The sequence below is a fragment of the Capra hircus genome, chromosome 3 (genome assembly GCF_001704415.2).
Source record: "Capra hircus breed San Clemente chromosome 3, ASM170441v1, whole genome shotgun sequence".
NCBI classification, from domain to species: domain Eukaryota; kingdom Metazoa; phylum Chordata; class Mammalia; order Artiodactyla; family Bovidae; genus Capra; species Capra hircus.
Window position 1 is genome coordinate 70884726 of NC_030810.1, and position 52503 is coordinate 70937228.

Here is a 52503-nt window from a genome sequence, read left to right on the forward strand (position 1 = left end):
ACAAACACCACTCCCGACTCCTGGGCTCCAGCCCAAGTGTGGGTGACAATCCTGAGGGAAGGAGGATGGGTCATACTGGGCAGATACAGGGCCTGGGCCAGCGTAAACCCTAGGCGAGGAGGGGCGGCAAATGCTGCAGGGTGGGAAACCGGAGGAGGGGAGGGAGGGGAGAAGCTCTGGCGCGTGTTGAATGCTTCTGGGCCGTGCGTTCTGCTGGCGACTTGGTCAATACCTCATTTTAAAGACAAGGGACTGAGGCTTGGTACAGTTAAGCACAGACAGTAGCGGAGCTGAGTAGCAGACTCGAAAGTGGCTCTCCTTCCTCTTAGTATAAGACTCTTTCCTTGACACTTCTGTATCATGTGAAATGATCCTCTTGGCATTGGGGGCCCTGGAACAAGCCCCAGCTCTCCACGTACCACTCTGAAAAGTGTTACATGCTAGCTACTCAAAGCCATCAGCACCCTGGGCTGCTTGCTGGGAACTTGGGCCAGTGCTGAGGGGTGGCTCCATCCATTTCCTGGCACCAGGCCTCCATTCAGGAGTGTGCTGGAACAAGCTCACACCGCCTCCCAGGGTCAATTGTATTTTTTTGGAATTGTTCAAGCTGGTTGACATCATACTGGTATCTTGAAATCAGTCGTTGTGGGAGGATTTTAAAGCCTGGAAATGGACAAATGCCACCAATCAGGGCTCTCTTCCACTCCCAGCTTGTTGTTAAATATTTACCAGCACATCACTGTCTCCATCTGCCCACTTCCTGCCCGGAAGACTCTTGAAGATGTTCACATGGAAGCTAACACTTGACTTTTAATTCTCTATGTCTTCAAATATATTTAGTAGATTGATTTAAGAACAAAAAAAAAACCTTTGTAATCTTGAATGCTTCAAATCCATTTCACTGGTAACTCTAGGCCAAAAGCCTAAGAGAACAAACAGATTCTTTGTGTAACTCAACACTCCAACTCAGCCGTAATGTTTAAACCTCCTTGCTTTCCACACTCGCTGCTGTGCCCTTGCCTCAGGCCGTTATCTCTCATGGAGCCCATAGCTGGACCTCCTATCTGGTTTCCCTGCCTCTAGCCTCCCCGCTATCCACCCTCCATATCTCTGCCCAGTCAATCTTTTGGAATCCCTGCCTCCCATCAGAGGCTCTGCACTGGCTCCACACAGTTCGATTTCCTGGCCCTGCCTCTTGGCCTCCTCGCCTCCCACTGCCTTCAGGCCTCTATTCCCCAGGGAACCCCAGTGATAAACTGGACAGGACTGGACTTTGCTCCTCTGCGGTTCTTTCTCCCTACAAGGCCCTCCTCCACCCCATCTCCCGTGAAGCCCAGTTTCTGCGGCATTTCATCCACGACATCATCTGTCCCTAGTCCCTACTGCCTGGACAGAGGTGACCCAGGCGCTTTGGACCTCTTAGAACTTTGCTTGAGGCTCTCCAGTGTCCCTCACGGCTGTGACTCTTCTAACGGGGGCAGGCCACAATCACCTGCTGCAGCACTGCCACTCAAAAGGTAATCCTGGCAGCACTTGGCTGGTCTGTTAGCAAAGTGAATTCTCAGTGCCCATTCCAGGCCTAAGTGAATCAGAATTCTGGGCTGGGTTGGGGAGGGAGCCCTCCAGGTGATTCTGAGGGACCTGGTCTACTCTCCCTCATTCCCATGGGCCCTTTCTACACGATGCCCTTTATCCGGCTGCCCCTCATGGTATCTTTTTATTATCAATATTTCCCCTGCTCATTCAGATTCTAGCAGTCTTACCCACTAGAAGGATCCTCTCAGCAAGGCTCTAGGTGACAGTTGCATCCACCCCATATTACACTCCTTTTCTGTATTTCACAGGCTCTGAATGTTCCCTGTGTCCCCAGCCTCTACTGAGATGTGGGGCCTGCAAGCTCCATTCCTCACTCAGCTGGGTCCACTGTTCTTCCCCCCTGCATAGGTGTGAATTACAGCCTGTCTTCTCAAAACATGGGCTGCAAAGGCCATCTTCCAGGGCAGGCAATGCTATTATCAGGTAAGCTTTGTGTGCAGCTACTCTGGCCAGCCAAAGGCAGTCAGGGCTTCACAGCTAAAGCCACTTTCGCTGAGAAAAGGCCTCACTGTGGGATAATGAGCTCCCTAACCCCAACGAGGGAGCTCTCTCCCTGCCCAGAATCAGGTGTGGCTACCACAAGCCCCAGACCTTGGAGAACTAGGAGCCTTTTTTGTGGTTTTTATGTGGATACAATTTCAAAGTTTAGTGCAAAGTACCGTGGTGGTCCAGTGGTTAAGAATCTCCTGCTGATGCAGGGGACATGGGCTCGATCCTTAGTCTAGGAGGATCCCACATGCTGAGGGGCAATTAAACCCCGGCGCCACAACTACTGAAGCACTAGCGCCCTAGAACCTGTGCCCCGAAACAAGAGAAGCCAGTGCAGTGAGAAGCCCGAGCACCTCAATGAAGAGTGGCTCCTGCTCTCCAAGACGAGAAGCCCATGCAGCAACAAAGACCCAGCACAGCCAAAAAAAAAAAAAAAATTCCATATACCTTTTACCACATGCACTTCACATTTGCTCATTTTGTTTATTGTGTTACTGTTTTTTCTTAACTATTTAAAAGCAAGTTCAAAACATTGTTTTCACCCCTAAATATTTCTAAGTAAAAGGATATTCAATGTCAAATGACCTTGACAGTTTTCAAGGTCACTGGCTAGTTATCTGGGGCTTCCCAGGTGACTCAGTGGTAAGAATCCATCTGCCAATGCCGGAGATACAGGAGAAGTGTGTTCCATCCCTAGGTCAGGAAGATTCCCCTGGAGGAGGAAATGGCAACCTACTCCAGTATTCTTGTCTGGAAAATTCCATAGACAGAGGAGCCTGGAGGGCTGCACTCCATGGGGTCGCAAAGAGTTGATATATGAGCACCAATTACTCTGTAGTCTGTCCCTGAATTTAAGTACCTGGTGTTTCATGCTTACATTTAGATAAACTTCGAGGGAAGGAAAATCACAGGACATGACGTTGTATCGTTCTCAGTGTATCTTCCGGGATCCATGATGGGGGTCTGTCCCAATAGCAATGGTAGCTTTGAGCTCCAAAGAGGCGTAGACAGCCGTGTGAAGGCTGCCCTCTGCTGGTCATTTGCACCATTGCCTCTGCCTGCTTCGGCGGATATAATTGACAAGGGACCATGATGGACAGGGAGGCCTGGCATGCTGCAATTCATGGGGTCGCAAAGAGTCGGACACGACTGAGCGACTGAATTGAACTGAACTGAACTGAAGAAACCTTGAAGCGCAGACCTTGACCCCTGTCCGTTCCCTTATTGGTTGTGAGACCTTGGGAAAGGTATTCAGCTTTATTGAACCTCGATTTTCACATCTATAAAAAGGTGACAGTTTCTGCCCTGCTTCTCTTACAGGATGGTTGAATGTGAAAGGGTCCTACAAATGTGGTCATGCGGTGTTTTAAACTGTCTACGACTTCTGCACAAACCCATCCTGGAGGTCCCTGAGTGCCAAAGCTACCTGCACTCACGTCCGCTACCTGCAAAGCCCCTAGTGGATCCTTCCTCTGCGGCTGCTGCGACAGAGATGCTGCCTTACCTGGGGCTTCCACCAACAACAGGTGTCCATGAGTCGTGCTGTGAAGGAACACAGGGAGGTCTGGCCCTCTGTGTTTCTGCCCTGGAGGTCCATCTGGGGTCCCCACTGGCCCATGCACCAGCTGTTACCCCTACACCCGCTGGGGTTGCTGCCTTACCGCTGCTCCCAGGCTGGTGGGACTGAGCCCTCCCCTTCAGCTGGCGTCCTCCCAACCCCACCAAACCAGGAACACCTGTGTCTTCAGCACATTTAGGTGTAGGGGTTTCACCTGCAGTAATGCCAGAATTGTGCAAACTCTGTTCTTAGCCAGACCTTAACTCCCCACATTTTCTTTGCATCCTTCCGAGACGTTTCGGTGCCCCCACACACATTTCTTCCTACCTACCTGCCTTCTTTCCTCCTTTCAGTTGAGTATTTATTGGGCCTAACTATACGCCAGGCTCTGCCTTGGTTCTACATGGAGAGAAGGATGCATGCTTGCCTCACGGAGCTTATAGTTTTTTGAGTGATGGAAACAAGCAGAGCAGCAATTGCATCCTAAATGAGATTCCTGTGCCTTCCCAGGCAGGCTTTTCCCATCCCACGTGACTCATCCACTCTTAGTGCCCCTCACATGGCCTAGAGCCTCCTCTTTATGGCTTTATAGTTTTGAGTGCTTTCCCAGAACACCAGGGAGATTCATTTTGTAGGCCCAAAGGAGAAGCTCAGAGCAGAAGAATCATGAGAAATAAATAGATCAAGGAGAGGAGAGAAATATCTCTCAGCATGAAATTAACTAGCTGCTTCTTTTCTTACTGCGATTTACTCTTGGAGCAGAGGCATCTGTAAGTAGTGAACTGAAGCCATTCTCTGGAGCATCCGTGGGGTCCTCCTGTTTGGGGAAGCTTGGGATTCATGAGAATTGATGACTCAGCAAATGGAGTTCTGCGCCGGCTCAGAGAAAAGAGCATCACACAGATAGGGGCTCAGTATATAGTGATGTACAAGTGCACTTGACTTTGTAAAGCCCAGATTAGTTTGTGAGGTTGGTCCAGAAGGCACTGGGGAGGTGGGCAGCCCTGGCCTGGAGTGACCAACAAGCCTGCCCAGCTTCTCTTCATCTACAAGACTGGAGAAGTCATTCCTCACCACGTGAAAGACATCATTGCCTGACTCATCTGCCTCACAGGCTTCTTTTGAATGGAAAATGAAATAAAACATGGGAAGGGCCATACACCATTTGTGCAGAGATGCCCTGTGCACCAACAGATATATAGGAAACATGTTTGGCCAGAAACATGAATAAGGAATCACTTCAGAATGTAATTTTACAGTGGTTTATTAGGGAGCTTGTCTCCAGCTGGTTAGGCTTCCCAGGGGGATCAGTGGTCCAAAAAATATATATATATATATATATTCTGCCTGCCAATGCAGAAGATGCAGGTTCAACCCCTGGGTCTGGAATATCCCCTGGAGTAGGAAATAGCAACCCACTCCAGCATTCTTGCCTGGAAAAATGCATGGACAAAGGAGGCTGGCAGGCTACAGTCCATGGGGTCGCAAGTAGTCAGACATGACTGAACATGCATGTACACACTCCACCTGGTTAGCAGCGGGTTAGAACAGAGTGCAGATTAAGCCGCAAGATCAGGGTCTGAGCTGGGTTTACAATGGTCTGATTCACACCTGCCTTGCTTCCTCATTTATGTGTGCATTCCAGCCACAAAGGATGCTGGGGAAGAATGTGAATGGAACATTCACAAATTCATCACAACTTCTCAAAGAACAAGTGGGTGAAAAATTAGGTCAGCCTGCTCTGCAAAGGGCTGAATGTGCTTTGGAAAAGTTTACTAGAAAATTCCATGAGGGTGAAGACTATGAGGTCTTGTTCACCACTTTACACACAAAACCTAGTGCCATACCTGGCACTGAGTAGGCACATTAAAACATTAGCAGCAGTGGAGGCTCACCATGACCTAGTTTATTGCTGTGGCATAATTGACAGAAGGGTAGTTGATGTTTTCTCGTGATCTTATCCCCCAAGCAATACTTTTGAAATGAAGCTGCAATTTCTAGCTTTGCTTTAATTGGTGAATAATTAATAAAATACTTTAGAAATTAAAACTCTATTTAAAAATCAAGCAATTGATGGTAATATTGAAGGCATTTAAGCTGTTGCCCACTGAGTTCTTGATTGACAACGTCAAAGCAATCATTGTAGCTAAGGCTGAAGTATTAAGGAATGCAACTCCAAAAATGAAGACAGAACAAAACAAAACCCTTAAACTATCTTAGCTATCATGATTAAAACAGGTACTAACTTGTATTTTGCTGAAGTCCTGAAACTGCCTTCAGGGGCAGGCAAGCAAACACTATATAAAGGAAAAAGAAAAAAGCAGCAGCAGCAGCACAGAAGCAGCAGCTATAATAATAGAACTAGTTTGTCTGTCCTGAGCCTAGGAAGGCACTACCTTCCTGTATTGTTCCATAACATTCACTTCCCAGCCATCTGTTTCCCTGGTCCCTCTACATCCTGTTAAACCAACACTATCCTGGGAACAGGAATTCCTGTTACATAAAGAGACTTTATGATATCTCTCCAGCTTCCTGTCCTGTTTCTGCAGGAGTTTTATTTAGCCTTATATACAAGTATGTACTTGCATATGTGATGGAAGGAATGAGGGCCAGGGCATCAAAGCAGGGGTCAAAAGGGGTCAGTCACACGAGGGAAGGCCAGGATGGAACATGGTCTGGCCTTGCTTTCTGGTTCTTGGGGCTGAGAACCAAGCCTTCTTAGTGGATCTAGTCCATAGCTTGTGAAAGTCACCACTTACTGAGCACAGTGCTCGGTGCGTTGCGTACGTTGTTTCTCATTAGATTAACTTCGCAGCACCTAATGAGATGGTTTTGCTGTTGTCATTGCTTTTTTATTAGAGCGCAGGAAACAAGCCTCAAGAAATGTTGCATGGCTTGGTCTTTCACGTGACTCAGAAGAAGCAAAAGTGAAATCTGAACTCACGCTGAGTCTAAGGCCTGTGCCCGCAGCCGCAGGTGTTTTAGCCTTTCCGCTCCTTCTGTTTTGCTTCCCTGCCTCTGGGCTCCTTCCTAGTTCAAGATGGACAGACATCCAGAAGCTCCATGTCACATCTGCATCCTGCCTTCAAAGCCCTCCGCAGCCTGGCTCTATCCTCCCCTTACTACTCCCGTGTTGAGGCTCCCTTGTGCAGCTGACCAGGTCTGTTTACCTCGCAAGTCCCACCCAGCGCCTCCGCGGCGCCGCGCCTCCGCAGCGCTCCACATCACAGCACTTTCTGCTCAAGGAGTTCTCCTCGTCCCAGCCTCCTCCTGCTTCCTCACCCGCCTTACTCACATCCCCAGCCCTCTCGCTCTGCCAGGGCCCGTGAAGACTTATTCCCTCCATGAAGCTTCTCCATCCACCCAGGCCTCAGAGACGCCCACTTCCTTTAGGGTGAAGAACTTGCTCTTTGGGCTGCTGATCTGTCTGTTAACCACATGCTACTTTACCATACTCTTGATATTACCGACTTCACTATCAACTTTTCGTGTGCTACTGCTTTGTCTCCGCGATTAAGATTATAAGCTCCTTGAGTGCCAAGTGTCTCCTTTAAACTTTGTGATATTTCTCTTAACCCCTCGTGTGGCACTTTGCACACTAAAGGGGTTCGGCAGATATCTGTTGGTTTCTATATGATTATATTCATACCTGGTTAATACCAGCACTCTTAGCACAAATGTCAAAGAGCTAAGCTAATCTTCAGTGCTTACCACCTCCCACTCAGGGCTTTCTTCTTCCTACCTACGAGCTGAATACTTTGGTCCACCCTTTCCACACAATATCCCCAACTCAGGCCTAGTCACGCTATACTCGGGCTAGTAGTCTGTTGTTGTAGTTATGTGTCTCCAGAGCCAAGTTTCCTGGATTTATATCCATTTCTGCTACTTTCTAGCTGTAATCTGAGCAAGCTACTTAACCACTTGGGGCCCCAGTTTCCTCATCTATAAAATGGGGATAATAGTACTGTCATTCATCAACTATTTATTGAGGGCCTACTGTATGCTAAGCATTGTTCTAGGTGCTGAGCATGAAACAAATTCTAACCATCAGGAAGCTAACATTCTAGTGAAGAGACACAGACAAGTAATCGAAATAAACATAGTGTGTCAGAAAGTGATATGGGCTGTGGAAGGGAGTAAAATGGCATGGTGACACTGGAAAACAGACCCGCAGGACACTGTAATGATGAAATGAACAGATGAATGGAAAGACTTAGCATGTGGTGCACAGTAAGCACTGAACAATTGTTGTTGTTCAGCTGCTAAGTCTTGTCTGACTCCTTGTGACCCCATGAAATGCAGCACACCAGGCTTCCTTGTTCTTTACTATCTCCCAGAGTTTTGCTCAGACTCATGTCCAGTGAGTTGACTCTTAGCATCAGGTGGCCAAAGTATCGGAGCTTCAGCTTCAGCATCAGTCCTTCCAATGAATATTCAGGGTTGATTTCCTTTAGGATGGACTGGTTGGATCTCCTTATTGTCCAAGGGACTCTCAAGAGTCTCCTCCAGCACCACAGTTCAAGAGCATCCATTCTTCACTGCCCGGACTTCTTTAAGGTCCAACTCTCACATCTGTACATGACTACTGGAAAAACCATAGCTTTCAGCTGCAATGTAAAGTAGACTTCAAGAGGCAGAGATTCTGGCTTGTTTGCTGTTTTTAGTAGATGGTGAACATGTGTTTGTTGAATGAACAAATGAACCCTGGGCCTCACCCCAGGCATCTCCCAGGCAGCCTGGCCAACTCTGCCCCTTCCCTCCTTCCTACAGACACCTGGCCTGCACTCCTGTTTCCCGCCCTGCTGGATGTTTAGGACATCCAAAGAACAAAACAGTAGGGACAGAAACAACTTCCTTCCACCTTTGCCCTCAGAACTAGTGCTGCTCCGTAAAGTGACATGTGGCAGCTGTGCTCGAAGGTTGGGGTCAGCAGCAGGGCTCTCCATGGCTGGCTGCAGGCAGGGCCTGACTGCCTCAACAAAGGGGCCCATCCTTTCCTCTGATCCATCAGATCCATCCCAGAGGGCTGGGCTGGGCTGGCTTCTCAGATGATGACTCTGGGTGTACAGACACACTGACCTTGCAGCTTCCCCTCCCGTCGGGCTCCCTCGCTCTGGCCCAGGCACTTAGAGGCACCATGCCCCTCCTCTTTGTGTTCCTGCATCAGCCTGGCGGGCTCCTCCTCCTTTCTTTGTGGCCCTCTCCCCCTCTGGCTCCCTTTGCTGGCTTTATTCCTCCCAGGCTTCCTGTCACACTAAGCTCTTTGTCCTCTCTCCCCATTCCTCAGATGACATTCTTTCGTGCCCTCTGTAAGTCCAGAGCTGCCTGGCAGGGCCTCTCCTCCTCCTCATTCCTTCTGTCTCATCAAAAAAGGCACTTAATCTGATTGAAAGTTTCCTTCTGGGCACTGGGTTCTGCCTGCCCCGGTGGCCTGAGGGGCAGCCTTCTCCCCAGGAGGGCTCTGCTGTCCTGAGGAAGGGTCTATGAGAGAGAGCTTTGTCAGGCTTGGCTGCGAGTGGCATGCCTGGCTTTTGTTCCAGGCCATCCCCTTCCTCAGCTCTCAGGCCATCCATCAAAGCTCAGAAGCACAGACCGAGAATCCTCAGCAGGTCAGTCAGCTCTGGGGTGAATTCCCTGGGTGACATTAAGTGGACGACATTCTCTCAACACCCAGGGTCAAGTTAGGGAGCCAGTACACAGGAAACCCCACTCAGTAACACCAGAGAAAATCACTGAGTGCCACACCTATGTCCCCAAGTCAACCTCAGAGCCAGTCTCATTTCAGGGCTGTAGCTGGTGGCTGCCCTGGGCATACATCAACTTGCAGAGCACCCGCCCTGCGCAGCCCAGCCTTCAGAACTCAGCCTGCCCCACCCTGCTTTGCTCTAAGGAGCTAAGCAGCAGCCTTCATTGGCAGGTTTAAGCTCCCCCTTGGTAGAGAAAAGCAACCAAGGCATTTAAAAGTTAAGTTCTCTTCAGGGAGAGAACCAGAGGTCACGCTGGTAGGAGACAGCAAGGAAAGGAAACAAGGGCATATCCCCTGCCCTTCTCCATGCTCTGCCTGTTTCTTCCAGCAGGGATTCAAGCTGCCCCTTCTCTCTCTCTCCTGAGCTCAGCTTCCCTCCATGTCCAGGGCCAGTGCTTTGGAGCTCATCCTGCTGACTCTTTGCCCCATTTCTGCACTGGCAGCTCCGCTCACCTGACCCCTAAATCTGTGCCTGCTTGGGGACCCGGCCGAGATGCTGTTCCTGCTCTTGTCTGCCTGCCTGCCAGCTCCCCTCTGCTTCCCCTACCACGGCTCCAGCCCAGTGGAACTCTGTCTGGTTTCTGGCTGGATTCATTTTTCAAAGGTTTCAGAGAGAATGAGAGGAACATTCTCTCTCCAACTTTTAACACATAGAAGGAGCTTGGTAAATATGAGTTGAAGTTGGTAAAGAATGGAAGGATGGAAGGGAGGGAGAGAGGGATGGAGGAAGAGGAGAAAGGAGACAATGGAGAATCCTGCGCACTGGACCACTCTACCTTCTTAAGGACTCCAGATCCAGAGCTTCTGAAAGCTCTTAAACAAAGTATCAGGGTAGGCGGAGGGCAGGAGGGGAGAGGCAGAGCGGAAGGGAGGCACTGGCCTGTGCTCCTGGGAGAACACAGACCCAGGGCTGGGGGCCCATAGCTTCCCCATGTCTGCGGCCCTGATCACTGGCCGAGTGTCTCCCCAGGCCCAGGGAATGTCAGAGCCCCGCCCCACGTCTTCACCCCTGCAGTTTCTCCTACCTGGGCTGCTCTTTCCTTTCCTCTTCACCTTTCTCATTCCTCTTCCTTCCTGTGAAGACTTCCCACCCATCCCTCCCCCATGCCCGCAGCCAGGGACTCTTTCCACTCTGCCAGCCTTCCTGGAGCAGTGCCTGATGGAGGGTGTTTGTCTGTATCTCTCTCCCTTTCATGGTTTCCTTCATGCAGTATTCATTCAAGTGAAATTTATGTTTTTTTACTTAGTAAAAAAAATGTATTTATTTGGATACGCTGGGTCTTAATTGCGGCACATGGGATCTTTAGTTGTGGCCTGCAGGAGCCAGTTCCCTGACCAGGGATCAAGCCCCAGCCCCCCTGCATGAGAAGCGTGGTGTCCCAGCCACTGGACCACAAGAGAAGGCCCCGTGTGTCATTTACGGAGGGCCTACTGTCTGCCAGCAGTGATTGAGAGAGACCCGGCTCCTCAGTGCCACCAGGGAGGTCGCAGGGCAGCGAGGGAGAAGACTTCAGGAATACAAGATGGTGAATGCTTTGGAAAGGAAAGTCAGGGTGCTCTAAGTGAATATGAGAGAGGGTGTACTTTAGCCTGGGGTTAGGAGCAGCACAGTCAGGGAAGGTCTCCCAAAAGATGGAACATTTAAACTGAGAAACCTGAATAATGAGGAAGGAAGGCATGGCCAGGGAGAGAGGTGTGTGTGTGTATAGTAGGGGCAGTGTCCTATTTCAGGCTGAGCTTGCGCAAATGCAAAATCTGCACAGGGAAAGAGACAGTGATTCCGGCGAGAGGATCCCAAGCACAGCTTGTAGCTGGTGGAGGGAGACAGGCTGCACGGTCGGGTGGGACGAGACGCTGGGGCACCAGCAAGGCCAGGTTCAGTGCCATTCCAGAAAGGGGGGCCTGTGACTTATTTGTTTTTGTATTTCTGGGGCCCCTGGGAATCACAGGTGCTCAAGAAGTGTTTATTGAACAAATAAAGACTGAAAACACTTTAACTAGAGAAACAGAATTTACCAGGACATGGGGATCTGACCAACGAAACAAAACCACCCCAGAGGCCACCACTAGGGCCATTTCAACCTTCAGCTGGCAGCCGGGAAGCGCTGCAGCCATCCGCCTGGCACAAGGACAGGTTTGTAGTAAGCACATTTGGCCTGATTTGAGCTGGTGAAACTTAGCAAAACAAGAGTGCCGTTCATCCAAAGCAGGTCTATCCGGAGCCCGTGGGAGGGACCGGTGACATCTTCCAGGCTGGGACTTCACACGGTGGGGGAGCCTGGCAGACACAGACCCTGCCAGGGGCTGAGGATAGCCTTTCAGGGACAGGCACTCTCCGCTTCTCCCCACAGTTCTGGAGGGACACAGGACTCTGGAGAGCCTGCACATTCAGAGGGAGGGGGACTTCAGTGATCATCTGGTCAGTTCCTAGTTTTATAGACACTGACACCAGACAAATTGGGTGTCTCACCCTAAGTCAGTGGCAGGAGGAAGCTAGATCTCAGGGCTCCTGATTCTACTTCCAATCCTCTTGTAAGAACACCTAAGGGAAGAAAGGAGGACGAGAGAGAAAGAAAGTAGAAGAGGAGTGGGGAGGAAACTCGATTAGTGCTGTCTCATGGGAACTGAAGCAAAAAATGGATCTCCACAGTGAAGGGCAACTCAAAGTTCTGTGCCTTGTAACATACTCATAAACCTGAGTTCAGGTGCCACGCTGAAAGGCAGAGTGAGAACCCAGTGTTTGCCTTTCTCAGCTGAAGGCTCAGCCTTTGGGAGGAAAGTTCCTACCCTAGCGATCTAAGATGCTACTGGGACCACAAAGCCTTCTCCTTGCAGCTAACCAGTAGCTGGGAGCTGGGATTTGGAATGAAGCAGCCCAAAGTCTGGCTGAGCCCTTGTGCTTTCATAATCTCCCCATACCTTTTCTCGTTTCCTTTCTCGCAATAAAACTCCTGGGTTTTAGCTGGCACGTGGTTGGCTGGAAGAAAGATAACATTCCCCAGCTCCTGGTGGCTAAGAGTTGCCTCTGTGACTAGGTTCTGATCAGTGGCAGAGAGATCAGGTGCAGCCTCAAGAAGTCAATTACAAGCAGTGGTTCTCTAGCTGAATAGATTTTGCTTCCCCGGGGACACTGAGCAATGTCAGGGGACATTTTTTCTGTCACTCTTGGGAAGAAGGAAGTGACACTGGCATCTGGTGGTAGATGCCAGGGATGCTGCTAAACAGGAGAGGCCCTGTGACAATGTGACCCCAAACGCCAATAGCACCAAGACTGGGAAACCCTGCCTTAAGGGAGACAGTGAGCTCATTTTGCTTCTCTCTCCAAACTACTGACTGGAGTGTGGATGTAAAGGCTGGAATCTAAGCTGCCATCTTTGTCCATGAGGTGGAAGCTACATGTTGAGGATGGTGAAGTAACAAGACTGAAGAAATCTGGATCCTTGATCACCCCGAAATTGCTGTACCAGCTAAGGATGCCTCACTTCCACACTTTGTTACTTAATACAGAATGAAGTTTTAACTCCGTTGTTTTAGGCGTTCCATGACTTTCAGCTGAACTTCGCTGATAAACATTCCTTCCCCCTGCTCCGTCTCCCCTCAGCTTCAGTGCCCCTCTGCACACTCAACCCTCGCCCCTGGTCTCCTCCTGCCTCGTCCTCCTTCGTTGCGCCCAGCTTTCACCTCCAGATTGACTCCAGAGCTATATTCACCCATCCTCTACCTCGCTCTACTTTGACTTCGGATCCTGGCTCTAAGATCTATCTTTTTGCAGCTCGGAGTCGATCAAGTCCTGCTCCTTGCAGATTCCCAGTCAATCCAGCCAGTGCTATGAGCAAGCGCATATCATTTGGGTTCTAGACATTCCTCTGTAACCTAGTTTGCAACACGGTACCACGTTCTTCCAGACTGGGTGCTGTCTCTAATGGCCAGTACAGTGTGGGTGCTGTCAGCAGAGCGGAGGCCTGGCCAATGGGAATGGTCCCCTCCCGCGAGGCACTACCCTTTGGTATAGTGGTCATATACCCATAGTCATATTACACCTGAAGAATTCATCCATCTATTCATCTATCCATCCATACATCAGTTCATTCGACAGTTGCGTGAGTTGTGTTTAAGGCTGTAGCACAGAATCTGCTATGATGATACCCTGGAGAGCTTTCTATGTATCATTATTGTTTACCACAGGCTGGAAAATGCCAACTCACCGGCCACCAAGGAGGGTCAGCCAGAGAAGCAGACGGAAAGGACTGGCCCCTCTCTATTTCTTGATGCTTCCCCATTGCTAGTGTTGAAGAACTTGGTATTAACTAGCCCTTTCCTTTCAAATGGGAATTTGTTTGTATAATGGTGGGGTCACATTTATACAACCATATTGTCAGTGATCCAAAAGTTAACCCTTTGTATTCAAGGGCAGATATTCTGGGACAAGGAGGGAAATTTCAGCCAGTGCATTTGATAGTGCTTGAGTCTGACATCTTGCAGATATAGCAAAAAGCATAGAGTGGATTCGTTCAAGGGGAAAGTGGACAAGGACCAGAGAATAGTCAAACAAGGAGCATCTCAGTCAATCTCCGTGTTCGTCAGGTGAACTGGGATAAATTCTGAGTCTGGTACCAAATTTCTGAGTCATAACTGTCTGGATCCTTGATCAGATGTGAGGCCTGATGTCAGGAGAGAAGCTTCCGACTTAGTCAGAGTAATTTGGAGTAAGAACATAACTGAATCACCTCAAGAATCTTCCTTCTTGGAATATTTGGTGATTGAAATGGAGGAGGGAAATTGGCTGCCATATTAAGAGCAGGAAGCAACTAATATTAGAGATGGGGTGTGGGGCTTCCCTGGCGGCTCACACTGTACTGGAGTTGATCCATGTGGCCCAGAGAATGCAGAAGTGACGACGTGGGACTTCTGTGGATAGGTCATAAAGGCATGCGGCGTCCACCTCTCTCTTAGATCATTCAGTCTGGGGGAGGCAGCCCTGTTGAGAGGGCTGAGGCGAGGAACTAAGCGCTCCTGCCAACAGGCCTGTGAGTGAGTGGAGTCATCTTGGGAGCAGACCCTCCCGCCCCAGTCAAACATTCAGGTACTCACAGCCCCAAACTACCTCGAGAGAAACCCTCAGTGTAAACCACTCAGCTAAGTGGCTCCCTGACCCACAGAAACTGAGATAATTTTATTGTTTTGAGTTGCTAAGGTCTGAGATAAGTGGTTAATGCAGCCCTAGGTAACTGCCAAGCTTCCCTGGTGGCTCAGGGGTAAAGAATTTGCCTGCCAATGCAGGAGACTTGGGTTCAATCCCTGAGTCACAAAGATGCCCCTAGAGGAGGAAATGGCAGGCCACTTCATTATTCCTGCCTGGGGAATCCCATGAGGATTGAGGAGCCTGGAGGGCTAAAGTCCATGCGGTTGCAACACAATTTAGCAACTAAAGGCAACAGAGGTAACTATTATGTCAGCAGCTCAGTTAATCTGCACGGCAATCCTGTGAAATAGAAATAACTTTCTTACAAAAAAAAGAAATAACTTTCTCCACTCAGAGGTGTGAAAATGGGTTCAGAGAGTCTAAGTAACTTCTCAAGGTCATACATCTGCCCTCAAATCCTTCTAAACCATGCTGCCCCACACAGCCATGCCTCTCTGAGACTTTCTCCTCCTCCTCTGACTGACTTACAGAGATGAGCCTAGTTGTTCTGACAGTGGTCTCAGGTTTAAGGCTGAAATTATATGATTGTTATGTATGACTGGTTTCAAACGACCACTGCCTGCAAAAATCGTATTCTTACAGACCGTGTGAAGCAGATTCAAGGACTTGGCAGAGATGAGGTGAAGCAAACAGCATTCTAAAGTAATGGCAAAGAAACAACTAAAAAAATGGACAGCGTCTCTAGTTGAAATCAGAAAGCTGATGACAAATAAGAGCTCTGCTGGGACAAAGGATTGTTGGTATCATTTGTTGAGCTATGACACATATACACCACGGGAAAATAGCTGAAGCCATCAACACGTGGACACCGCCGGCTGGAGATTTTATCAGTCACCTTGGCAGCCCAGGTGTGGTCATCACTACCTGTGTCCTGAGTCTATCTCAGAAGGAGGAAGACAGCCAGGAGTAATTCTTCTGCCAGTTCTGGAATGGACTTGACCTAAGTTCTGTTAGACATAACTAGGAATTGAACTTTTCTTCCCCAGTTCTTCACACAGTGGGAAGTAAAAGGGCATAGTTTTCTCAGAGGTCATTTTTTGAGTCAATAAATCAGATTGATTCAGAGCTTTTCTATGGAATTTTGAGATCTGCTTATTAAGGACTTAATGCTGATAACAGAAGCCAGGTGGATTAATAAGACTTTGCTACCAAAGCCCTAAACCAGTGCTTCTCAAACTTTAATGCAAATGAATCACCTGGGACATCTATTGAAATACAGATTTGGCTTCAGCAGGGCTGGGTAGGGCTCCCAGGTGAAGCTGATACTCCTGGGCCATAGTCAGTATTTTAGCAGGAAGCAATCATTCTCAAACTTGGCTGCTTATGAGAATCACCTGGGAAGTTTAAAAAGCTATAGATGCCAGGGTCCTACGCCCAGAAAGTCTGCCTTAATTAGCCTCATGTGCATCCTGGGCATTAGGATTCTAGTGTGTGGCAGAATTTGATGACTGGTCTAACAAGCCCATTTCCAGCTGTTTGCTGGCTCCCTCCTGATCCTTTTCCTGGGAGAATCAGCTACAGTTCAGGGTAATCGGTAGCTGGGGGCAGGTGCCTGACCCATCCTGCTGCTCTCTCTGTGGCTCCCCTTCTCATCTGGGGACAGGGGCAATGACTGAGTCAAAAGGAGGATGGAGCACATTCACGTATTCACAGAGAACTCAGTGTAGTGCCCGGCACAAGGCATTAGGACTTCATGACTACTCTCCATTGCTTAAGACTTAAGATTAGTTAAGTTTTAACAGATGGTTATCCTTTGTGGGCCAGGAGTGGAGAAATGCCTTTGTCTAATAACTTGGAAGAAAGACAAGTGGATCTGAAGGGGCTGGGATTCAAGACCCACTCCCACAAGCTGTGAGACTGAAGGCAGAATGAGGACACTGAAGATCAAGTTCTACTCCCAAGATCATTCAGGCAACATTTCCAGAGTGACAGGGCCTGGTGCTACGTAAGCCTTGGGGAGAACTGCCTAAATTAGAAAGCAAGGATGTTTAACTTTCTAGAGCTTCTGGTTTAAAAAGAAGACACGCTAAGGAATTCCGTGGTGGTCCACTGGTTAGGGTTTCAAGCTTTCACTGCTGTGGGCCCAGGTTTGATCTCTGGTTGGGCAACTAAGATCCTACAAGCTGTGTGACATGGGTGATCTAGCGACAAGAAAGTGTGGTTCCTTCCCCTAAAGATGCTGATAGTCTCAGAGAGGATATAGAAATAAGATAGAAAACTATACGACTCCCACCTCCAACCTAGAAGAGGAGCCGTCCCCACCAGCAGACTTGGCTGAAGAAGGTCTGGGACAGTTTGTGGAGGAGATGACACGGGCTCATCAATTTCAGGCCCTGTAGCCTTGCCTTCAAAGGGCTTCGGGATCTTTGTCTCCTGACAAGTCAAACTTACTTCTGGTATCCATCCATGCTCTCCTGTCTGACTTTGCTCAAGATTGCAGAGTACATGGGAGCAAGGAAGGCACTTGTGTTTCTCACCACAGTGTCCCCGGAGACCAGCAGAGTGCCCTGGCACGTAGCTGTGCTCAGTGCTTAAGGGAATAAATGTGGCTTTTGCCAGCTCAAAGCCTGAGCAGCACTGAAGGCCCAGGTCAGGCTTGGCCTTTGTCTAGCTATCCCAACAGCAGGGAGTGACTACCACCTACAGGAAGGTCCTACATTCTTCCCGAGTTCTTCCAGGCTTGGAAGCCTGGTTTGCAGCCGCGAGGTCTGGAATCACACACATGGTGCTGCCTGCCTCAGACACGGTATACTTGCTTCTGCCTTAGTTTCCCTTTGTGACTAGACTCCTCTGAACACCAGCCTACTGGTCTGAGACGATCAACCAATTCTTTCCAAAACCTTCCCTTTGGGGGCTGGCTCATGTTCCATTTATCCTCAGCTGTGATTCTTGTCCTCCTGTGAATGGGCTGATGGCACAGAACCATGGAACTGGCCCGAACCTGACTTGGTCACCAGTGCCTTGAACTTCGGTGACCTTTTTCCACCAGTACCTGTTGCAGCCAAGGCCAAGTTAGCTGGACCCATTCAGACACTGGACTGCTCAGCCGCTGCCATTTCCCCAGCCCTGACCTGTCTTTTTCCTCCATCCTCCCTAGTCTGTTTACTAACTCCTTGTCTGGAGTTCCTTGCAGGCAAGTCGGCCCTAGGTTAGGTAGCCCTTTCCAAATGTAGCTTCCTCCCTGCTTTGCCCTTTCAGGATGTAATCTCAGTCTCTCCCCTTGAAGCCCCAGACCACTGCACCTGTCTCACTGAGACACTGTTTTACCTTGCATCACAATTGTGTACCTTTCATCATATGTTCTAGGCAGTAAGCCAGGTGCACGTCTTTTTCCTTTGTATGTCAACCAGACACTCAACCATTGCTTGTTGAAGAGATGAAGTCATAAGACAACACTAAGCACAAATCAAATGGGATGTAATTTTCCCTGACCCTTGGGCTCCATTCCATTCAGCCTGTGTATCACCTCCTAAATTAACCATTCTAAAACACAGCCATTCTCATGCCAAAAGAAACGACCTACTGCGTGAAATCCACATTCCTCATCCTGAACCAAGCTTGCCCCAGCTCCCTTGCCACATCCGGCCTCTATCCTACTTGCCAGCATCCTGACTCTGCAAACCCTCACCCCAGCTGTACATTCATAAGGACTCTTTTGTGTCTCTTTTCTACATTAATATCTAAATTTCTTCATTCTGGCACTTTTTCTTTTCCTTCTTCTATTCCACCTTGCCACCTAGTGTATTAAATAACTTGCTTAATGGTGAGCACTAAGCTTATTAGGATGAAAAAAGCAATCATTTAAATGTTGTGAGCAGATTTTGTCTTCATAAATCCTTCAGGGATACATTGTTTTTCTCTTGCTTTGGGAAACCATGTGGTTGTACTCAGGAAAATAAGAATCCACACAAGGTTCTTGGGGGAGAGTAATGAGGAAACCACGGAGCTGAAGGTAGATGTTTTAGTTGGAGAAGCTGAGCGTTCTGTTTGGTACATCATGTAAATATGACGTCAACAGCTGAGTAGGAGTTCGGTAGGGAGGTTGAGAATGTTTCTTGAGTTGCAACAAATTTAGCTGACCCTGTATCTGAGGTGGTTTGTTCCTGCAGAACGTATGAGATTTCTTTATTGAGAGCTGCTTGCTAATAATAACAGCAAACAGTTGCTACACACTTACTGTGTGCCAGGACTCAAATTGCAGAAACCCTTACAAGGATTAACTCCCATAATCCTCACAACAACTTTAGGATTTTTCAGAGATGGAGGAGAAGGCTCAGAAAAGTTAAAGCTGATATCTTGCAAATTAGAGGCACAACCAAGATGTGAACACCAGGAGTCTGACTTCACAGCCTATGTTCCTAACCACCAATCTCGGAGTGTTTGATTTTTTAAGAAAATCTCTTCCTTTACATTTTTTCTTTTAAAAAGATAATTAGTATAGAGTATATGCTTTTCATTTAGGAATGCAAACTCAAAAGCCGTTTACTGGTAGGGATACCCAATCACATTTTGCCACTTTTTCATATGCTATCTTCCGTTAGTTTGCTCCTTATTTCATAGTCACAGGTATTTCTCCCAAGGAATCTGAAGTGTCCTTAAAGGTAGGGATTGTGTCTTAAACTTCTATTCTAGCTGCCACAGTAGGCCCAACTGTATCCTCCCTAAATACTCCTTGAATTGAATTACACTGGTACGCCAATGACCTTCTCCCTCTGGAGCAAAGCAAAGCTAGTGAAAATAAATAGAAATACAGTGGATTTCTAGAGATTCTGGGGAAGGCTGAAGCTGCTTTTAAGCACTGCAAATAGAACTCAGGAACTTTAAAATAATCCTCCTGTACAAACATGAGAAGTGTTACTGCAGACTCCCAAAGGGGTATAATGATCTGAACTTAAAAATAAGACACCGAGATGAAGTAGGGTTTTGCTGCCCAGGGAACTCAAACTGCAGCTGTGTGATCAGCCACTCACAGTCCATGCTTTGGCTCCCTCTGTTGGCAGAAAAGAAGAGGCTTGTCTGTTTTTACCTGTAGGAATTCTTGGTGCAAGCTGTGTGATGGCTGTAAACTACATGTCTATTGCCTGAGATTCAGCTCTTAGATTTAGAAAAGGGGATGAGAAAGCCTACTGGATCTTTCTCCTTAGATGGAAACTAAATACAGATTTACATTCCTTTTACATGCTAACATTGCTGCCTCTAAAACCAGACTCACTACAAACCACTTATTGTCAGAGAACAGACACAGCACTTGTTCTGCCATGGCTTTCCCAGGCACCAACTGTAAGATGGAAGACAGTACACCTTGATTGCTCACAGAGCTGGTCACACAAGCCCTGGTTTTCCCACACTGTCTGGTAACCTTGTATCTTGGTAATGTTTTCCATGACAAAGACAACTACTAAAAGCAATCCAATATCTAAAAATTATTTGCTTGATTTATTAAGTGGAATTAAGGACAAACACATCTTTTCTTAACATGTGATTTCTTTTTCTATTCCCCCTTCCCAGACCTTTCACATATGAGTCTGAACTGTTAATCATGTCAATGATTTATCATTTGTGATTTGGCTCCAATGCTCCCAGAATACCTCTGTATGGTATTCCAAGGAAACATTCAGTGAGTTCAGTTCAGTTCAGTCCAGTCGCTCAGTCGTGTCTGACTCTTTGCGACCCCATGAATCGCAGCACGCCAGGCCTCCCTGTCCATCACCAACTCCTGGAGTTCACTCAAACTCACGTCCATCGAGTCGGTAATGCCATCCAGCCATCTCATCCTCTGTCGTCCCTTTCTCCTCCTGCCCTCAATCCCTCCCAGCATCAGAGTTTTTTCCAGTGAGTCAACTCTTCGCATGAGGTGGCCAAAGTACTAGAGTTTCAGCTTTAGCATAAGTCCTTCCAAAGAACACCCAGGACTGATCTCCTTCAGAATGGACTGGTTGGATCTCCTTGCAGTCCAAGGGACTCTCAAGAGTCTTCTACAACACCACAGTTCAAAAGCATCAATTCTTCGGTGCTCAGCTTTCTTCACAGTCCAACTCTCACATCCATACATGACTACTGGAAAAACCATAGTCTTGACTAGACGGACCTTTGTTGGCAAAGTAATGTCTCTGTTTTTTAATATGCTATCTAGGTTGATCATAACTTTCCTTCCAAGGAGTAGGCATCTTTTAATTTCATGGCTGCAGTCACCATCTGCAGTGCTTTTGGAGCCCCCAAAAATAAAATCTGACACTGTTTCCACTGTTTCCCCATCTATTTCCTATGAAGTGATGGGACCAGATGCCATGATCTTCATTTTCTGAATGTTGAGCTTTAAGCCAACTTTTTCACTCTCCTCTTTCACTTTCATCACGAGGCTTTTTAGTTCCTCTTCACTTTCTGCCATTAGGGTGGTGTCATCTGCATATCTGAGGTTATTGATATTTCTCCCGGCAGTCTTGATTCCAGCTTGTGTTTCTTCCAGTCCAGCGTTTCTCATGGTGTACTCTGCATATAAGTTAAATAAGCAGGGTGACAATATACAGCCTTGACGGACTCCTTTTCCTATTTGGAACCAGTCTGTTGTTCCATGTCCAGTTCTAACTATTGCTTCCTGACCTGCATACACATTTCTCAAAGGCAGGTCAGGTGGTCTGGTATTCCCATCTCTTTCAGAATTTTCCATAGTTTATTGTGATCCACACAGTCAAAGGCTTTGGCACAGTCAATAAAGCAGAAATAGATGTTTTTTCTGGAACTCTGTTGCTTTTTCGATGATCCAGCAGATGTTGGCAATTTGATCTCTGGTTCCTCTGCCTTTTCTAAAACCAGCTTGAACATCTGGAAGTTCGCGGTTCATGTACTGCTGACGCTTGGCTTGGAGAATTTTGAGCATTACTTTACATTGCAATTGCAAGGACTAGTGAAGACTCTAAGATACTACTAATGCCTGGCACATTTCCAAGTTCAAAAAAGATTAAACAAAAACACTCTGAAGTCATTTGCTATTTTAAGAGTTAATTTTGTATATGTCAGAATTTCTCCTTCCTGCATATGAGGATATTTATTTCATTAAAGAGGGCATAATGATGTTTTACATAAAGTGCTTACTGTCAAGAAACTTTATGTATTGTGGTAAAATAAAACATACAGGCCTAGCATCAGTCTGGGCTCTGGCATTGTTTGGAGAGGCAATGAACACAGGCCCTTAGCATCCCTGCACGTTCTTGCTGAGTGTGCTAAGAATGTAAGACCCTGCTCACTTGGGTCATTCTTCCAGGCTGTTTGCAGTGACCAACCTTGAAGGATTAGGGAATGTCTGTGAGACAAAGAGCCAGCTTGCTTACTGCTTGCTATAAAATGGAAGGTTCCCCAAGATCAGTATTCCTCTTATGTAATGAAACTCATTATGTGTGCAATCATCCATCTGAGCCCACCTGCTTCTTTCCTGTGAGAACTGGGGTTCAGAGAACTGATACAATTATGTTAGCACTCTGGCTACGGTGAAAGTCTTTCATCTCTGACCCAGGGGTCCTATGTGTTCTGTCAACATCCATGAAACTGGAAAGATGTCATAACTGGCAAGTAGGGTAAAACAGATGATTCTTCCAAGTTCTTGTCACACTCCAGCGGGGCCTCCCTACACAAGTCAAACTCTTTAGCTGCAGTTTCCCTTCCTTATAAAGAGGATGTAGTATCTGGCTCATAATACTGTAGTGGTTCAGTTCAGTTCAGTTGCTCAGTCGTGTCCGACTCTTTTCGACCCCATGGATTGCAGCATGCCAGGCTTCCCTGTCCATCACCAACTCCTGGAGCCTGCTCAAACTCATGTCCATCAAGTGGGTGATGCCATCCAACCATCTCATCTTCTGTAGTCCTCTTCTCCTACTGCCCTCAGTCTTTCCCAGTATCAGGATCTTTTCCAAGGAGTCAATTTTTGCATCAGGTGGCCAAAGTATTGGAGCTTCAGCTTCAGCATCAGTCCTTCCAATGAATATTCAGGACTGATTTCCTTTAAGATTGACTGGTTTGATCTCCTTGCAGTCCAAGGGACTCTCAAGAGTCTTCTCCAACAGCACAATTCAAAGGCATCAATTTTTCGATGCTCAGCTTTCTTTATGGTCTAACTCACATCCATACATGATTATTGGAAAAACCATAGCTTTGACTTGATGGACTTTTGCGGCAAAGTAATGTCCCTGCTTTTTAATATGCTGTCTAGGTTGGTCACACCTTTTCTTCCAAGAAGAAGAAAAGCTTCTAATTTCATCTTTTAACTTCATGGCTGCAGTCACCATCTGCAGTGATTTTGGAGCCTAAGAAAATAAAGTCTGTCACTGTTTCCATTGTTTCCCCATCTATTTGCCATGAAGTGATGGGATTGGATGCCATGATCTTCGTTTTTTGAATGTTGAGTTTTAAGCCAGGTTTTAAGTCTCCTCTTTCACTTTCATTAAGAGATTCTTTAGCTCCTCTTCACTTTCTGCTATAAGAGTGGTATCATCTGCGTATCTGAGGTCACTGATACTTCTCCTGGCAATCTTGATCCCAGCTTGTGTTTAATCCAGCCCGAAATTTCACATGACGTACTCCGCATATAAGTTAAATAAGCAGGGTGACAATAGACAGCCGTGACTACTCCTTTCCCGATTTGAAACCTGTCTGTTGTTCCATGTCCGGTTCTATCTGTTGCTTCTTGACTTGCTTACAGATTTCTCAGGAGGCAGGTAAGGTGGTCTGGTGTTCCCAACTCTTAAAGAATTTTCCAGTTTGTTGTGATCCACAAAGACTTTGGCGTAATCAAAGTGGAGTGAAGTTAAATAAGAATGCACTGATCCCTGCTCTACTCGACCCTTCCTGGGTGCTTCCTCTCTCTTTAGCACTGGGATAGGGTGCGGAAGGCACGATGTAGCTAGCTGGGCAGAGTGGAACGGAGTAGACCACACGGTAGGGTGCAAACGAACCTGAAGAGATAGCACAGTAGCAGCCCCGCAATTTCTAAGTAGGCGGGCTCGGAAAACCGCAAGCTGATTGGAGCGGGGACCAGGATTTTGTATGCAAAGGCATTTGCGGGGCAACCACGCGTTTTTTACTTGGCTCGTCTATTTCAAGTGGCTTTCGGGTCGTACTGATAGGAATTACAGGGAGCATTGAAACCCTAGGTGCCCTCAGACAAATCCTTGGATTCGTGGCGACCGCGCCCTTTCGAGCAGCGGGAGCTTACCCAGCCTGTGGCTGCGCCGCCTCCCGGAAACCCCGCGGCTGCTCTCGGGTGCGCGCCCCCCGACCGCTCGCGACCGCTCACGCATGCTCCCCAAGCTCCCACGCGCGCAGGCCCTTCGCCGCCGCCGCCGCCGCCGCCGCCGCCGCCGCCGCCGCCGCCGCCGCCCACGCCGCCCACGCAGCCGCGTGCTCTGGCCGCGCGGACTCGGCGGCTGCGCTGCGCCCACAGAGCCAGCTGCCGGCGCTGGGACGACCTCTCGGAGGATGCTGCAGCGCGGGGCGCGTCGCCCCCCTCAGTCCACCAGAGCCCGGATACCTCAAAAATTCGGCTCTGGGTCTGTGGGGAGCGAAATGCAACCCAAACTCCATTTTGCCGAACCCCGCGCAAATAAACACACACAAGCATTCACACAGACGTCGCCGCGACCCGCGCCCGCCGCGGCGGATCCCGGCCGCGTGCGGCCAGGGAAGAGCTCGGGACTCGGGAGGGGTCGCTGCTCGGGACCAGCCGATAAACGGTGCGACGTAAGTGCCCGGCGTTACCGGCCCGGCTTAAAGGCGCAACTGCCGGCCCGAGGCCTGCAACGCCGGGGCGGGGCCAGGCCGCGCGGAACCGGCCGCGGGAGAGCGGGCAGGCGGGGGAGATCGGAAAGGAAAATAGCCGGGGAGGAAGAGCGCGGGCGTGATTTGTCCTCCTCGGCCAGGTACGGCGGCGCCCAGGGTGGGCGGGAGACCGGGCTGCGGCTGAGCTCAGACTCACCAGCCCGCGCCCGGCGCCCCCGCAACATCCCTTCTCTTGCAAGACTAAGCCGAGTTTATTAAAAGGCGGTCGCCGAATGAGGACGGGCGCCAGCGGCCGATGTTTGGAAGTGCCCTGGCCTCAGTGATGCAGACCAACAGTATGGGGGCGGTGGGAAGGGCGCGGGGCCGTCGCCTCTGGCTTAACAGAGCAGATGCGCGGAGACTCCAACAGGTGGCTCCGTGGCGCAATGGATAGCGCATTGGACTTCTAGAGGCTGAAGACATTCAAAGGTTCCGGGTTCGAGTCCCGGCGGAGTCGGAGGTTTTTTCCCGACCCCCGGTTTTATTTTCTACACCTGTCATTTCTCTCCTTTTCTTAAAGGGTGTACACTCGCATCGCATTCTCTGCCCGCTCTCCCTACTGCCTTCGGCTTTCTGCAGCTCTTTTTCTTCTAGTCGCTCGCACCTCTATAGTCTGTCCCTCCCCCTACTTCCCTGCCACGGTGGCTCTGGGCCAGGGCCCTGCCGACTCCGGAGCCTGATCCGGGAACTGGGAAAAGCAGCCCGTGCGGCATCGAGGCACGGTCTCGCGGTTTCGGCCTAAGCAGAGCGCGGGGATGGCCCCGTCTCGGTTGTTTCGGAGAGCTGGCTCCAGACCTCTTCGCCAGAGCCGCGATTGTAGCTGCTAGGGAGGGAGGGGCGAGCGAAGGACAAGGAAACGCGCCCACACGGTGAACAGTCCTCCAGCCCAGAAGGCTCCCGATTGTCACGAACTGGAATCCCCAGTGGGATCCTGTCACAAATACAGATTTCTGGGCGTCACCCCAGTGGGGCCCAGGAATCTTGACTTTCGAATAAGAACGCCTGCTCCTCTCCTCCATGATTCCGGTGCAAAAAGACCCAAGGTCTACTCTGCCTGTCAGCTCCTTTAGGCATGGCTATCTTACACCTCTTTACCGATTGAGCTACCGGCGAAGCCCTTCTGACAATTCATATCTTTGCGTGAGATTAGGGTTCTATCTCTACGAATGCGAATAAATCAGTGAGTGAATGAAATTTTAACAGTGCTGCAACAAACAATTTATGCAAAAAATACAAAATCCCAAATTGTCCAAAAAAGTACAGGGAAAAGTAAACATATTTGTTCTTCCTGTTTCCCAGCCCTTCAGCTCTATAAGCCATCAGTGAAAACGGTTTCTTGGAAATATTTTCAGATTTATTTTATGCACATGTCAGCATTTCTGCATCTACCCTCTTTATGTTTGTTGATGTTATTGATGTAGGTGGTTTCGCATTGCCATTGGTGATATGCTATGCTTGCTAACTCACTTATTAATGCAATAGGACTGCCTTGTTCCATTGCACCGAAGTATCATAATGATTTAATAGTCCCCAATAGTTGGCTATATCAGTGTTATGTATTTTCCTAGTGTTTCAGTGAACATCCTTATTCTTATATTAGTGTACACAAATGCAAATTTATTTGTAGGATAGATTCCTAGGAAATTGAATTGCTGGGTCAAAGGCTTGTTTGTGCATTCTTTGATAGATGTTACCAAATTGCTTTGGTAGAGATTGTATCCATTTTACTGTCGCTAACAGTGATAAAAGTGGCATTTCAAATTTGCTTAGAAGAGGAGGAATGTTCACTGTCAGTGATTCTGAGACAAAATTCCCACTTCAGTCCTTTTACAGAGGTATATTTCAGATGAAAATACAAATAATATGACCATCAAAAGCACTAAAATAAAATGTGATGAAGTTATTTAATAACTTAAGCGGTACAACTCCAAACCTAGAAGCCACTAAAAAATCACTAATAAATCCAAATATATGGATTTCTGTAAGACAAAAAATAAAATACCATAAACAAAATCAAAAGACAAACTGGAAAAGAACAATTGTAATACATATCACAAAAAAGGGCTGGTTTCTTTAGTGTGTAAAGAACACCTGCAAACCAATAAGCAAATGACCAATGATGGAATAGAAAAATGACCAAACCCACCAAACACACAGTAGGTGTCTAGAAAATATATTTGGGTTTGTTTTCTTTTAAATAGACATTATATTTTGGCTCTAACTTCTTTTTCTAAAGTTAAATCTGATAGTTTTGTAGACAACCAAGTTTCCTGTGCTATTTATTAGTTGCACTAAAGTACTCACCTACCTTTCTTATTTAAAAAAATGTTAATAGACATACAGTTGATTTACAGTGTTGTGTACAGTATAATGATTCAGTTATATATAAAAATATTCTTTTTTCACATACTCTTCCAGTATAGGTTATTATGAGATATTGAGCATGGTTCTGTGTCTACTGTTATTTTGTATATAGAGGTCTGTATTGGTTAATCCCAAGTTTCCCTCTCCCCCTTACCTTTTTGGTAACCATAAATTTGTTTTCTTTGGCTGTGAGTCTATTTCTGTTTTGTAAATAAGTTCATTTGTATCGGTTTTAAAAAATGCATATAAGTGATACCATATGCTATTTGTGTTTCTCTGTTTGACTTAATATGATAATCTCTAGGTCCATCCATGTTGCTGCAAATGGCATAATTTCATTCTTTTTTATGGCTGAGTAATATTCCATCATGTGCGTGTATGTGAATACCACATTTTCTTTATCCATTCATCTGTCAGTGGACACTTAGGTTGCTTCCATGTCTTGGCTATTGTAAACAGTACTGCAGTGAACATTCGGATGCATGTATGTTAATTCAAATTAGAGTATTCTTCAGATATATGCCCAGGAGTGGGGTTGCTGGATCATATGACAACTCTGTTTTTAGTTTTTAAGGAACCTCTAGTGGTCTCCACAGTGACTACACAAATTTACACCCCCCCCCCCCACACAATGTGTAGGAGAATTCCTTTTTCTGCACACACTCTCCAACATTTATTATTTGTATACTTTTTAATGATGGCCATTTTGACTGGTGTGAGATGACACCTCACTGTAGTTTTGATTTCCTTTTCACTAATAATTAACCACATTGAGCATCTGTTCATGTGACTGTTGGCCATCTGTATGTCCTCTTTGGAGAAATGTCTGTTTAGGTCTTCTGCCCATATACTGATTGGGTAGTTTTTTTGATCTTCTTAAGCTGTATGAGCTGTTTGTATATTTTGGAAATTAATCTCTTGGTAACATTGTTTGCAAATAATTTTTATACTCTATAGATTGTCCTTTTATGGTTTTCTTTGCTTTGCAAAAGCTTTTAAGTTTAATTAGGCCCCATTTGTTTATTTCTGTTTTTATTTTCATTACTCTAAGAGACAGGTCCAAAAACATTCTGTAATTTATGTCAAAAAGTGTCCTATCTTTTCCTCCGTGAGTTTTATGGTATCTGGTCTTACATTTAGGTCTTTAATCCATTTTGAGTTTTTTATACAGTGTTCAAGATGTTCTAATTTCATTCTTTTACAGGTTGCTGCCTAGTTTTCCCAGCACCACTTATTGAAGAGACTGTCTTTTCTTCACTGTATATTCTTGCTCCTTTGTTATAGATTAATTTTGACCATAAGTGAGTGAGTTTACTTCTGGGCTTTCTGTTCTGTTTCATTGATCTGTGGGTCTGTTTTTGTGCCAGTTATCATACTGTTTTGATTACTGTAGCTTTGAAGTATAGCCTCAGGTCAAGGAGCTTGACTCCTCCAGCTCTGTTCTTCTTTCTCAAGATTGTTTTGGCTACTAGGGGTCTTTTGTGTTTCCTAGAAATTTAAAATTTTTTGTTCCAGATCTGTGAAAAATGCCTTTGGTAATTTGATAGGGATCACATTGAATCTGTATGTTGCCTTGGGTTATAGAGCCGCTTTAACAATATTGATTCTTCAGTCCAAGAACATGGTACATCTTTTCATGTCTTTCATCTACGTCTATAGTTTTTGGGGTACTGGTTTTTGTATCCTTTGGTAAGTTTATTGCTAGGTATTTTATTATTTTTGGTGTGATGGTAAATGGGATTGTTTCCTTAATTTCTCTTTCTGCTATTTTGTTGTTAGTGTATAGAAATGGAACAAGTTTCTAGATATTAATTGTGTATCTTGCAACTTTACTGATTCACTGATGAGCTCTGGTAGTTTTCTTGTGGCACCTTTGGCATTTTCTGTGTCCAGCATCATGTCACCTGCAAACAGTGACAGTGTTAGTTCTTCCTTTCCAATCTGGATTCCTTTCATTTCCTTTTCTTCTCTGATAGCTGTATCTAGGGTGTCCAAAACTATTAGTATGTTGAATAAAAGTGGCAAGAGTGGGCGTCCTTGTCTTGTTCTTCATCTTAGAGGGAATGCATTCAGCTTTTCATCAGTGAGGATATTAGCTGTGGGTTTGGATGTGTGTTCTGTTTCAGCCCTCTGAATTATGGATCCCAGGCTGGAACAGCACAAGATGGGAGGCTGGATGACCAGTTCAGGGCTGTTGAGGTCATCTAGGTAAGAAAATGATGAGGGCTGGAACTAGGGAGGGGGTTTGGAGAGAGGGATGAGTATACAAATTGAGAGAGATTAAAGGAAGCCAAATTGATGGGACTTGATGAATTAAGTGATATATAGAGGGGCAGGGGCAGTCAGAAAAAAACTCCCATTTCTAACCAGGGACTGTGGGTGGATGCTGAAAGAGTCACGAAGGAGACAGACAGAGAAGTGGGTCAAGTTCAGATTTCTTGAGGTCTCTGAGGAACATCCTGGAGAAGATGTACAGTGGCAGTTGATATGCAATGCCAGGTACATAGCAAGCTCTCAGTAAATACTTACCGAATGAAAGGACTAAAAGGAAAGTAGGTATTTAGGGAAAGAGGGAAGAAAGAGGTGGTCTAGAGCTCAGGAGGCTGATCTAGGCTTGAGATTTAAAATTCATTCACCTGCAGATGGCACTTGAAGCTCTGGACCATGTGAGGTCATGCGGGGGAGTGTAGATGGTGTATGGAGAGATGAGGATTGAAGACAAAAACCTAGAGACAGACAGTTGAAGGATAGCAAAAGAATGAGTTCTTCAGAGAGAACAAAAAGAGTAGCCAGGGAGGTATTAATAGGAAGAAATCCAGGAAGAAGCATTATCTCCGAAAACAGATGGAGTAAGTTTCCTCTTGAGGAGGACTGAGTCAAGAGGAAAAGGAAGACATCTCACATTTTTCTAAACACCTGCTTCATGATAGCAACTTTATTTAACCCTTGCCATTTAATTATCCCCCCAACCCTAAAAAGCACAAAATCTCCCCATTTTACAGATGAGAAAATTGAGGTGAAAAATGTTATGGGGGTAAGGTGAAAGGATTAGCCTAAGCATGATGGAAGAGTGTCTGCCCTTCTAAGGCAAGCAGGAAGTGGGCAGAGCTTAAAGCATGAAGATAGAGAAGGGAAAATTATAGGTTTCCATGTTTGAGGACCTGTTTCCTTTGTGCCCTCTTTCACTGCTCTGTGTCACACACTCAGAATTCAGGAAGGTATTGACAAAGTGGGAGCTCTGCCCCAAAGGTGGAGACATTCCTATCTTAATGCCACATAGAGCCAGTACAGACCTAAAAGACCAGGGGCTCAGGGAGGTTTCATTCCAGCTTCCTCTTGATCTGAGGCTTTCTGTATCAAAAAATTAAAAAAAACATTTTACAACTTCATCCACCTTCTATGGCAGCTACTCGATCAGGAGACCCAGGCTCCTTATTCTTCCATCTTCAAAATGCAACTTCCACCTCATGGTCCAAGATGATTGCTGCTGCCCCTGCTGTCAGGTCAGCATGCTAGTTAGTGGGGAGAAGGTAAAGGGACAGAGCCTCATTTCAAGCTCACCTTTCTTTGAGGACACCTCCCAGAAGTTGCACAAACCACGTTCATTCACATCCCATGGAAAGGTGGGACTATTCCCAGCTAAAAATCATATGTTCTGTTAACTGTAAAAGAAAGGGGAAAAATCCAGCAGTTTCTGCCGGTGATGCTGAAATAGGTATGCACATAGCTGTAGTGCATAGCTAAAATGAAAGTGGAACAGAATTATACATATATATTAGCTCTGTGACTTTAGGCAGGTTACTTAATTTCTCTGTGCCTCAGTTTCTTCATTAATAAAATGATGAGGATAATAGTAGGACTTATCTCCTGGGTTTACCTAAAGGTTACCTAAATTGTTATATATGTATGTACGTTTCATACATATGTACATACATACATAATGGTTACATAAAATAAGTTGTAAGTCCTTAGAAAATGCCCGGCACTTAGTAAGTGCTATAGTGTTTATTAAAAACAAAGTAAAAATAAGCAGAGTCAAATGGGAATTCCAAGGATGCACATATTGGTGGGGAAAAAACAAAAAGTACTTTATGAAGAAATGTAGGACATCAGCTCATTGATGCCTGGAATGGTCTTATTCCTTCCCTGGGCACCCTGAGCCCCTGGGCCTGTTGACTTGCACAGAGAAGATGCTCAAAGTACTGGTTTCTGAATGGGTTTGAAAGGTTAGTAGTATTTTTTTAGGTGGGTTGGAGGCAAGGAAAATAGTCTAGGTGGAGTTAACCGTATGAACAGAAATAAAAGGTGAATGCTTACCGTATCCAGCACAGTAGCTAGTGTGCAGAGCATGGTATATCAGCTAGTTTGGTTTGGCTGAAATCTGTCAGTTGGGTCCAGGCAGAAAGACACATCACTTTAGGAAATGTAATATGGGGAACTGTCACATAGGTGATCAAAGTGTAGGTAACCCAGAAATTCCAACAGTAGGAAACCTCTTATCACTCCTAGTGCCAGCGGGACATGGGAGGAGGTGTTGTTCCTAGAACCCAGAATCCTGAGTGGTGGGGGACTGCCTGGTGGGAGCTGGGAAATGGCAGAGCTGCAACCCAACCCAAGCCAGAGAGGGAAAGAAACACCCTCTTCCCTTCTTCTGTCCTCCTCTCAGGTCAGTGTCTCACTGGAAAGTCAGTTTGGCATCTGGGAAATATTTCTTGAAGCCCAGAGCAGAGCAGTGAGAGAAACAGGCAGATGACCAGCAAAAAGGCAGTTTGGAGCATAGGCAGGGCAGTGAGGAACATAAGCCTGTGGTGGTGTCCTTTTATGGAGTCTTGAATGTCAGATCTTGAACGCAGGGGTTGCCTCATATTTTGTTAGGCAGAGGTAGGCCACAGAACGTAAAAAAGCAAAGACATTGTTCAAACCATTTTAGGAAGACTTCCCCAATGGGGAAGATGGAGAACAGGGAAATAGTAGCTTCCCTTTGAGTACCTGTCATGTGCCAGGTATGGTGCTAAACATTTATCTCAGAAAGATGATGTGTCTGGTTCTGGATATGCTGAGTGAGAGAGGACATCACAATAACATGGATGGGCATATTACAGAGTTAATAGGAAATTTGCATCTGAAGCAGAGGTGTAGAGATGTAAGGGTGGATGGACCTCCCTGGTGTACTGAATAAGACTCTGCCTGTTGATGCAGGAGACATGGGTTCGATCCCTGGTCCAGGAAGATTCCACATGCCGTGAGCAACTAAGCCCATGCATCACAATTACTGATGCCTGCGTGCTCTAGGGTCTACGAGCCACAACTACGGAGCTCGCATGCTGCAACTACTGAAGTGTGCACCTAGAGCCTGTGCTCCACAAAAAAAGAAGCCACATTGACAAGCCTGCTCTCCCCAACTAGAGAAAACGCATATGCAGCAACAAAACTAAGTGCAACCAAAAACAAATTATTTTAAAAAAGCGATGTTAGGATGGAGACTTTGGTGTTTTCTGCAGAGAAGTGAGAGCAAAGCAGGAGAGGGAGAACAAGACATTCAAGTTAGACAGTATAGAGGAAGAAGATAAGAGGGCAGGCATTATGGAAGACTAGCAAGCAGTGGGCAGAGTAAGAAAACCAGTGAAGAGCAGAGAGATAGGAGAAGCAGAAAGTTTATCTTCCTGCAGGCACCAAAAGAGGCTGGAGCTTCAAGAAGGAAGGGTCAGTAATGTCAAATAACATTTCCTGGCCAGAAGAGATGAAGACAAAGATAAAAGCTATTGAATGCAACAGCTGGATGCGTGGAGGAATGGTTTCTCTTGATGGATTAAGTCACAGAAGGAACAGTGGGTATTTCCTTGGCTGGGAGTGGCAGGTGCAAGTAACAGGAAAAAAAAAAAAAGAGTAAAGGGATAAAGAAACTGTAGAGATAAAGAGGTTCTCACCAATGGATCCAGATTGATTAGGGAGGAGAATGTATCCTGATGGGGGTGGAGGACTGGGAGGGTGAAATACTTGAGATCAAAATTCTTCATAGTCTTTGGAGTCTACAGGACTTTGGAGCCACCTCAGATAATTCCAAAGTGCAGTCAAGGTTGGGTTAGAGTGAACTGGAGGGACTGGGATAGTCAAAGTCCAGAATCTTGACCACTGAACAGTTTCAAGCAGTGAGTCTAAGTCTATGATGGAGATTGACTGAGGTGGAGTGGAAATAGGGTGACTAGAATTGATGAGACTGAGCCTGAGAAACTGCAGGCTTGTCTTGGTTCAGTTGCCTTTGGACAGATCAGGATAATGATTTTCACTACAGGAAAAACCAAGAGTCAACCTTAAAGGACTACAGTCAGGTAAAACGTGACAGGGTTGAGTCATGATTCAGCAGTCACCGAAGCACGAGGAGAGGCGCTGGGCCAGCTGTGTGCTCTCTTCCCCTCACTTGGACATCCACCTCCCCCCTGGCAGGTGGGGGCAGCGGACAGTTGAAGCAGGTTAAGTGGCAGACTTGGCTGGAAGGGCAGATGTTACAGCTACATCAGCCGAAGTTTGGGTGAGCTTTACATTATAGAATTAAGCCGTGGCTTGTTCTCCTAGCTCTCGTTTCAGAGCCAGCCATTTTGATTTGTATATACATAAAAATGTATACACACAGATTTGAGGGAAAAAATAGATTTTCCTGATAAAACCTTAACATATAAATTTTATTAACTAGAGTGTGTGCCTTGTTTTTGTTCTCTTAGTGCATTACTCCTGTGAACTTCCCTGAGTTACGGGGGTGGAGGAGTGGATGTAGGAGGGAGGGACTGAAAACTTCATATACACATTTCTTCATATAGATGACTGCAAGCACATATTTCTCTCCTGCCACTGAGAAAGGTTGAGGAACACCTCTCAGTCATTTGTAATTGTCCTCACTGTTTTGGGGAGCTAAAGTTCATATGGTAATTGACCTAAATCTAATTATAGTTTTCATAATCCACGTTTCACTTTTCTTCCCTTGATGAACATGACCTCAGAATTTGAGTACATGGCATGGGATCTGAGGTCAAGATTTTGGCACCTGAACCATACCAGCTTCTGCTTTGCAATTCTGCCCAGGAGGTTGTAACCATAAGGAAGATGAATCAATGGAAAACAAAGTATACCACTCACATAATAGCTTTACAAGAGCACCGTGACTGCAGACTTCTCAGTTAAGCTGCAATTGAATGACTTATGCCCCAGTCATCCCCTACCTTTCATAGAGAAAGCCTGGCTTAGGAAAGCCCCAATTCTCATTTCCCACCTCATTTCGAAGAGAGAATGATAGGCCTGCCCACTAACAGGGCAAGAGTGACTGCAGATGGTTTCTGACCTGTTAATACATCAGCCCTGTTTATTTGTGAAAGTATAGCATAATGGGTATCTCGGACTCACCTCACTCTGGTTAGCAACTCCTCTTTCCTTAGGAGGGGTAACTGGGAAGGAGGCAGATGGAGAAGAGCAGGACTTCTAAATTCTGAGCAGTGCCACACAAAAGGTGTGGGTCATGTTTTGGTTTTCTAGCCAATTTCTATGCTGCTGTTTAGTCGCTAAGTCGTGTTCCACTCTCTTGCGACCCCATGGACTATAGCCCACCAGGCTCCTCCATTCATGGGATTCTCCAGGCAAGAATATTGGAGTGAGTTGCCATTTCCTACTCCAGGGGATCTTCTGACCCAGGAATCGAACACACGTCGCCTGCAGGTGGGAGGCGGGTTCTTTACTGCCGAGCCACTGGGGAAGCCCTTCTATGCTGTACTACCATTAAACTGAAGATAAATTTCAAGAATGTGTTAAGCCTTCGAGATCGGCTCAGCAGCCAGCTGAATGACCTCATTTGATACCATGTGGAGTACAAGCCACCTAGCCCAGCCCTGGCAGGCTGAATCATGAGATTGAGTAAAACAGTGGCTGTTTTGAATCAGAGTCTTGGGGCAGTTTTTTACAGTGATAATGAATGAACACCTATCACCTGAACCTATACGTTCCCCCCTTCTCACAGCTGGTGTTCAGTGTTTATTGGTAACTTTACATTTCAGAACCACCTCTATAGTTATCTCAACTCACATTTCATAGTTTGAAACATTCCAACTCTGATAAAACACTGATCTGCTTAAGATAAGTCATGCTACTGACCCTGCTTCAGGGAAATTATTATAATTTGAATGCATTCTGTCTTCATTTTTAAACAGTGAGACCTGAATTTTACATTCTAGTCAGATGCTTTGGGGAGTTTTTTAAAATAATTTTGCTTCAATCTTAACTGCATGCTTTCAATAAGATACTGTAGATGGTTATTCTAAACAGTAGTTGTCATTACTTGAGAGACTGAACTGAATGAGTACCTGCACATATTCCAGAGATGGTACTGAAAATTTTTTCAGGAGTTTTTCTTATATTTGCTATATTTAGAATGCAACCCCTTGAATTTATCCCAGTTGCTCAAAGTTTCATTAAATGTTTCTGTACAGCCTTTCTTCCTTTTAAAAGCCTGCTATTTATTCTCTGAACAACCAACCATGGCTTGTAGTCTGACAGCCTTGTTAGGGAACCCATGAGACATTTCCTCGGGTTTTAAAAATAGGTATAATGGTGTTTCTCTAAAGCAGTTGTTTTTAATCTCATGGCAGAACACTGAACAGAGCTGATTTTTGTGTTAAGATTCTAGGAAGTCGAGAACCTGCCTTCATCAACTGTTGTTTTCTAATTTCTTCCATCTTCATTTTCCTTTCCCTAATTTCCTTACTTAAGGAAAAACAACACCCCCCCCCCCCCCCAAAGAAACCAACAGCAAGACCACCAAAACTAGCACTGTAGACTATCTTTTTAATAAGTTGTCTTAAAAGCATTTCAGGTGTCTTTCAAGAGCTCCTTAAGGTATTCTGAAGGCTCTTCTTTCATTACACTGTATCAGCACTTAGTACACTTTTTAATGCTTTTCAGTTGAGAAGTCATGGTACTTCTGATAGTCATTAGCCTTCAAATAAATAGCTCCAGTAAGTGAACTGAGTTTAGTTGACATAAGCCAAAGACACTAAACCTGTTTCTCAATGGTGGTTTTGCTTAAAAAAAAAAAAAAAAAGATAAATATATCCATTATTCAAGTATAGATTTTTGTGGAAGCCTGAGGCACTAAGAGACTTCCTTCTCATCTTTACGTAGATATACTTTGATACTGTTTTGAAGATTTAAACTTGTGAAGATCGTTATCTGAGATACTGCTATGCATCTTACCAGTTTTAATCCCTTAAAGTAAATGTTAATAAAGGTGACTTAAATTGATTTCCAGTTGAAGTATTTCAGTTTATTTCAGTATTTCACTGAATAAGGTATTTTACATTTGTTAATAACTCTCTACTTTGTTCCAAGTTATTTATGTGACATAAAAAAATTCACAAATAAAGGGACTTCCCTGGTGATCCAATGGTGAAGTCTCCATGCTCCCACTGCAGTGGGTGCAGGTTTGAAACCTGGTCAGGCAGCTTCAGATTCTGTATAATTTGCAGTGCAGCCAAAAAAAAAAAAGACTGCAATATCCTGGAAAAGACAGATTATTAAGGTAAAAAACTAAGAAAATCTGAATAAAGTATAAACATAAAAAAAATACACACAAAATAAAGAATCAATGGAGACAAAAAAAGCATGTTACAATGTAACTGTAAGTAAATAACAGTGGACCCCTGAACAACACAGGTTTGAACTGGGTGGGTCCACTTACACATAGATTTTCCAATAAATCCATACTAAAGTACTACATGTTCTGCAGGAGTTGACCAGTTGGTTCGCAGATGTAGAACCGTGGGTATAGAGGGCCTACTTTAAGTTTTTGACTTTCAGCTGCTTGGGGCTCAGAGCCCCTCACCCCTTTGTTCAAGGGTCAGCTATCCTCAGAATACATTTTGTGAGCACCTCTAAGGTGGGTTAGCGAGGCTGGCACCTAGGTTCAGTTCTCTTCCTTATCACTGCTTCCCAATCTAGAAAGCTCAAATGCTGCCCTGTGTGGGAAGGATTGGAGATTTCCAATTTTGTGTTCCCTGTAAATGCACTATAGTGTTCCAAATATCTGTCATAACTGCAGTTTTGAATACCAGATAATTCAACCTTTTCTAGCATTCATGAGTCAGAAACCAGCATGCAAGTTACAAATAGATAAAAAGTTGACCCATCCCCTTGAGCCTGAGAAAAAACTGGGTAAATTCTCAGTTGCACAGAGAAACACAATACAAAAGGGCCACCAGTCTTGAGTGTTCCAACACCCTAGTAGCATGAGTTGAAGAAACATTCCGCTAAGAATGTCTCCTTCTGGAAGAACGTGTATGGGGTAAATGCTTGTTTTGATAGTTAATTCTCTCATATCAGGTCCTTAATGTAAAAACTTAATACTCTTGAAAAAGCTTTACTATAAAAGAGAACAGATACAGATGCTTCCCTCACTCCGCCTATAAATGTCATTTAGTTTTATTATGAGGCTGCTTGTGATCCTAAGCAGTAAACACAAAATAGGAAGTTTCTTATTTACTGAAATCCCAAGAAAGCAGTATGGTAGAAAATAGAGGTCCTGTGTGAATAACGACATAAAGGAAGCAATAAGCCACCAGGAAGCATGAATAGAAATGACTAGTGTTCCTTGGGTGTCATGAGTTGCTTAGCCAGGATGCATATTTCTGCCACTGGAGACTTTACCTCCTGGCCAAGTTAAAATTATTTGAATACTATTCACTGGAACACAGCATTGAATATGGATGAAAATCTAGATAAAAATCTATCTTACCTCCTGTTTCAGTTGCTAAGGAAAGAAAATAGCTCTCCTGCTTCTACCTTTAACCTAAACTTTCCAAGCAGTCTCTTTTAAGTCCTTTTCATAGCTTCATTTAGTTCTTTGGTCATGTATTAACATACACATGCTCCAACACTTATAACATTTCTTTGATTTCAACTATGACTTTTACACTTGCAGCAAGATCTCTGCATCCCAGCTTTACCAGTTTTCTGGATTTGAATGTGCAACTGGCATAGGGCATCATCTCCTATGCATCTCTCTATGTAATAATTACAGTATTGCTTATGTAGCTCTGAAAATACTACTTTAAATTTTTTGAATGTTAGCAAACTTTGTATTTTCTAAATATTTTGATTGAGGTTCTTTTCCTTTTTGCCCTCCTCAAAGGGTCTAAACATGAGTGGATCTTTTGTAGACACACCTATTTTTATTCCGGGTGGCATGTGACTGATTCTTTCTCAAATCAACTTTTTAAAGAGAAATCCCCCCAACAGGGCCGGTCTATGTTACTTTATGTGACGGTCATGCTAATTTTTAAATTATCTTTAGTAAATAAATAAAGAGGAGGTTTACAATTTTGTGATTTGCTTGGTGAATCTTAATTACGGAACTTCTTCTTCTTTCGAAACTTCTTTCCTGCTGCATTTGCTGCCTTTTCAGCCATTATCTCTGAGTACTTCCTTCGGTTATATCTAAAAAGAAAAACCAAACCTTTAAGTTCTAAAGTATGACACTCCAGACATTAGAAGTTAATGTAACTTTTTGGTGGTGTTTGGGGGGCAGAGGGGGTGGGGGTGATGGGCAGGTGCTTCTAAATTTTTTATTTTTGCATTTTCACTATCCAGCACACCTGTACCGAGTCCCATCATGAATAAGAAGCCACACTAGGCGCTGGAGACAGAGCAGTGAGCTAGCCAGCTGCAGTCCCTGCCCTCAGAACTTGTAGTCTAGTAAGAAAAATGTGGCCATGGAAGAGGCAGGCTTTTGGAAACTTTCATTCAACCACTAGAGACCCATGCTGTAATTTCTGAGACTGCTATCATGAAGATTACAAAATGCAGGTCAATATATGAAGTAAGCAAAGACTCAATCACCTTGTACCCGACACCTCTGTGGGACAGAAAGACAGGCTTAAGAGAGAGGAAAATGGGAGGAAATCTGACAGTTTGAACATGGGACTGAAGGGAGAAAGTGGTGTTAAGGACTTGCCCTAAGGGATGGAGGGCAATGCCATTCAGTCAGGAGAAACAGGACACTGGGAGGGGACTAGACGGGAGACCCCAAGTTAGCTCTCAGAGGGGCTTATGAGATACTCATTAGATGTTCCTGAGGCAGCAGCAGGTTATGTGGCTCTGGACTCAGAAGAGATCCAGACTATACATACATTTGAAAGTCAACAGTATATAGATTAATACAACTTTGTGGGGATGAGATTTCCAGGGAGAGAAATAAGCGAGAAAAGAGCATTGCTTATTTCTAAAAGTTTCACCATTACCCAGAATCATGAAAAAGTTTACATAACACTTGAATTAAATTTGTCTTCCATGCCTATATATTAACCTAATTTTTAAAATCCCTGATGAATATTTTCACTTTTGCTATTAAACCAGTCTGGAAGTTCAGCAGAAGTTTCTATATGAGGCATGCTTTTAAACCTATGCTATACACATACCTGCTTCAAGGACATTTAAACATACTTAACTGCCCCCATCTCGGGGCGGGCGGGGGCGGAAATCCAGCTGCATTCACTAGCTGTGCCTCTCTCGTCTTGCTCACAATTATTTCTTCAATTTACTCTCAAGTACCGTCCAGTCTAGTTTCCTCCCCACCACTCCCCTAAAAACTCCTGACAAGGTTATTGTGACGTCCACATACTAAATTCAGAGGAAGATCTTAGTTCATAGCTCACTTGCATTCTCAGCAGCATTTATTCCTGTTAACCACTCCCTCTGGCTTCTACCCGCCTGTAATACTCTCTTTCCTTGACTTCTTCGACACTGCTCTCCTGGTTTTCCTCCTGCCTCCCTGACTTCTTTCCTCGTCTCCTTTGTGGGTTCCTCCTCTAGTCAGTCTCATTTCCTTCTAAAGCAGTGGTTCTGAATCAAGAATGCTTATGTACACCAGGGAACATCTGAAAAACGTTTGAAGACATCTTTGAGTGTCATGAATTGGGAGGGAGGGGAGTGTGCTACCAGCATCTAATGGGCAGACACCAGGGATGCTGTTAAAGATCCTACAGTGTACAGTCCTCCCTAAGAATTATACCACCCAATATACCTAATAGTTCTGTTGAGAAACTGTGCTAAAGCATTTAAAAATTATCTTGAATTTAAAGTTTTTGCACATTCTAAAGGAAAACATATATTATAAAATGAAACATAAATTCCTTTACCTTCTGAACTCAGAATCAGCCAGCAGTTCCTCCACGATAGTTCTCTTCCTTTGTTTCTTAGGAAGTCGTGAATGGTAGAAGTCAGCAGGATTGTCAACAATGGTTCCAATCTATGAATGAATGGTTGAAATAAGTCATGTAATACCTGAAAGCCAAGCTGTTTTCATATCTCAGGGGAGCTCTAACAAAATTTATAGAAAGGAATGGAAAACACAGCTTATATTTTACCAGTATTAAAGTTAGTTTTGCCATTTCTTAAAAAAAATCACTTATTCAACCTGCACTGGGTCCTACTAGTGACATTTCTTCATTAAAATTTTTGAGTAAAACTAAAATTCCTTCTATGTAAGTGCTAGACTATAAATTCTTGATGAATAGTCTAAATAGAGGAAAAGTGGGACAGATAAAAATAACACCTTTTTAGTTTTCCAATTTAACAAGATTGATACACACATTCTATTATATACCTGTTAGACCTCCTAGGTTATCATAAATGCTGCCAGCTTAGAACCTTCTTACTGAACACTTGGCATTTGTTCATACATTCAAATAAAATATACAATGTCTGCTATGTGCCAGGGTTAGGGAAACAAAGAGTAACTGGTCCCTGCCAGTGAGTGGCCAGTTTTATAGAAGATCCAAAGGGACACGGCTAAAAATGAAAGCATAACCTAGTATTATGTTGAACAAAACACTCTAGATTCTCTGAAAACAAAGTGGCCAATTCTACCAAATGGAGGTAAAGAAGGTTTCACAAGGATGACATTTTCGCTTGGGTTTGTATGGGTAAAATTTCACCAAGCAAACATGGCAGAGCCAAACACTAAAGTCAGAATGACTAGGTCATCGGTGCATATCCTGAGAAGACTGAGCAGCTGAGTGTGTTGGAGCTTAGAGGGCTATGTGACCAAAATAAGGATTAGTGAACTGGTGTGGGTGCAGATTGTAAAGGGCTACATCACAGGATAGAGATTCTATCCTACAGGTTATAAAGAATCACTGGTGGTATTACTGAATATCTTGATACCACTGAGGTGTATCATTAGTATACGGTACACCCATCTTACAGGTCCCATATTTAGAGAGCTGATCTGGAAACCTAGTTACCATTTGGAACACTGTCTTTCAATGAGGAAAGCCATTACAGGCTGATGGCTATCTGAACTGGGTTCTGGCCATTATTATATGGTCCGAGCAGATATACACTGTAAATACACATTTAAGAGGAAACAAGTCACTATAGTGTTTCCCAGACTAAAATCCTCAGAACATCACTACTATTATTCTGTTTGCTTCATACCTGGAAGTACTTAGGGAAGCCATCTCTATCATTTTTCTTGTAAAACCTTTTTGGGTCCATGCTAGCTCTCATCTTCAGTGCTTTGAGATCATTTTTCAGTTCATCTGTCAGTTCTGGCGCTTTCATACCAAACCATCCATCACCTGCTGTTTTTTGTCGCTCTTGCTGAAGTTCAAAATTTCAAAAACAATTAGAAAATTCTAATTTTTAATAAGTAGTATATAACTACACCTCATTTCAATATTATGAAGAAAATTTCATGAATTAAAAACAAGTAAGGTTACTTTACAGGAATGTATGTATTAGTCTCCAGATACACCTTTCATAAAATGAATTAAATGACAAAAATCCATTTCTCTTGATACATTAGACACAGCACTATCAGTGTCATAAATGAAGACTCCTTAAAATTAATTTTGTATCTCAGTAAGAACTGCTAACTTGTTGGGAGAATAGCCAACAATGTCGATTTTTTATTGTCTGAGATATCCTACAAGATGTAAAGTATAAAAACATTCTTACTTCTGGAGCCTTTCTGTACACATTTAACATTTTTATTCAGTGACCCAGTTGTCTCTTAAGAGTTACCCTCTCCAACATGCCCAGAATTTGTGTTATTTCTAAAATTTAAAACCTTTCTATTTTTTGGAAAATTTACAGCAAGTTATTTGCTTAATTTCATTTTTTTGTTCATCAGCAAATATTAGTTTACTACCTGCCAGGGTGCTCTGGTCATATCAGTGACATTACTGGAGCACCATCCTCAAATTTCCTCGTGTACCATCCATAATTTCTTTATGCTTACTAGTTGAAATGGAAGTAGTCCCCTGTATTTTGCTCAAGAAATTCCTTGCTCCCATTTGGCAGACTAAATAGGCTGGTGTTTTTAGCTGGTTACATTACTTCAAGAGCCAGCAACAGAGTTCCCAGCCTTCTGTGAACAGTACCTATAAGCCACGACACTGTATGGTGTGGACAGTGACCTCATATACTGGCTGCCACTGTTTTTAATGAAGGGAAAAAAGATTGGATACATTGGTGTATCCAAATGCACCAATCGCTGCACTTTCACTTTGTGAAAATTTACATGAAATGTGTTTATGAAACCATATTTTATGGGCTCTTAGACATTTGTGATAATTTTCTTTGGAAACATATTTTAATTGTACAACCATGTTAGACAAGCTGAATATATATATAATCAAACACATTAAATGCTCTAAGAAAGAATCACTGTACTTACTCTGCGTTTTTTCTGAAGTTTATATTTTGATTCACTATATGGTGGGACACAGTAGTTTTTTTCAAATTCAGGAGTAATGACAGTTTTCTGCAGAAGCTACAAATATATTAAACTGGTTTTAAAATAATGTCAAAATGTCAGTATTTTTTCAACATTTTTGCCTTAAAAAAGAAACATCTCCCACACTGATGACTCCAGATACATTAACCTTCTTTATAGACAGACATACTACTGCAAAGTTGTTCCTGTTCTTAAATCTATATATAAAAATAAAAATGCTTTAGGAGACAAATTGAAGGGTTATTTTAGGGTATCTATAAAATTAATATTCATCTCAAATTTCTTTTTCTAATTTGAATTTGCATACATCAGACATACTTTAATGTGTCCACTCGCATTTCATTGGTTTGCAACCAGCTACCTGCACCAACCAACTGGAAAATAAAGACAACAGAAACAATGCTATAGTGTTCTGGAACTTCCTGAAAAAACAAACACACACACACCTGACTAGCCTAAGTTCTTTTGATGTTGACAAAACAGCTTTATGTGATCTGAGACCAGCTAGACTACTGATAAGAACAGCAGTATAGATTTTGATTAAACAACACATGCTTTTAATGGTACACCAATTTAATCATGCCATCAAGCAAATCTGCTTTCTGCAACTCAACAACATATCAAAGATATTCTTTCAATGTCAATTCATGCAAAGATCAACTTCATTCATAGCTGTTAAGCACAATTTTTCTTGATACTTAGTTTAACAGTCTCCATTAAATTTTTTCCATTAAATATTATAAACATCATCTCTGAATACTTGTTATTATTTCTGTAAAACAGATTCCAAAATGTGTCATTTAAATTTTGATAGGTACCACTAAATTGCCTTGAATCCAAGTAGCATAAACTCCTACCAGAAGTTAATTAGTACCTTTTTTTTTTTTTTAAACATAGCTAACACTGGTGATTATCTCTGTGTTTTGTCAGTGGTACCTCATGAATGTTTCCATTTGCTGCTGATCATCTTTTTGTGTGTTTGTTTTTAGCTGTGTTTAAGTCTTCTTCTGTGGAATGCCTGCATTTGTTTGGGAGTGGGGGGTGGTGTTCTTTTTCATTTTTATACAAGGTTGTGTTCTTATTAATTTGAAGAATTATATTCTGTATCTTAGTGGTATTAAACCCATGGCCTTTTACTTATCTTTGTTTAGATGTTTTTAATTGTGTAAGTTTAAAAACTTTATGCAGTCAAATATGTTAATCTTTTCTGAAATGTCTTCTGCATTTTTTGATTACTTGCCTAGGGTAATTAAATACTGTCTTAATACTGTGTATGTGACTAAAAGGAACCGCAGCCTCATTAGTCATTTCCCTAGAACAAGAACTAAAGACAGTTCACAGAGCCGTTAGCCCGCAAAACAGTTCGCAGGAACGCAGCAAATATTAACTTGGTCAATAACATTTGCAATTATTAAATCCTCAATTCAAATTTAGGACTAGAAGTTGCTGGGTAGCACGGTAGTGGTCTAGACTTTCCTATCAGTCAGAGAAGAGTGCATGACATTTATTTTATAGGTTATTAAGAGCTGGTTGTGTATCAAGTACTACAGTAGGGTTTAGAGTGGTTCTCAACTGAGCAACTGGCAATGTCTGAAGACATTCTGAGGTGAGGGGCATGAACCGGTAGAGATGGATGCTACTGGCACCGATGGGGTAGAGGCTGGGATGCTGCTAAACATTCTACAATGCACATGACATCTTCCCACAGCAAACATCAGCTTTGCTGAGGTTGAGAAATCCTGTTTTTTTCAGTGCTAAGAACACAGCCAGGGAGACGGAGCCAGATGAACAGAGGCACCTTGAAATGCTCTGGGGAACCACGCAAGGACTTAAACAGGAGAATATCATGGTCAGATGGTATCCTGTGTTTTTAGAATGAGAAATCTAGCAAGACCATTGTGGATGGCTTGAAGAAGAGGAGGCCAATGCAGTGGTCTAGATAAAAAGTAAAACAGATGTCACTAGTCAGTGACAGTGGGGTGGAAAGAAGGGAGTGGAATATTAATAGAAAATATATAAGAAGCGCTGTCCTTTAAGCTTAGTTACTGATTACAAAAGAGAAATAGATTTTGGTGTCATTAACCAGGATAAATAATACAAGAGGAGAAGCTGGTTCAGGCAAGGAAGAAGAAAAGGGCAATTAGTGAAGTCAAGTGCCTGAACACATCTGAATGAACAAAGAATAGGCACCTGAGTTTAAAGACCTGTGTAGGCTGCAAGATTAGAAAATACTACAGATTTAGGAGGAAGCCATTCAAGGTGGCAGCAGAAACTGAAGGCTTGTGTAAGATTACCTAACGTGTAATTTCCTTCTAAAAATATATGTACAATTTAATGTCTATGAGCACATATGCTTTTTCCTGGTGGGGTTAATGGGTACTCACAGCTTTCAGATTTTCAACAGAGTCCAAAGCAGTGAGGAATGAAAAATATAGCAAGAAAAAACAAAAACTCTGGGATCACAACTGGTACTTGCCAGAAGAGGAATACTGACCCTACATTAGTTTTCAAATGTCCCCTTTGGCTGGGATTTTATGATAAAAAAAGAAATGACTCTCCTGCAAAGAGAGAAAAAAGGAGCACAGTAGGCTAATGTGGTTTCACTGCAGGAAAACTAGTCTCTTACCAAGGACTAATCATTTCTAGAAGTGACTGGTGAGTTCTGTGCAGCTTACCTCATCTTTCCTTTTCTCTTTCATCTGTGTTAGGGTTCTCTTGTTCAACTGTAGCTTGTCTGCATTGAAATTAATATACAAACCACCCAGCTCCTTAATATTCAGTCCAGTATCTATGCTGCTGCTCGTCAACTTCAGACTGAAAGAGAAATGATCACTTTTAAGTGATTAAGAAATAATCTTTAGATCGTTTAGCAATTCAAAATGAAAACTGAGACTTTTCATTTAGAAGAAATTATAGGATAAATAATGAATTAAGCCCTGTGAGAGCACATCCAAATTTATTCCCCAAATTTTCTTAAAAGGAGATTAAGGCCATATTATATGTCAACAGACTTCATACACGTATTTTACAAGGAAAGAATTATAGAAAAAAGGAAATACATCTGGCATTTAGCTCAACTTCATATCTAGGTAGTAAATTAATAAATGTCCATATTTTTCCATGTCAAAAGCCAATGAGACAGACAAGGCCTTTTTCTCTGTACTTCTAAGTTATCCAAACTTGGAATTTTTTCCTGGTATTTAAGGACATTTAGTAGTGCCTCTAAATCAGTGAATTTTAAACAATAGTGAGCATCTGTATTTTCCACCAGAGCTTAAAAAAAAATGTAACTGTCATACCCTAGATCCACCAAATCAGAATCTTCAGCAGTTGGCTTGGGCTTCTGCTGTATTTATGTAATTACTAAAGTCTTTTTAATAAGTACACTTATAAACACTTGGACTTAGTTTCTTCCCTAATTATTCATATAAACTGAGCAGTTTAAAGTTTCCATAAACAACCTCTATTCAATTACAGTGCCTTGGCAGTGATTCTCAACCCTGAGTGTATGTTACAATTATCCTGGGGAAAGGGTATGGCTTGTAAAAAAAATCAGTCCACCTGAGACTAGTCTCGGAGATTTCACTGGTTTAGAGTGAAGACTGGGCATCTGTTAACGCACAGTTCCTTAACCAAGGATACCTGTATTTTCAGTGGATACACTGCCACCAAAGGCCTGTGCCTGGGAAAAACAAATTTGGAAACCAGAAAAACTAAAGAAACCGCCTCCAAAGAGTGCTTTTTAATGCCAGTAGATGGGATTATAGGTTACTATTTTTCTCAGTTTTCCTCTATTTTTCATTTTCTCTACAATCAACATGCATAAAAAAGCCAAGTTACCTTCCTGCCCTTTTGTATGTTGCTCTTAATAATCATGCAAGAAAATCGTAACATCATTTTTAATACACCATCAAATGGAGTACTTTTAGCTCTCACCAGTGGGAAAAATATGACTAACAAAGGCACCCACATAAACAAGGGAAACCCTGACAGATAAAGAACCTAAAGCAGTAATTTTTTTTCAGTTCCTATGGTTTGTAATACTTCTATGGTAAATTATTGCCACTTGAAGCTTGTATCAAAAGCTTACTTTAAAAAAATAAAAAGATAAAACTTACAGTTTAGATTTTGTGTTACTTAGCAAGTTGTCTTCATCACTAAGCTCATTATCTTTATTTCTGTCATGGTCTGATAGTTCTTCTTCACTTTCTTCCTCTTCTTCCTCTTCCTCCTCCTCCTCCTCAATGGCAACCTCACCTGCCTTGTCTTCTTCATCCAAGTAAAAATTTTTATCAGCACTCAATCCGGGAGTAGTGTCAATCACAAACAATGCATTGTCATGTGACAGATTTTCTGAGTCTCCATTTAGGGACTCTTTGTTACCGTTATTTTCAACAAAACACACAGTGTCCTCTTCATTCTCACTGTGTTCAGACTGCTGGCTTTCATCACTGCTGAGAACTAACAAAACAGAATCATCTTTATCCTGAGTTGTACTGAACTCAAGATTACTTGGTCTGGTATCACTCTCAGAATCTACCTCCTTTTCTTTGCTCATGTCTTCACTAACACCTATAACTGTGCACTCTTCAGCATCACTCTCAGAATCTGCCTCCTTTTCTTTGCTCATGTCTTCACTAACACCTATAACTGTGCACTCTTCAGCATCACTCTCAGAATCTGCCTCCTTTTCTTTGCTCATGGCTTCACTAACACCTATAACTGTGCACTCTTCAGCATCACTATCATCATCATCACCAGGTTCTGAATAGTCACTTGTTTTTATGGCATTCTTTCTCTCTTCATTCCATCTGTCCATTTCCACAACTGCAAATGTTTGAGCCAACGATTTCATCACAGCCTTACAGTTCAGAGTTGAAGATTCTGATGTGGTTTTGTCACTTTCAGGGGTTGAATGACTTTGAGAAACTAACTGCTGAAGGCCAGTATCCTGAAGTTCAGAAAGATTCTTCAACTGAGAGCTCTTCTCATTACCTTCTTTCCCCCCATCTATTATTTTTTTGGCTTCTTCATCTAAACTTTTACAATTCTGCTTTATTTCTTTGAGAGGTGAAATACTGTCCTGCTTTTCCTCTCTTATGGTAAAATTTTGGTTTTTTTTCACGGCTAGTTTTTTTCCTGAAATTCCAAAGAGGAATCATCATCAGGGTCATTACAAATTTCATTATTAGAGAAATTTGGCTTATTTATCTGAGAAAGTGATCTTGCTAGTAAACGGGAAGTTCGTCTGTTAACTGAATCCTCTAAATTCACAGGTGTATGTATGATTTCCTTCTCATTTTCTAGTACAATCTTAGTATCATTCTCCTCAGTTTGTGCCTGTAATTTCCTTTGCATACTCCTTGTTGTTCTCCTAGTTGCAATTCCAGAAAATGAAATGTCTGAGCATGATGACTCAGCATCAGAAATAACTTCCACATGGGATTCTTGCTTTGGCTCTCTTTGGGATTTAGCCTTACTTCTTCTGGTTGTTGTTTCTGTGGGAGGCATAATTCTAGAAATACCTGAAACATGTGAGTCTGCTTCAGAGACGACTTCTTCAGTATGAGACTCACTTACCCGAGTTATTTTCAGCCTTTTCCTTACACTAGAAACTGGGGTGCCTGCAACTAAGATCTGTCTTCTCCTAGTTACTCTGAAAACAGGATCCTGGACCTCACACACAGAAGAACAATCTGACTCTGCTTCAGAAATCTCGCCATTTGTCGAAGGTTTGTTCATTTCTGGTAATGAGCCTGTAGTTCCACTCTTCCTGGTTTTAGGAGCTGGACTTCGTTCTGGAGTGGTCTGTGATTCAGCTGTATTTTGGTTATCAGGTGAAGACCCCTTCCTGCCTTTTGGGTGCACTTGAAGTCTTGTGACAGCAGAATTCTGTAAGCCAAATACACTGTAATTTAGGTAGGGCTGGGAAAAGGGAAAAGTGAATGAGTCACTCCCTTCAAAAGCAAATGTTAAGGGGGCACTGGAAAAACTCAGTAAAGAAAATTAACGTAAAACAGTAACTACCATCACCAACCACAATTTAAAAAATCAATAGCTAGATACTGGATCTGACTTCGCATTTGCAGGCCCTGCCTCACTAGCGTCACCTCAGTCCTGACTTCAGGAAACAAATAACTGCAAATAAAAATCTTCCTCACGCAAGGTCACAAATGCCTGGTGGACCTACATTCCGACACACATACAGGAAAAGAACAAAGAAGCCAACGATGTGTTCCGGCAAACAGGCCAATGAAATCGGTCGCTGTCCTTACTTTTCGTATCTACGGGGACTAATACTCCCTTCCCTTCATCGCAGCATCAGAGGCAGCAGACAATTAGCACCACTGAATTACGAGGTGACGTCACCGCAGTCCTCTCCCCTCCAGAAGGAAGTGCTGTCGGGGCACAGTCTTCCCACGTGAAGACGGTGCCTTTTCCAATCCACGCTTGGCGGCCGAAATTAATCCTCCAATAGCAGTAAGGTTAAAAAACGAGCAGTTCATCTGAATTACGGAACTGAACTACGCAAATCAAGGTACCTAATCTATTACCTGCCAAGCATTACCTTAAAAGATCCTAATGTGGTCTTTAGAAGCTACAGGCTTAGAGAGGAGCCTGGTACGCAGAAGCGCGCCGCCAATTCTGGCTTTTCTGCCGTTCCTTCCCCAGACTCCACGGGACCCCTGCACCGCCCACCTTCTTCAGCACCGTTCTGCGAAGCAGTTAGAAGAAATGAGGGAGACTGTCGAGTTTTCCTACCTTCTGCTGCAAGCTTTCAACTGACGTGGCTTGGTTCCCGGCCCGAGGCCGCGCAGACCTAGTAACCACCATCTTCCAGGCGTGCGGCCCCCGCAGTCTCCCTCTGTTCCCGCGCCCCGGAAGTACGTCAGAGATGCGCCTACTCGCGTTTCCCGCGAGAATCTCGGAACGCAAGAGAATCTCGTGCCGCCTCGGCCACTCAGACCTAGGTCTAGGCAATCCGAGCCGAGAAGGGCTAGGGTTTTAGAGTTCAGTACAGTGCGGGACCGGAGAAGGCAACGGCACCCCGCTCCAGTATTCTTGCTTGGAAAATCCCATGGATGGAGGAGCCTGGTGGGCTGCAGTCCGTGGGATCGCGAAGTCGGACACGACTGAGCAACTTCACTTTCACTTTTCACTCTCATGCATTGGAGAAGGAAATGGCAACCCACTCCGGTGTTCTTGCCTGGAGAATCCCAGGGTCAGAAGAGCCTGGTAGGCTGCCATCTCTGGGGTCGCACAGAGTCGGACACGACTGAAACGACTTAGCAGCAGCAGCAGCAACAGTGCGGGACTCCCATGGATGGAGGAGCCTGGTGATCTGCAGTCAATGGGGTTGCTAAGAATCGGACACGGCTGAGAGACTTCACTTTCGCTTTCATGCATTGGAGAAGGAAATGGCAACCCACTCCAGTGTTCTTGCTTGGAGAATCCCAGGGACGGGGGAGCCTGGTGGGCTGCCATCTATGGGGTCGCACAGAGTTGGACACGACTAAAGCGACTTAGCAGCAGCAACAGTGCGGGGCTTCCCTGGTGGCTCAGACGGTGAAGCGTCTGCCTACAATGCGGGAGACCTGGGTTCAATCCCTGGGTCGGGAAGATCTCCTGGAGAAGGAAAGGGCAACCCACTCCTGTATTCTTGTCTGGAAAATCCCATGGACGGAGGAACCTGGTAGGCTACAGTCCGTGGGGTCGCAAAGAGTCGACACGACTGAGCGACTAAACTCACTTGCACTCACTCACAGTGCGGTAGAAGACAGCCCAGGCTGGGTCAGGGAGAGACCTTCCCGCAATGATCTAGGGCCCTTGTCCCTATTACACCCGAATGAATTAGAAAATAGCATCATGTGCCGACTACATCTATCCTCTCGTTTGTTCAGCAAAAGTCTTAATGTAGCCATGGTTATGGCCAAAGGAGACGTTTGCATTATCTATCGCAACCTTAAAAAAAACAAAAACACTCTCCCCCCAACACACTCTTCTATTACGTGTGGAAGTTAAATAAAATAAAAGCCCTAGTTAGGGTAAAAGACGTGTTTGCTAAATGCCCAGGAACTCGACTAGTTAGGAAGGAAGCTATATAATTTAAAGGTGAGATGGTGTGTAGGGATGGGGAATAAGCAGAATAGAAGAATGTTAAATTGCAAAGGAGAGAGATGTTTTTAAAAGGTTTTTTTTTCAGTGAAAGGAAGAGAATGATCAGAACGAAGAAGAGCTTTTTGATTTTTCCTTCAGAATGAAGAGAGAAGAGCTAGAATATGTTTGAGGGCAATGGATTGAAGAAGTAAACAGACGTTGGAGATGAGAACGCGAGCCTCATTGTATCTTTTCTCTCCTTTATAACAGAAAACTGATTTTTTTTTTTTTTGCCTTAAAGTCACGAAGTACAGAATTTTCAGTGGGCACACTGCCCTCAGCTAAATAACTCCTCTCATAGTTTTCTTTGCAGACAGATAAGGGCTGTTTGAGCTAATTACAGATCATTAAGTGTTGGGTAGTTCTCTGCTGCTGCGTCGCTTCAGTCCTGTCCGACTCTGCGACCCAATAGTCGGCAGCCCACCAGGCTCCTCCGTCCTGGGATTCTCCAGGCAAGAATACTGGAGTGGGCTGCCACTTCCTTCTCCAATGCATGAAAGTGAAAAGTGAAAGTGAAGTCGCTCAGTCGTATCCGACTCTTCGAGACCCCATGGACTGCAGCCTGTCAGGCTCCTGCGTCCATGGGAGTTTCCAGGTAAGAGTACTGGAGTGGGTTGCCATTGCCTTCTCTGGGGTAGTTCTCTAGAGACCTCTTAAAAGAGGAGGTTCTCCTTGCCTTTAACTTCATTCCACTCCCTAGAGTCATGTTCCCTGGTTTTCAAGCAGCAATCTTGTGCCATGAAGAGGAGAGCTATGCTTTAAGGATCGCAGAGCAGTGACAAAAAAGTTTCTGACAAATTGGGGAACTGCCATATCAGTTGTTGCAGTCGCTCAGTTGTGTCCAACTTTTTGTGACCCCGTGAATTGGAGCACGCCAGGCTTCCCTTTCACTACTGTCTCCCAGTTTGCACAAACTCACATCCAGTGATGCCACCCAACCGTCTCATCCTGTCATCCCCTTCTCCTCCTGCCCTCAATCTTTCCCAGCATCAGGGTCTTTTCCAGTAAGTCAGCTCTTTGCATCAGGTGGCCAAAGTATTGGAGTTTCAGCTTCAGCTTTAGTCCTTCCAATGAATATGCTGATTTCCTTTAGGATGGACTGGTTTGATCTCCTTGCTGTCCAAGGGACTCTCAAGAGTAGTCTCAGCACCAAAGTTTGAAAGCATCAGTTCTTCAGTGCTCGGACTTTATGGTCCAACTTTCACATCTTGTACATGACTACTGGAAAAACCATAGCTTTGACTATACAGACCTTTGCTGGCAAAGTTATATCTCTGCTTTTTAATATACTGTCTAGGTCTCTCATAGCTTTTCTTTCAAGGAGCAAGTGTCTTGTTCTAAACAGACTAATTTTAGAGCTATTTCACATGAGAGAAACATCTCTCACTTTAAACCACTGTTATTTGGGGATTTTCTGTGTTTTGCAGCTGAGCCTAATCCCAGCTAAAGAAAAGAATTTTTTTAAAAACTGGAGATGAAGCTGTAGAGGAACGCTCCTTCCTTTGAGATAAGAGGAAAAAGTTGATAATTGAAGCAGACAGGAGACTGTAAATGCAGGGGAATTAAAGTGGAGAGAAGAGGAGGGATCTGAGAGAACATCAATCCATGTAAGTTGGAGTAGGTAAGAAAGAAGACATGCTAAATTTGAAGAGATGGGATGGGGTAGAGAAAGGAAGGTGAACCAACAAGGTGGGTAATGGAGATCAAAGCAGCAGAAGACAACAGCTTCAGTCATAGTAATCAGTAGTTCAGTTCAGCCGCTCAGTCGTGTCCGACCCTGTGACCCCATGAATCACAGCATGCCAGGC

General features: G+C 44.3%; 2 protein-coding genes and 1 non-coding gene across 3 annotated transcripts; 2 read left to right on the top strand and 1 right to left on the bottom strand.

Annotated features, from left to right (window-relative positions):
* On the top strand, positions 23965–26116 carry LOC108635648. The gene has a single exon (XM_018046574.1). The coding sequence runs from the start codon at positions 24061–24063 to the stop codon at positions 24616–24618; it is 558 nt and encodes a 185-aa protein (XP_017902063.1). The 5' UTR covers positions 23965–24060; the 3' UTR covers positions 24619–26116.
* Positions 24772–24856, top strand: TRNAR-UCU. The gene is given in 2 exon segments: positions 24772–24808; positions 24821–24856. It is a non-coding gene; the product is annotated as a tRNA-Arg (tRNA).
* DNTTIP2 (deoxynucleotidyltransferase terminal interacting protein 2) lies at positions 35570–49565 on the bottom strand. Its single transcript, XM_005678082.3, is given in 9 exon segments — positions 35570–36300; positions 38117–38235; positions 39936–40045; positions 41236–41400; positions 42479–42574; positions 45214–45352; positions 46657–47695; positions 47698–48430; positions 49301–49565. Coding segments are annotated over 8 exon segments (2448 nt in total). The 5' UTR covers positions 49373–49565; the 3' UTR covers positions 35570–36300; positions 38117–38141.

Excerpts from the sequence above, each read along its gene's own strand:
- LOC108635648 (XM_018046574.1), top strand. The coding sequence starts at position 24,061 with ATGCTGCAGCGCGGGGCGCGTCGCCCCCCTCAGTCCACCAGAGCCCGG.